This window comes from Camellia sinensis, chromosome 10 (genome assembly GCF_055761805.1).
Source record: "Camellia sinensis isolate YWXY chromosome 10, ASM5576180v1, whole genome shotgun sequence".
NCBI classification, from domain to species: Eukaryota; Viridiplantae; Streptophyta; class Magnoliopsida; order Ericales; family Theaceae; genus Camellia; species Camellia sinensis.
Genome location: NC_138970.1, coordinates 11,513,079 through 11,574,026, shown reverse-complemented (window position 1 = coordinate 11,574,026; position 60,948 = coordinate 11,513,079). Strand labels below are relative to the sequence as shown.

The 60,948-nt window shown below is 33.4% G+C and overlaps 2 protein-coding genes and 3 pseudogenes across 2 annotated transcripts; all 5 read right to left on the bottom strand.

Annotated features, from left to right (window-relative positions):
• Positions 1-1,331: 1,331 nt before the first annotated feature.
• LOC114322311 (zeatin O-glucosyltransferase-like) lies at positions 1,332-3,655 on the bottom strand. Its single transcript, XM_028269585.2, has one exon. It carries the CDS (start codon positions 3,438-3,440, stop codon positions 2,034-2,036), a length of 1,407 nt encoding a protein of 468 aa, XP_028125386.2. The 5' UTR covers positions 3,441-3,655; the 3' UTR covers positions 1,332-2,033.
• An 18,205-nt stretch (positions 3,656-21,860) lies between these two features.
• LOC145800144 (protein CHROMATIN REMODELING 35 pseudogene) lies at positions 21,861-22,367 on the bottom strand (annotated as a pseudogene).
• Positions 22,366-24,757, bottom strand: LOC145800143 (protein CHROMATIN REMODELING 35 pseudogene; annotated as a pseudogene).
• A 14,659-nt stretch (positions 24,758-39,416) lies between these two features.
• Positions 39,417-41,095, bottom strand: LOC114322310 (zeatin O-glucosyltransferase). Its single transcript, XM_028269584.2, has one exon. It carries the CDS (start codon positions 40,967-40,969, stop codon positions 39,563-39,565), a length of 1,407 nt encoding a protein of 468 aa, XP_028125385.1. The 5' UTR covers positions 40,970-41,095; the 3' UTR covers positions 39,417-39,562.
• Positions 41,096-59,456: 18,361 nt separating this feature from the next.
• LOC145800142 (protein CHROMATIN REMODELING 35 pseudogene) overlaps positions 59,457-60,948 on the bottom strand; it is a 1,746-nt pseudogene continuing 254 nt past the window's right edge.

The following is a 60,948-nucleotide window of genomic DNA, read 5'->3' as shown; positions in this document are numbered from 1 at the left end:
CATTGAGCGGCAAACCTAGCAATATGTTCTATCGTTGATTGATTTCCAGTCCCATAAAAAAGGGTAAAATCTGGTATCCTGAATCCCCTTGGGTATTCATGTACCCTATCTACCCATTCTGGGTATGGTTTTCTGTATATAGGAGTCTGGACCCCCCGAGCCATTGGTCCACATATCTCCCTAACAATATCAGCAATCTGGTCTCTAGGGACCATATTTTGTGCCTGCTAAACCCCTACTGGAGGGGCAAACACAGGATTTGGTGGACAAACTTGTGCTTGTGGTCCTCTTGGTCCATAAGGTGGTAAATTTGGGGCTGGTTGTCCTTGCGGTGCAGGTTGCTGTTGAGGGTATGGGTAACCCCTTTGAGCATGACCTGCGAAAGGACCTGCAAAGGTGCTGGAACAGGTGTTGTGTCTCTACCATTTGTAGGAAAACCCTCCAACCCCCCGGGTGTAAATTCGAATAAGGGATTAGTGTACCCCCTTGTGCCAGGTATGGCTTCGAACATGGGATTTGTAACCATTCTTATGCCAGTTTCTTGTATTTGGCCAGATCCACCAACTTGTGTGGCTTCATTATTAAGTACTGAGGCATTTTGGCCTGCTATAGGCCTTGAAATGGGTTCATACCAAGACTGAGGTGATGGTCTTTCAAAGTTTTGGGTACTAGTTTGACCATTAGAATGTCCATTAACTTGCATAGGCTGTTTTTCTCTAGCCAATCTTTGTTGGGGGACATTTACAACTTCCTCCGTGTGTCTTGTGTTTGTTGGTTGGTGGTTATTCATTCGATCCAAAAAGGATGTTGCCCACCTTTCCATTGTGTTCATTAATTGTTGTCCCATGGCATCTACTAAACCATCCCATGGATTTGTTGGTTGAGTAAATGGCACAGTGGATGGTCCAATTCCTTGGTTTCGTCCAATAATATGAACATATGGTTCTTGTCCAGAAGTACTGGTCTGTTTGACCATAGGTTCTGACAATATAGGAGTTTCCACAGGATGTGTTACCACATTATCCTCTGGATTTGGTATTTCTACCTCTCCTTCCACGCCTTCTTCCAAGCGTTCATTTTCTCCTTGTCGTCTTCTTCTAGCCATTTTTAATTAAGTCCCATTGGGCGTGCCAAAAATATATGTTGGCTTTTTGGCTTTTCGAAGGGTATTTTTGTGAATGTGAGCGTGCCAGCAAGGATCAATCAGTCCTTACAGAAATTGTGATTGCCAACCAATTATTAGACGATTGTGTTAGTTCTTTTCAGCCTCAATGAAGAGGACTTTTACTGGTGGCTTGACTTAGGAGAAGTTAATAGAAATAATAGTAATATGAAGAACAATTGAAGTATTTCATAAAAATGAACACTTACAATGGTCCGAACTCAACCTCAGAAAGGTTTACAACAGCAATCTACTTGGATCTACTTGAAGCTACTCCTATGAATCGAAGTGCAGTGCAGGTATTTAAAGTGCAGGTATTTAAAGAACAGGTATTTAAAGACTGGAAATGTAAAAGACTGGAAAAGAAAATATATGAAGTAAATGACTGGTTTGTATGATCTGAGTCCGTCCTTTTTTCTGGGGGCTGCCCTGCTATTTATACTCGTCAGTGATGACCTTCGAACTGAACTTCGAACCGTCGAACTGCTCCTCCATGATCGCTGATCATGCTTCCTTACAAGTAGCTCCATTACGCCATTACTGGCAGTTGAGTTTCCCTCTTGTACTTGAATTTGAATATGAGTAACCGTTGAAGATATGTCATCTTGCATCCCGTTATTGATCTAGTGTTACTCAGATCATGTGAGGACCAATATTTGTTGCCACGTGTACGATCAGGATTAAAGGCTTGAATAACCTCTCTTTATTACCCTTACTCTGCCACGTGTCGAACTGTAACTGGCTTTTACAAAATATGTAGCCAACAGATTCTTATTGATCAAGTACATATTTCCAGATTGTTGTGATTCTGGAGGTCTGGACTACAATTCAATGCAAGGAAAGCCAATTCATCCTGCGTCAATAAACAAATCTACCGAGTTATGTGAGCAATGAACGAATTCAATTCCATTCGAGAAACACCACCTTCCTCTACCGCCTTCCGGGTGGCACCTCCCAGTTCCTCTGCCCTCTTCCTCATCTCCTCCCCTTCTCTTGATGCCATTAGCTTCTTGACAGCTTCTGCAATGGTTGATGAAGCCACCATCCCCTCCTGAAGGTCTGCCCATTGTTTAACAGCCACACCAGCCTTCAATATGTCTGTCACGAGAAATGCATTCCTTGGTTGTTCCGAATGCATCGGCCAGGCTACTATCGGCACTCCCATGGTGATGCTCTCCAGGCATGAATTCCATCCACAGTGACTCATGAACCCGCCTGTAGATTGGTGCGCCAAAATTTCCAGTTGAGGTGCCCAATCTCTCACCACCAGTCCAACTCCTTTCAGTCTCTCTTCATAACCTTCTGGCAATACTTCAGCTCTCTTAACATCACCTGCGAAAATGTCACCTTTATCGGCATCTCTCAACACCCAGATGAATTTTTGTCCGCTCTGTTCCAGCCCAATGGCGAGCTCTTTGATCTGTGGATTTGTCAGTGCAGTTGTCGTTCCAAATGAAACATATAACACAGATTTTGGGTCTTGTTTGTCAAGCCATTCCAAACATTTGTGTTGGCTATTTGTGTTTCTGCCATCATCTACTGCTTCGGTGTTCAATGGCCCAACTGCCCATATCTGTTTGTTTTTGTCAGACTGTACCTCTTTCCATAAATCAATGTAAGTACCTTCGATTGATCTGCACGAGTTGATGATAGTTCCAGATGTAGTTTTCAAAAAATCAGTTTGGATGGCTACGAAATTCAGGACCTCGGAAGGGACACATCCTTCAGCAGATGGTAACCCTTGTGGTTCATCTACCTGGAAAGGCTTTCCCATCATTTGCCATTGGTCGAAGAATGAAGAGAACGTGCCAATGGGGTAAAAACTATAGGTTTCAACATTTGGTAGGGTAGCGGTGTCCTGAACCACATAAGCCATGAGGACGTCGTGGACAACAATAACTCTTCTAGCCATGGGGGAGATTTTGTGCAAGAATTCAGTCATGGGGTCGCGGAGTTGCAAAGAGGCTTCAAAGGATGGTAGAAGATGTGATGGAAATTTAGAATTGGGGTCGGGTGGAGGCGAGAGGAAAGGAGGGGTAGGGAGCTCATGGAAATGGATTTGGGCATAGGAAAGGCGGTTTGTGTCATTGAAGCGGAGTTTAGCCTGGTGCACGTGGGTGGCAGAGCCAACATAGTGAATCGGTATGTTGTGGGAGGAAATTAGGCAGGAGAGCTGGAGGACCTGGTTGAGGTGGCTATACATTGGAAAAGGCACCATGATTACAACCACTTCAGCTTGTTTGGAGTTATGGCTTGGATGTTGGTCATGAACATCCATGGATGACTAGATTTTCTGAAATTGAATATCTCAACCTCCTATCTGCTTGAAATGAGTTGGTTCTTTATATAGGAATTTGTGATCGCGGAACCATCACAAAAATTACATAGAACACTCGTAGGACTGTGTGGCGCGCCGTTTCTATAGCACAATTTCTGTGGTTATGAACCTCCATGGATGACTATATTTTCTGAAAGTGAGTTTCTGACTCTCCCATCTCTTTGAAATGAGTTGGTTCTTTTGATAGGAATTTGTGATATGAACTGCTACAAAAATGACACATAACACTCATAGGGGTTATAGAACATTATAGAATACTCGAGAAGTATCACATGTCTATAGTCTCTAATCAGTTATTATTTATCATATCTTTTTAAAAAATTTATTGAATATATTAAATATATTAACAATTTTATCCATTAAAAATGATTTAGCTTATAAGTTGGATTATGCGAACTAGATTAGTAATTTTATAATTAAAAATGCGAGAAGAATGATGTTTAAATAATTTTTGTTAAAATTTATTTACTTTTTTAGATTATTTTGATCATTTTTTATTATAAATATTAATGTACATCTAAGTAAATTTCAATCAATGTATATTATGAAAATAATCCTTTTACGAATAGTAATATCAAAAAAATAAATTAAATACATAATTATTTATAAAAAAAAATATGCATGAAGGTACTTTGTTGAAAGTTCGTTTTGATCCCCAAAAATCAAAGCCGCCCTCTCAGTCAAAGTTTGGATTTTTATTATTATTATTTTTAAGCAAGGAATTTCTCTCTGGTCTATTATGTAAATTGAAACATATTGTTGAGCTTATAAGGCTTATCTCGTAGGTTCCTTTTTGATAATATGAATCATTTAATGTATAGAATTTGTTAAATATTTCATGTCTGCAAAAAATAAAATTAATCGGATATCGATAAGCTCTTAATTGAAACACATTTTTATTAATGGTAAATATGATTTTGAAAGTAACTTATTCACAAAAATATATTCTAATCAAAGGATTACTAATATTCGATCAACTTGTTTTTTTACAAGCATAAAATAATCGACGAACTCTACATATTAAGTGATTTGAATTATCAAAATTAAACCCATAATTAATCTCGTAAACCTAACAGTTTATTTTAATTAACACGCTAAATTAGAAAGAAACATCTCCATATTTTTAGAGCAAACTCAAAGGTTAGACTTGGGATAGCCAAATTTTTTTATTTTATATGCATGTATGTATGTTGTTAATATTCCAATACATTTTTAATTGTCTGTCAAATTATGAATTGTACTTTTCTCGCTTTCTGTTTAGTAAAATGTCCAGTCAGCCAGCACTTCCACTTTGACATTTTACTAATTTTACTTTGCGTAATCTCTTATTTCTAATTACGAAAATCTGTATTTTTAAAATATTAAATATTTTAATAAGAGATATTATTGATTTATTATAATAGTTTGATAGTAAGATTTTTAAATAAGAAACATGACTTATTTCATTAGATTTATTTTATTTCTTTTTATCTCAAACTCATTATTATTTATCTCTTTTTAAAATTAAATTACCCACATTTTGACCTATTTTGATAAGAAATTAAAAGTCAATTTTTTAGCTTTTAATTTTTTTTAAGTCATATTATCTCTTTATTTTTTTTATATATATTTATTTAAAAATTAAAAATTAATTTTAACCAACCATCCTTTCTAAGTTTTCTTCCTAACCAAGGAAATTTTATTTTATTTTTTTAAGGTAGCAACCCACGTTGGTTGCCAAAGCCATCCCCTCTTTTCCTTCTTTTTCATTGTTTATTTTATTAATTTATTATCATGCGTGCTCCCCAAACAAAAACCTATGCATTAATCCCATCCCCTTTTGTACATTCTTTTTATTTGAGATTTTTTGGGATATTTTAAATAAATATTTTTTTTAATTTTTTATAAAATATGAGTTAGGTATGAGTTAGATTTAAAATGATATGATAAGAGGTAATGTGATTTAAATAAGATAATGTGACTTAAATATAACAGTGACTTTTTAATTTTTTTAAGAGATGACAAACAAGACTTTATTTTGTTAATTTTTTTTTTTTTTTCTCCAAGTCTCCTTCACTCATGGCAGACCCCGAGTTTTCGAGAGGAAAAGGAGGAAAAAAAAAAAACTTATATTCATAAAAAATAAAATAATTCTATTTAGTGTTAACATTGCCGATTGATATAAAAATAGATTCATTCTAAAGTACTAAAAAAAAAAAGTTATCAAAAGGTATAGTTCAAATCAACAAAATAAACTAATTAATGAATGAAGTGTTAAATGGAAGACTGGCATAATAATTTTGTTTCACCAACAATGTGAAACAAACATAAATGAAAAAGAAATATGACTATATAATTAATTTTTCACACAAAATACATAATTTACTCACTATCTTATATTTAATAGCAAATAAATTATGGAACACAACAAAATTAGGACAAAAAAATTATGAAAACTTTATTCAATTAAAATATGATAAAGACATGGGGTAAAAAAATTAAGATACAATTATTTATTCCATTAAAATTTGATAGTTTATGAGAGAGAAAAAATAGGACAAATTATTTATTATATTATTTGGGCCAACTATCCATTTATCTAATATTATATAAAGAAAATAGACTTTTTAGTGAGAAGCTTTTTAGGAGTTTCAAATCCTCATTCTAATTTTCTTTATTTTCTTAATTTTAAATAATTACTTTTATTTGATAATCCCACATTGGGAAAAGAAAGAAAAAATAAGTTGTTTTACTCATATAAAAAGAATTTTATACTCTCATCTCATTTAGTGAGGAGTCTTGTGAGAGTTTTAATATCTCATACTAATTTTCTTGATTTTTTTTAATTTTAAACAATTAAGAAAATCTCCATTGGCTAACTTTTATTTGATAATCCCACATTGGGAAAAAAAAAAAAGTGAATTGTTTAGGTTAAAATCTTTTATCATAGTTTAGGTTGATGGTTCACCAAACTATACGGTGAAAATATGCATCTCTAATAGGAGGCCAACTTATATAATTTAAAGACTTTTTTTAATAACTAATGTTATTATTATTATTATTATTATTATTATAAAAGGGTCTCGAAATTTGGAAGCCATCACTTATCTCTCTCAATTGGGTCCATCTTGCTTGCATGACTACAATTAATTATATTTGTAAAACAATATTTTGCTCCAAATGCAATAATGCAAGTTAATTCCACGATTATGACCACATGGATAGCAATATGACAAGGCACATGTCAGATAGGAGAATAGGTCAGTTGATTGACTTTGATTTATTTTCAGATTTTATTAGCAATATTTTGAACAAATTAAAGTTCGATTTACTTTGAGCGAGACTATCATTCATAATCACGTAATTTTATTATATTTAATTTTTAAAAATAAATAATATATATAATTTTATAAATAGATCATATATTTTTATTAAAGATAAATACATTAAAATCATATGAATGTGACTTTAGAATAATTTTTTTTTAATATGCTTTTGAGTTTACAAAATGATCGAGTATGATAAATTCGCTAACCTAAACTATATGTGTCTCTAATTTCCATTGACTAGTTTTCATTTACATTTTATTTTACAATCCCACATCGGAAAAAGAAAGAAAAAGTGAATTGTTTCACTTACATAAAGTGAATCTTATACTCCCATTTATATAAGCAAAATGAGATTTTTAGTGAGAAATCCTATGATCAATATCTCATACTCATTTTTTTGATTTTCTTAGTTTTAAACAGTTAAGAAAATCCTTATTGGTTAGCTTTCATTTAACTTTTATTTTACAATCCCACATAGTTTTGATTTTAAAAATAATTTTGTATGAGATTTTGAAACTCTCATAATATTTAACTTTAAAATAATTACAATCCCATATCGAGAAAATAAAGAAAAAGTGAGTTGTTTCACTTATATAAAATGAATATTATAAAGGGAGTTTTAAGAGAGAAGCCTTTTGCAAGGTCCAAACCCTCATTCTAAAATTATTGAATTTTCTTAATTTTAAACAATTAAAAAAATTCTCATTGGCTAGCTTCTATTTACCTTTTATTTTACAATCCCAAACCAGAAAAAAAAAGAGGAAAAAGTGAATTGTTTCATCTACATAAAGTGAATCTCATGCTCCAATTTATATAAATTATTAAAATTTCTTAATTTTAAACAATTAAGAAAATCCCTATTAGTCAGCTTCCATTTAACTTTTATTTTACAATCTCATATCGAAAAAAGAAGGAAAAAATGAATTGTTTTATTTATATAAAGTGAATCTTATATTCCCATTTATATAAGCAAAAAAAGATATTTAGTTAGAAACCCTATAATCAATACCAAATTTGTGTGTGTGTGTGTGTGTGTGTGTGTGTGTGTTTAAGAACACATGCACAATACTCCTAGCATATCACCCATGCTATGTGAAAGTATTTTTTTAAACACAGTTTCAATCTGCAATTCAATGTGCATATCCATTTAACTTTTATTTTACAATCTCACATTGGGAAAAAAAGGAAAAAGTGAATTGTTTCACAAATATAAAGTGAATCTTATGCTTCCATTTATATAAGCAAAAGAAGATTTATAGCGATCCTGGTTTTCCCTCCATTGGTTATTGTATTCTGGACTTGGTTCCGTGGATGTTTGTTGTTGCATATGTTGCATTTCCGCCCTTTAATTCTTTGTATTTGAGTTTTAGGATGTATTGGGCAGGTATGTTACAGGTTGGGTGTGTTTTTAAAACAAATGGTTACTGCCTAGTTTTTGGTGTCTTTGCTTAAGCGAGGCTTTTGTCGCTCGGGCGAGTTCTGTGTTTTAGTTCCTTCGCTCGAGCCAAGGTTCCTTCGCGCGAGCGAGCTTTGAGTGGTGTGTCTGTTGGCTCAAGCGAGCATTCTTGCGCTCGAGCGAGCGAGCTGTATGTTTTGGGTTTCTTCGCTCGAGCGAGGACTCCTGCGCTCGAGCGTGCTTCTGGGTTGCAGACCTGAAGCTTCGTGTTGTTGGCTCGAGCGAGACTTTTTGCGCTCGAGCGAGGTTTCTTTGTGTCTGGTCGCTCGAGCGACCATTCCTTCGCTCGAGCGAGGACCGAATATATTAGATCGCAACAGCAGTCTCCTTCATCACTTTTTGATCCTCTTTACATCTCAAACCCTAGATCCGACTCTCTCTTTCTCTCTCTCTCTCTACATACATCTTCTTCCTACAAATACATCTAGTTCTAGTGGTCTTCTACCCTAGCCTCTTTATAAGAAAGGTAGAGCTCGGTGTGGGCTTCACTTCAATCCGAAAAAGTTGGTGTTTGGAGCATCTTGGGTTTTCACCTTCATCTCCTTTGAGTCTCTTCTCTTGAGATAGGGATTCCATACTCCTTCTTATGAGTTTTGACATAGATTTTAGTCATTTTGTATAAATGGTGGATTATGGAAATTTTGAAAAAGTTAGGGTTTGATTTGAAGTTATATAAAAATGGGGTTTTCAATTGTGAAACTCCATGTGTATGTGAGACCTTGAAAAATGGAATTATTGTTGTTGAATTGATGAAAATGAGCCTTAAAAAAGCCCTAATTTAATGTGATTAATTAATTTGGGAAAGTATGAGAATGTGAGATTGGGATGAAAATCATGAAATTGGGAAGTTGTGAGATTGAATGGTGTAGTTGGATTAGTTAATCACTCACCTAAGAAATTGTTGATAAGTTATCTATTTGATAACTTTATTATCTGTTTAGAAATAACTGCTTTGGGCTATCGGTGGAGGATAGTCTTGATTGTTGTAGATACTGTATGTTGATTAGGGAAAACTGAAACTAATCAAATGGTTAAGTCATTGAATATGACGGTTGAATTAACACATCAAATATGTGTCTGGATTGATCATTGTATATGATAAACTGTTGAAATACATTGCATATGTATTTTGTTAGGGAGGAGATAGGGGATGTACTCCATGGTTTGGGAGGAGATAGGGGATGGACACTCAAATCTGTTTGGGAGGAGATAGGGGATGGACTCTATTGATAACTAAGTTGGCCGAAGTGTCCAAGGTGAAAGTCCCGAAATTTTAATTACGTTTGCATAACGTAGATGAATTGAAGTATTGAAATGTTAATAAAATGAGTTGTAGTCTCATATTAATTGATCATGATCTAAGTATTGTTAACATGAGTTTTAGTCTCATTATGAATTGTCTAGACGAATAGAGAACCACATATATGAATTGGTATGAATAATGAAACGGAAAGGAATTGAAACATATTTGTAAATATGGATTGACTATGAAAGAGATGTACGTTTGTTATATGTGTTAAACATTTATCAAATGCTAATGTTTTAGTTATTGCTCATATTTGGTTTAGTATATCTCTACTGGGTTTTGGCTCACCCTATATGGGACATCATTTTCAGGTTCAGGTGATATGCCACCTCCAAGAACGTAGCTTGGGAGGCTTAGAGGCTGAAAGATCTTTTTTGTTGTTATCTTTTGGTATTACATGTAAATTCAAGCCAAGGGCTTGATATGTTTTGAGTTAGCACTCTCTTTTTGTAACCAAGTGTTGGCTTGGAAAGTTGTAAGCCCGTAGGGCATTTACTTTTGTTGTCAACATGTAATACTTTCGTAATGAATACTTTGACAAATGGAAATATGCTTTATTCTCATATGTCTATGGATGTCTTGAATGTTGGGTTATATGTATTATTTTGAAGGCGTTATAAGATTTTTAGTGATAAGCCCTATAATCAATACCAATTTATTTATTTTTTGATTTTCTTAATTTTAAACAATTAAAAAAATCTCCATTAATTAGTTTCCATTTAACTTTTGTTGTACAATCCCATATAGGCATTTTGATTTTAAAAATAGATTTATATGAGATTTTGAAACTCTCATAATATTTAATTTTAAAATAATTACAATCCCACATCGAGAAAAGAAATAAAAAAGTGAGTTGTTTTACTTATATAAAGTGAATCTTATACTCTCATTTAATATTATAGTATTGTGCATGTTTCATTTCAAGATGGTTTAAATTTTAAAATGAAATTTAAAGGTATTAATTAATTAATTTTGTTGTAAATTGATTGGTCTTTTGACTTAGTCAATTAGGCTGAATTATTTTCGGTTTGACTGATTCACTGATTTAATCACGGTTTTAGTTACTTTATCAAAATATATTACTTAGATTTGTTTGATTTGAAATAAATTAAGATTGACCTTGTTAAAAATTCAACGGATGAGATTACTTGATTAGAAATGAACTTCCTATCCAAACAACTGTTAATTTTTATTTTATAATCCCACATTAGAAAAAGAAAGAAAAAAATGAGTTGTTTTATTATATAAAACTTATGCTCTCATTTAATATTGTAGTATTGTGTATATTTCAGTTTAACATAGTTTAAATTTTAAAATTAAAATAAAGTTTAAATGGTTTAATTGATCACTTTTTGTATAAGTTGGTTGGTCCTTTGACCTAACCGATGGGGTCAACTGTTTTCGGTTTGACTAATTCACTGGTTTAACAACGATTTTAGCGGTTTTATCAAAATATATTAGTTAAATTTGTTTGATTCAAAATAAATTAAAGATTAACCTAATTAAAGATTAAACGACTAAGATTCCTTGATTCGAAATAAACTTCCCATCCAAACAATTGCTTAACTTTTAAACAATTAAGAAAATCCCTATTAGCTAGCTTTCATTTAACCTTTATTTTATAATCCCATATCGAAAAAAGAAAGAAAAAGTGAATTGTTTCAGTTACATAAAGTGAATTTTATATTCCCATTTATATAAACAAAATTAGATTTTTAATGAGAAGTCTTATGATCAATATCTCATACTAATTTTTTTTGATTTTCTTAATTTTAAACAATTAAGAAAATCTCAATTCACTAACTTCCATTTAACTTTTATTTTACATAATATAAAAAAACTTAAATATAATTATCATATTTTTATTAAATAATATATTATTTTATCCTGCGCATAGTATGGGTGATATGGTAGTACTTGTATATGTTTTAATTTATTTTTTTTTAAATTGGGCTTAACCACATTTGTGATTAAATATAATTTTAGCCCAACAAATTTTTTTAGAACTCTTTAGACTGACCTTAAACTAATAAAAGTAAATTTAACCTATTTAAATTTTAAAGGACAAATTACGCACAAGTTTTTTTTGAAAAGTGTGTATTCTATTTAATCCCAAAACTTTTTACACAGACCCAAAAGTCTTATACTTATTTATCTTCTCCTCTTTCCTTACACCTTATTTCTTCTCTGTATCTCTCTTTCTCTTATATCGGCAACGACCACGACCACGACCACGACCACGCCTTCCTTTTCTTCTTTTTCTTTCTAATCTATACGCGACTGGCCACCACCATTGATTAGGGTTCATGGGCAACCACCGAGTACCAACTCCTTACTTCGTGTTCACTAACGGCGAAAGAAATGAATTTCCAACAAAGAAGATGGGTAGATCTACTCAGATGATGTAGATCTGAGTAGATCTATGTTATATTTGACTAGATCTAACTCAAAAAATAATTGTCGGAGTATAAGTATTTCTCTATATTTGTCTCTTTCCTTCAATCTCTTAGTTTTAATACTTTTTTTATACTGTACACTTCTATTTTTCTGTTATAATGGAGAAAATTTTCAAGTTCTGAATAAATTACAGGTGGTGAAAACTATAAAATTTTACAGTTCTAGTTTTTTTGGTGCTGAATTGAATCAGTTTTTAGAACTGTTAAATTTTGCAGTTTCTTAATTTTCTTTAGAACTGTAAAATTTTGTAGTTTTATAACATGTTTTTCAATTTGATTAATAAGGATAAGGACTTTTCTTAGGTGTGCCTTGCAAATGGTATGCAAGGCACTTACACCCTTTCTATTTTGCATTTACACCTTTTATATATTGGGTTATACGACATTTTTTAAAAGTTTACACATTGGTGAGCTGCTAAGTGGGTCACTTTCCAGGTAAATTAATAAAATAATAAAATATATTAATAATTTCATAAAAGGCCATAAAAGGTGTAAGGGGTTTTAGAAAATATGTAATTAATTTCACACAAGGTGTAAGTTCCAACAAAAAGTGTAAGTGTTATGAAATTTTCACAAAATGTGTTAATATTTTCACAAATAGGTGTAAGTTTTCACAAAAGGTGTAAGTATTTTCACAAAATTTTATGAATTAAATTCTTTCAGAAAAGGTGTAAGTATTTTCACAAAAAGGTATAAGTTTTCAGCAAACATGTAAATTTTAGGAAAGAAAATTTTTCACAAAAGGTGCAAGTTTTATTTTTTACAAAAGATGTAAGTTCCAACAAAAGGTCTAAATTTTATCAACAAATAATAGTTTAGTTGCTAAAGGTTGAAAATTTACTTACCATTGGCCCCCCTCTTTTCTGTTTCACACCAACACTTTCTCTGTTCTCTTTCACACGCACACAGAATAGTCACCACCAATTCTCACCCCCGCTAACCACCCAACCGTCGCTGGCCACCGTTGCTCACCGCCGTCTGACATCGCCACGGCTACTGCCGCTGCTGCAAATCAAAGTTTTTTTTCTTTCTCTCTATTGATCTTGGTCTCTCTTTGTTGATCCCGGGCTCTTCTCTGTCGATCTCGGTCTCTCTCTTTCTGCCGATCTTTGTTGATCCCTGTCTATCTTGGTCTGTCTCTATTGATCTTGGTCTGTCTATGTCGATCTCGGTCTCTTCTTTGTCGATGTCGGTCTATCTCATTCTCTCTCTCTCTCTCTCCTTTCCTTTATATTAAAAATAGGTTCTCTTTTACATTGAGATACATGGTTGGATTTGGAGTTGGACTCGCTATTCCAAGCCCTCCCAAAGGCCTCTTCTCTGTCCGAACTTCTAGAGAGAGAAAGACCAAGCCCTCCCAAACGCCTCTTCTCTCACATATTGCCATTATTTGAACAAGACAAATACAATTTGATTGGGTTTTAGGAACTTACACGTTTTGTGAAAAAACGAAACTTACACCTTTTGTAAAGTTGTTTACATCTTTTGTGAAAACACTTACACTATTTTTGGAAAGTTACATCTTTTGTCAAATAATTTATTTTGTAAAATTTACAATTTTTCTGAAAATTTACACATTTTCATTGAAATACTTACACCTTTTTTGAAAAGTTACTTCTTTTGTAAAATAATTTTATTAAAAAAAATTACACCTTTTATTAGAACTTACACCTTTTCTTAAAACAGAACTTACACCTTTTGTCAAATAACTTACATGTTTTATGAAAAAAGTCACACATTTTTTAAAAATTTATACCTTCTACGGAAAATATGTTTTCATAAAGTTTACGCCTTTTGTTAAAAACTTACACACTTTCTGGAAGTTTACACCTTTTAGTGGAAATATTTACACATTTTCTAAAAAGTTACTCCATTTGTGAAATAATTTTTTCCATAAAATTTACACATTTTATTGGAACTTACACATTTTCTAAAAATAAAACTTACACCATTTGTGACATAACTTACATCTTTTGTGAAAACATTTACAACTTTTTTGAAAATTTACACCTTTAATGGAAAATATGTTTTCAAAAAATTTACACATTTTGTTAAAAACTTACACATTTTCTGAAAAGTTACTCATTTTGTGAAATAATTTTTTCCATAAAATTTACACATTTTATTGAAACTTACACCTTTTCTGAAAACAAAACTTACACCTTTTGTGAAAAAATTTACACATGTTTTAAAAATTTACACCTTTTATGAAAAATATTTTTTCATAAAGTTTACACCTTTTGATAACAACTTACACATTTTCTGAAAAGTTACTCATTTGGTGAAATTTTTTTTTAAAAAAATTACACCTTTTAATAGAACTTACATCGTTTCTGAAAACAAAATTTATACCTTTTGTGACATAACTTACATCTTTTGTGAAAATATTTACATTTTTTTTGAAAATTTACACATTTTATGAAAAATATGTTTTCATAAAGTTTACACCTTTTGTAAAAACTTAGTTTACACCTTTTGGTGGAAAAACTTACACATTTTCTGGAAAGTTACTCCATTTGTAAAATAATGTTTTCCATAAAATTTACACATTTTATTGGAACTTACACCTTTTCTGAAAACAAAACTTACACCTTTTGTGACATAACTTACATATTTTGTGAAAATATTTACACATTTTTTGAAAATTTACACATTTTATGAAAAATTTTCTTTCATAAAATTTACACCTTTTGTTAAAAACATACACATTTTCTGAAAGTTTACACATTTTAGTGGAAATACTTAAACTTTTTCTGAAAAGTTACTCCATTGTGAAATAATTTTTTCGATAAAATTTACACGTTTTATTCGAACTTACACCTTTTCTGAAAACAAAACATACAACACTTTTCTTGACATAACTTACATCTTTTATGAAAACATTTATACCTTTTTTGAAAATTTACACCTTTTATGAAAAATTTTCTTTCATAAATTTTACATATTTTGTTAAAAATTTGCACCTTTGCTGAAAGTTTACACCTTTTGGTGGAAATACTTACACATTTTTCTGAAAAGTTATTCCTTTTATGAAATAATTTTTTTTTTACAAAATTTACACATTTTATTGGAACTTACACCTTTTCTAAAAACAAAACTTATATCTTTTGTGACATAACTTACATCTTTTATGAAAACAGTTATAACTTTTTTGAAAATTTACACCTTTTATAGTATGTTTTGATAAAGTTTACACATTTTGTTAAAAACCTACACATTTTCTGAAAGTTTACACCTTTTGGTGACTTACTCATTTTTTGAAAAGTTACTCCATTTGTGAAATAATTTTCTCCATAAAATTTACACCTTTTATTGGAACTTACACCTTTTCTGTAAACAAAATTTACAACTTTTGTGACATAACATACATATTTTGTGAAAATATTTACACCTTTTTTGAAAATTTACACATTCTATTGAAAATATGTTTTCATAAAGTTTACACATTTTGTTAAAAATTTGCACATTTACTGAAAGTTTTCACGTTTTGGTGGAAATAATTACATATTTTCTGAAAAGTTACTCCATTTGTGAAATAATTTTTTCCATAAAATTTACACATTTTATTGGAACTTACACATTTTATGAAAACAAAACTTACACCATTTGTGACATAACTTACATATTTTCTGAAAATATTTACAACTTTTTTTGAAAATTTACACTTTTTATGGAAAATATGTTTTCATAAAATTTACACCTTTTGTTAAAAACTTACACATTTTCTGAAAGTTTACACCTTTTGGTGGAAATACTCACACCTTTTCTGAAAAGTTACTCCTTTTGTGGAAAAAAAATTTCCAGAAAATTTACAACTTTTATTGGAGCTTACACCTTTTCTAAAAACAAAACTTACACATTTTCTGAAAAGTTACTCCTTTTGTGAAACTTTTTTTCAAAGAATTTACACCTTTGAATAGAACTCATACCTTTTCTGAAAACAAAATTTACACCTTTTGTAACATAACTTACATCTTTTGTGATAACATTTACACCTTTTTTGAAAATTTACACCTTTTATGGAAAATATGTTTTCATAAAGTTTACACATTTTGTAAAAACTTACGCATTTTCTGAAAGTGTACATCTTTTGCTGTAAAAACTTACACATTTTTTGAAAACTTACTCTAGTTGTGAAATAATTTTTTCCATATAATTTACACTTTTTATTGGAAGTTATGCTTTTTTCTGAAAACAAAACTTACACATTTTGTGACATGTTTTACATATTTTGTGAAAACATTTACACAATTTTTGAAAATTTACACATTTTATGGAAAATTTCCTTTCATAAAATTTACACATTTTGTTAAAAACTTACATATTTTCTAAAAGTTTACACTTTTTTGTGGAAATACTTATACATTTTCTGAAAACTTACTCCATTTGTGAAATAATTTTTTCCATAAAATTTAAACCTTATATTGGAACTTACACATTTTCTGAAAACAAAACTTACACATTTTTTGAAAATTTACATATTTTATGAAAAATTTTCTTTCATAAAATTTACACCTTTACTGAAAGTTTACTCCTTATGGTGAAAATACTTACACCATTGGTCAAAAGTTACACTTTCCTCGAATTTTTTTCCATCATATTTACAACTTTTCATGTAACTTGCACCTTTTGTTCTAATTTTTCAAAAAAGGTGTAAATTTTATAAAAGAAATTATTTCACAAAAGGTGTAACTTTTCAGAAATGGTGTATGTTTTTTCGAAAAGGTGTAAATAACTTCAGAAAAGATGTAAGTTTTGTTTTCACAAAAGGTGTAAGTTCCAATAATATGTGAAAATTTTATGCAAAAAATTATTTCACAAAAGAAGTAATTTTTCAAAAAAGTTGTAAATATTTCCACGAAAAGGTGTAAGTTTTACGAAAATGTGTAAATTTTATGAAAGAAAATATTTCATAGAAGGTGTAACATTTTAGAAAAAAGGTGTAAGTTTTGTTTTCACAAAATATGTCAGTTCCGAAAAAAGGTCTAAATTTTGTCGACAAATAATAATTTAGTCGCTTAAGGTTGAAAATTTTATTACCACCGGCCCTCCTCTTGTCTGTTTCATACCAACACTTTTTCTGTTCTCTCCCACACGTACACAGAACAGTCACCACCAATCCTCACCCCCGTTGACTACCCAATCGTTGCGGGCCACCGTTGCTCACCGCTGTTTGACATTGTTACTGCCACGGCCGCTGCTGCAAATCAAAGGTTTTTTTCTCTCTCTCTCTGTCGATCTTGGGCTCTTCTCTGTCGATGTCAGTGTCTCTCTTTTTGCCGATCTGTGTCTATTGATCTTGGTCTGTCTGTGTCGATCTCGGTCTCTTCTTTGTTGATCTTGGTCTGTCTCTCTCTGTTGATCCCTGTCTATCTCGGTCTCTCTGTCTGTCGATCTGTGTCTGTCTCTCTCCCTCCATTCCTCTATATTAAAAACAGGTTCTCTTTTAGATTGAGATACTTGGCTGGATTTGGACTTGGACTAGCTATTCCAAGCCCTTCCAAACGCCTCTTCTCTCACATATTGCCATTATTTGAACAACACAAATACAGTTTGATTGGATTTTAGGAACTTACACGTTTTGTGAAAAAACGAAACTTACACCTTTTGTGAAATTACTTATATCTTTTGTGAAAACACTTACACTATTTCTGGAAGGTTACACCTTTTGTGAAATAATTTATTTTGTAAAACGTACACATTTTCATTGAAATACTTACACATTTTCTGAAAAGTTATTCCTTTTGTAAAATAATTTAATTAAAAAAATTAACACATGTTATTGGAACTTACACCTTTTCTAAAAACAGAACTTACACCTTTTGTTAAATAACTTACATGTTTTGTGAAAAAATTTACACATTTTTTAAAAATTTACACATTCTATGGAAAATATGTTTTTATAAAGTTTACAAATTTTGTTAAAAACTTACACATTTTCTGAAAGTTTACGCCTTTTAGTGGAAATATTTACACATTTTGTAAAAAGTTACTCCGTTTGTGAAATAATTTTTTTTTATTTATAAAATTTACACATTTTATTAGAACTGACACCTTTTGTGACATAACTTACATATTTTTTGAAAATATTTACACATTTTTTGAAAATTTACACCTTTTTTTAAAAACTTACACATTTTCTGAAAGTTTACACCTTTTGGTGGAAAAATTTACACATTTTTTGAAAAGTTACTCCTTTTGTGAAATAATTTTTTCCATAAAATTTACACATTTTATTAGAACTTACACATTTTCTGAAAACAAAAGTTACACATTTTGTGACATAACTTACATCTTTTGTGAAATTATTTACAACTTTTTTTTAAAATTTTTTTTACACCTTTTATGAAAAATATGTTTCGATAAAGTTTACACCTTTTGTTAAAAACTTACACATTTTTTGAAAGTTTACACCTTTTCATGGAAATACTTACTTCTTTTCTGAAAAGTTACTCCATTTGTGAAATAATTTTCTCCATAAAATTTACACCTTTTATTTGAACTTACACCTTTTTTGAAAACAAAACTTACACCTTTTGTGACATAACTTATATCTTTTCTGAAAACATTTATACATTTTTTGAAAATTTATACATTTTATGGAAAGTATGTTTTCATAAAGTTTACGCATTTTGTTAAAAACTTACACTTTTTCTGAAAGTTTTTACTTTTTGGTGGAAATACTTACACCTTTTCTGAAAAGTTTCTCCATTTGTAAAATAATTTTTTTCATAAAATTTACACCTTGTATTGGAACTTACACCTTTTTTGTAAACAAAAGTTACACCTTTTGTTCCATAACTTACATCTTTTGTGAAAACATTTACACCTTTTATGGAAAATTTCCTTTCATAAAAGTTATACCTTTTGTTAAGAAGTTACATCTTTTTTGAAAGTTTACATCTTTTGGTGGAAATACTTACACTTTTTATGAAAAGTTACTCATTTTGTGAAGTAATTTTTTTCATAAAATTTACACATTTTATTGAACTTACACCTTTTTTGAAAACAAAAGTTACACCTTTGGTGTCATAACTTATATCTTTTGTGAAAACATTTACACCTTTTTTGAAAATTTAGACCTTTTATGAAAAATTTCCTTTTATAAAATTTACACATTTTGTTAAAAAGTTACACTTTTTCTGAAAAGTTACTTCTTTTGTAAACTTTCAAAAAAGGTATAAGTTTTTAACAATAGGTGTAAACTTTATGAAAAGAAATTTTTCATAAAAGGTGTAAATGTTTTCACAAAAGATGTAAGTTATGTCATAAAAGGTGTAACTTTTGCTTTCAGAAAATGTGTAAGTTCCAATAAAAGGTGTAAATTTTATGGAAAAAATTATTTCACAAATGGAGTAACTTTTCAGAAAAGGTGTAAGTATTTCCACCAAAAGGTGTAAACTTTCAAAAATGGTGTAAGTTGGTGTAAATTTTATGAAAGAAAATTTCCCAGAGAAGGTGTAATTTTTCAAAAAAAGTGTAAATTTTTTCAGAAAACATGTAACTTATGTCATAAAAGGTGTATGCTTTGTTTTCAGAAAATGTATAAGTTTCAATAAAATGTGTAAATTTTATGAAAAAAAATTATTTCTCAAAAGGAGTAACTTTTCAGAAAATGTGTGAGTATTTCCACCAAAAGGTGTAAACTTTCAAAAAATGTGTAAGTTTTTAACAAAAAGGTGTAAATTTTATGAAAAAATTTATTTCACAAAAGATGTAACTTTTCAAAAAAGGTTTATGTTTTCCACAAAAGGTGTAAATGACTTCACAAAACGTGTAAGTCTTGTATTTGCAAAATGTGTAAGTTTCAACAAAAGGTGTAAATTTTATGAAAAATTTATTTCACAAAATGTGTAACTTTTCAACAAAGGCTTATGTTTTTCACAAAAGGTGTAAATGACTTCACAAAACGTGTAAGTCTTATATTCACAAAATGAGTAAGTTTCAACAAAATGTGTAAATTTTATGAAAAACTTATTTCACAAAAGTAGTAATTTTTCGGAAAAGGTGTAACTATTTTCAGTAAAAGGTGTAGGATTTAAGAAAAGGTGTAAGTTTTAACAAAATATGTAAATTTTTTGAAAGAAATTATTTCACAAAATGTGTAATTTTTCAGAAATGGTATAAGTTTTTTCACAAAAGATCTAATTAAATTCACAAAAGGTGTAAGTTGCGTTTTCACAAAATATGTAAGTTGCAACAAAAAGTGTAAATTTTTGGAAAAAAAATATTTTACAAAAGGTATAACTTTTGAGGAATGGTGTAAGTAATTTCACTACATGGTATAAGTTTTCAGAAAAGGTGTATGTTTTAACAAAATGTGTAAATTTTATGAAACAATTTCTTTCACAAAAAATGTAACTTTTCTGAAAAGATGTATGTTTTTTCACAAAAGGTGTAAGTCACTTCACAAAACGTGTAAGTCATGTTTTCACAAAATGTGTATGTTTTTTCATAAAAGGTGTAAGTTACTTCACAAAATGTGTAAGTTTTATTTTTACAAAAAATGTAAGTTCCAAGAAAATGTGTAACTTTTATGAACAAAATTAATTTATAAAAGGTGTAACTTTTCATAAAAGGTGTAAGTTTTCAGAAAAAGTATAAATTTTTCAAAAAAGGCATAAGTGTTCAGAAAAGGTATAAGTTCCCTCGGCCCGTCCGTCTCTCTTCCATGTCGGACCCTCTCTCTTTTTGTCTGTCTCTCTCCCTGTCTCTCCGTTCTTCCATTTCCCCGTAGCTGTAGGGTTTTACAGAGAAAAATATTTGAGGGCAAAAATCATATTGAAAGAACAAGCTTATTTATTTAAGCTTAGCGAACAACAATCATTTAAGTTCTTGGGAAGGCTAGCCATGAAAGTGGATGCATAAATTCATTTTTTAAGTTAATTTTTGTCGCTGGAGCACAACCGCAAGGGTTAATCGAGCACCACTGTCGCTTTGTCTCCTCCGGTTGGTATGTCCTCTATTTCGCACTCTCTTTTTCCCTGTCTTTGTGTCTCTCTGTCTCCTTGTTTGTCTTCTTTCATTCGCATATACCTTCACACCTAACCCGAAATCGACCTAATAGGAATTGTTTTGTACTCCATTTTTGTATTTTGTGCTATTCGAATAGGAACTCTTCCCTTTGCTACCCCAAATCGACCCAATAGGAACTGTTCTATACTCGATTTTTGTATTTTCTCCGTTTCGAATACGAACTCTTCCCTCTGCTACCAGTGCTGCAAGTTAAACATAAGTTTCATAGTAATTAGCAACAAGCATAATGAGTAATCTTGATTCAGCAATGGCTAGCACACTCAGTTGAATTTTGTTTTCAATTTTGTAGTGCTCGGTGACTTTATATTGCCGAAACTTATGTTTAGAAACAACCTATGTTACACGGACTCTTCATAATAGATCAAATACCCGTATCGGACACCCGACACTCGGACAAGGGTATGAGATATGTGTCGGATACTTTTCAACGGATACTTCTTATATAATTGTATATAACACAATTATTATATGTGCATATTATTGTATAATTACTATAAATGGCATTTTGACACTATAAGTCACATATAGTACCATTTTATCTCACATATTAGATTAAAAATATAAAAATATAATATTTTTTTTCCGAGTCCTCGTACCCTTAAATTTAAGATTTAATAAGTCTGACCTGTAGATACATACCCGCACCCAACACCCATACCTGAGTCCATGTAACATAGGAAACAATTGTTTGTTTTAGTACTGAAGTTCATGCATAGTTGACGGTATTGAACTTAAAACATAAGAAAGCCAATTGAAAGAGTTGAAATGATGATGCCGATTTTCAAATTTTGTAGAGAGCTATTCGTTCCCCACACCCAATTCTTTTTCCAAAGTCGAACGCTTCACTTTCATGGCTAGCCTTTTCAATAACTTAAGCAGCTGGAGATAATGGCTGAAAACCAATACCTTTTCCCCACCTAATTCGCACAAGCCTAGTAGATTAAAGAAGAAGTTTGCCTTCAGTCCTTCTGTAATATCTAACTTCTCTAAGATGTGGTCCATCTGGGCATCGTCAAGCCCCTCTCTTTCTGTTGACGTGTCTGTAGGTGAACTCTTTAGGAGAGATCTCAACTGTGCGTGCACATAAAGTGTGCTTCCATCCCAGGTGATGTTGAACTTCTTAACTAAGTTCTTCAGTTCTTCAACTTCACGCTTATGTGTAGGGTTGAGGTGAAGAAATACAGAAAAGTCAATAAGCCCAGGCAATTCATGAAGAAAGTCTCATTCATAGAAATGGAGAACCTTGCCTATCATTGCACGCAACTCTTGAATGACTGTTACCTTTCTCTTGAAATTATCATCTTTATGTTAAATAGTAGTTACATTTGAAGAGAAAGGTAGCTATCATTTTGGAGTTGTAGGCTGTCTGGACTTTATTGAGCGATTTCATGACATCCGTATTTTCATTTCTGGGAGTATGACCTTCGTCCAGAATGAGAATGGATGGGTACGTTAGCAGTATTTGTTGGCAGGTAGCGGTAGTCTTGTTTGTTTCATTGTTACATACAATTGAAGAAACTTGCTTGTACGACCGGAAAAGTATTCTTCTCTAATCTGCCCACTGTTTGAGCACCTGAAGGTGCTGTGCTCGATTATCTGCTTTTACATAGTAGACGTCATATAGTAGAATGTCCTCAACTTGCCATGTGAAGAACTCTTTTTTTCATGTAGCCAGAATGCCTCTTGGCAACACCACCGGTGGTCTAGCATGGGGATACTTGGCCAGAAAACTCCGTATAAAAGTAATTATCATGAAAGTTTTTTGAGAGCTTGGAGCGTGGGCTAGGATGCAGCCACTTGGATTCTCTGCAACCAAGTTGCTCAGTAGGAAATTGAAGCCCTCAACTTGATGGGGTTTTATCTGCTTTTTGTGCTTGGGATGAGCACTAATTTCAGTGACAGTAGAATCCTGTCCAGATAGTTTAACCCCGTCATGAAATAGTTTAGTTGCTTCTTTTTCCTTTGTAGTCCAGCCTTCATAAAAGTATGTGCGTGTAGTCCTTGAGCCCTAAATCAAAAACAAAATATAGTCATTTCTCTTCAATTTTTGGGAAATTATGCATTTATCGCTTGTACAAATAATTTTTTCAATTGTAAGCTGTCTGAACTAAATGCAAAATTTTGATGTGTGTCATTTCTTTTGACCGTTTCAAAATCTATATATGTGTTGGGAAATTATGCGTTTTGTTGTCTGTGTTTACGCAAAATTTTCAGGTTAACAGCCACGTATTGAAGTCGTTTCTTTGTGTTGTAAATATTGATGGGAATAGTTTGCAAGAATTGTCATCATTGCATCTGATGGATATTGGTCACCTTGCACCAACAATGTTAGTTTTCTTCTTGAAGACTTGCTACCAGTTGGTTTCGTACATATGTTTGTAAACAACTGAAATCTATCACCAAGGAATACTCTAAATTATTTTTAGGATCAATTGTTACAGCAGCCCATGTACTTTTGTCTTTGTGTCGTTTGTTTTGCACAAATTTTGAATGGCCTCACTTTGCATCGTCAATTGTGAACTTTTCTTTCAATTACGCCCATTTTGATTACAACTCTTCACTGTTTTTTATCAGAAAATATGCATATACATAGCATGTGTACTTTTTTTTCTAGTGAACTTATAACTTTACTCTACTTAGTTAACCTCAATCAATTGACATTACAATATTTGTTCTGAAAATCACAAATGACATTAGCAATTTAACCAAAATTGTCCACGAAATTTAAAATGAAGTGTCAGAATTGACGAAGTTTAAAGTGCATCCATTCAAATTAGACAACGGACAAAATTTCTACACCACCCTTGTAATTTCCCTTCAATCTAATTTGTATGATTTCCTCTTTCTTAAAGGGGAAGGAAAAGATTGAAGATAATTGGCGGACAACATATCCAAATGTCTGACACTATCAATGGCTCTTCTCGAAAGCGGCCAGTTGGACCATTCATCTATTACAGGTACTGGTTGTTCATTTTCACAATCCGAAATTACATTTTTTATAGTGAAAGTATGCGCCTTGTCGAAGTTCAGTTTATGATGTTTAAAATTGTTTTGGTTTCGTATGTGTGAAAATGTTTAAATTGGTGTTGATTCAGTCCCGGATGTACGAAAGGTGTGTTACGCAGATTTTGGGGCCAGCTTGACATAAATACTTGCATATATATATATATATGTATTCATATTTAAGATTTAGTGATGATAAGCTTCACGATGCTTGCATGCAACCAGCAACAATTGAAGAAAATGCAAGGGCCGGACAACACTTGACCAAAAATGGTGAGTGTGGAAATCTGTATTCTCTATAATACACTATGATGGAAACACATTATTGGGTTGCTATCCACACGTTGTATTGAATGGTCGTACTGGGCTTCTGATTCTTTCACGTTTGTTGGATTGTAGCATGTAATAATGTCACCTTCCTACTGTTTTTGTAAATTTTAATTCATTCTAAAATTCCATCTACGTTTTGTCACTGAATTTTTCCTCAAACTGTTATTTGTATTTGCAATCTTATTTAATTACCAACAATGCACAGGGATTGCGTTTGGAAATAGTCGTAGTTACAGTTATTTTGGACTCATAGTTGTTACTTGTCTTGTAAGTGTGTCACTTTCGTGCTTAAATAGCAGAAAGAAGCTTGGGGAAAGGTAGAAGGCACTCCCCTCTGATGAGAATAAGAGGTTTACGGACATGGCTAAGGCGAGTGCTGAGGAACACGCCAAACTAGTACCATGTGCACCGAAGTCTGAAAAGGTAATTACGTACTTCATGTTTTCATAAATGCATTTGGCTAGGTCCTGCTTTACTGACATTGTTGGTTGTATTTTTGTATTAATTTAAGGGTAAAAAATGTGTAGACTAAAAGGTAACTCCGCATATCATTGAAGTCAATTGCTGAGTTAGTTAACCGGTTTAACAACGCACAAAAGCAGGCAGTCAGTGATATTAGATTTGGTGGCCTCCTGGGGATGAAGTGTACAAGTATAGATCATGACTTCTGCGAATGGTTGGTATAGAACTTCGATCTTGATAGTAGTTCATTGAATGTTCATGGTTGTCAACTCAGGCTCACCTATACGGCAGTTAATGATTTATTGGGAATACAGTGTGAATGCGATGACGTGTAGTTGGCTGGTTCATTAGAAGCATATCCCAATATTTACGAAGAGGTCGGAGTTGTTAACAGAGTCATTCCTTTGAACAAGTTAAGACTTTATCTAACCAAGGCTGATGGTGCGGAGGACGAGTTTCGGAGGAAATTTACGCTGTACGTCTTAGGGGCCATGTTATGTCCTACCACAATGACCACCTTGAGTCCATCGTTCATTCATGCCATGAAAAACGTGAATGGTATGCGAGCTTGTAATTGGGCAAAGTTGACAATGCAATTCCTTCACAACGGTGTTCGCAAGTATAAGACCAAAGGTCATTGCGCTGCAATTGGATATGTTTTCCTGCTAATGGTATGCCAATAACTCGATTGTTTTTTCCATTCTCTCGTTCATATGTTTCATGCATTGTTCTGTTATGAAATATCATTTGTAGGCAGATTTGAAAAAGAATATACACAAGAAATATTATACACATTTGTAGGTAGAGTTGAAGAAGAATATACACAAGCAACCTTGATAGGACCATTACCAAAGCAAACATATTGATTCTGGGAAAGGTCTTTTGGGTTTCAGCCATTCATATACACAAACATGTACATAATTTTTTTTTGTTGGTTTCATCAATAAAGTCCTTGGTTTGCTGTACATTTTTTTTCCCAAAAAACATTGCATGATATATACGTATAAAGTTCATAGCATCGTAAACAAAATCGGTATTCTATGTACGTTCATCTGCAAAATTGACAAGAATGAATGTCATTGTTACTGAATATAGTTGATTTTTGTGGAAAGAAGAAATTAATTATGGTGTGCCCCTTAATGAATGTCATTGTTATTGAATATAGTTGATTTTTGTGGGAAGAAGAAATTAATTATGGTGTGCTCCTTAATGTCCACAGCTATTATACATTGATTGTGTTTGTTTGAGCTCCATAAGTACGTTGGCTACAACACGGTCCATGACTCGACTTCATGATTGGGGTGATACCCAAATACGGGACACGTTGCGACGTATCAAAATGAAGCAAAATTTCCGAACAATTGCGGTAAGCACTCCAACCAGTTTATACATTTGACACTATTGACCCACTTGTCTTGAACATACAATGTCAGACTTCATTTATGCATTTCTATGATTAGGTGGAGTTTGATTATAGTAACGACGAAAGTGACGTCGATGATGCTGAAATAGATGCATACCATGTCGATAACCAACAAAAAGAACAATACGATGGAGTCCGTATGACCAACGTAGAGTCCGACATTCGTGAACTGAAGGAAATGATGAAGCAAGTTCTTTAGAACCAAATAGATTTAATAGAGATGTTGCGACATTTCCAAGGCAAGCAAGTTGTTGACAATGACAAGGTAATCTATCCAATCATTACGCAAATTTGACAGAGTTGAGCCACATCATTTGAAGATGATTTATAAGACTAAGTTGACATATGTGTTTGTATGATTAGGTGGAAGGCAATGATGTGTGTATCATTAACCTCTCCTCCAATGTTGCTGAATTGAAGGAAATACTGAAGTAACTGCCTCAACATTTCAATTTGGGCTGCAACAAACCGTTGACTGAACAAACCAATTTAGCTAAACTAAAGCAAATGCTACAACACGTCATCGAAGGTATATTCTCTACACCACAACCGGCAGGCGTGGACAAATAGGGTGTGGACCCTTCTGTTAGGGTGGAGGCACATGACGATGGCGTGGCCAAACCATCTGATGAAGTTAACCCAATGGAGTATAATATTTTAGATGTACAAGGGGTGGATCACCAACAACAGAATGTGAAGGGAACCTTGGCAAGGGACAAAAATGATTTCCATGATGGACATAAGCTGAACATCAAAAAAGGTGGGGACAACCAGAAGAAGGGAGGCCTTCACTTGGGGGAAACATATGAAACTGAAGATAAATACACTCCTGAGCTTCAGTTACTAGGCGTGAAGAAAGTGGCGTGCGATGTGCATACTTCTCCTACTAAGATTGGCCAACTATTGGGAGTAACTGGAATCGTTAGAGGAAGAGGAAAGGGAAGAGCAAGAGGAAAAGGAAAAGGAAAAATGCGCGGAAGAGGAGTTCAAGCCACTAAGGTCGAGGATATGCATTTGTGCATCGATAGCAAAACAAATAGTGGAGTTTCAGAAAGAAAATTACGAATTCACGACATCAGTTCACCTTTGGATGGTGATGGTCTGAATAAGGCGAACAAGGTACAAATATTGCCTTTAATGCCCCACAAGTTCTAAATAACCAATTCATGCCCACATCAATAATGTGAATCAAATATTGCCTTCATCCCTGTGATGACGCAGCAGATGCGAACATAAAGTTAAATGCTCGGATGGGTATCACCACAGTTTTTAAAATTCCAATCTACCGCTACTTAGTGAAATCTGCGACGAGGTTTATGTTCGGTTTCCTGCTAAGTTAGGCGATGCACAAAAGGGCTTCAATCCGTGGTACCACTGCACATTTCATAAGGGGCGAGGGCCCCGGACGGAGGACTGTTTGCCCTTAAAGCAACACTTGGAGGAGTTAGTCGTAGCCGGTCACTTGGACCGTTACATCGATGGGGGCGTCAGGGCTGCGCACCACACTCCGGCTGAGCCAAGTGGTTCGGATGACCTAGAGGCACCCTCCAAGGAGTGGTCAATGTGATCCATGGTATAGTAGAGCCGGCACGGGTATGCGAGCTTCGAGGGATGATCAAACAGGTGAAACATATGAGGGAAGTTTTGTCAGTCTAGCCCGCAGTCAAAAGAGGCAAGACCGAGGAGAAAAATGCTTCTCAAGTAGGGATCTTGAGTGCATTCAAACGCCGCACAGTGATACCCTAGTGGTCACCCTTTGCGTCAGGGACTTCGTTGTTAAGTGCATCCTAATCAACTAAGGCAACTCGGTCAAGATCATGTACTACGATGTCTTCAAGAAGCTCAAACTTTGAGATATAGACTTGGCTCCGGCAACTTCACCACTGGTTAGTTTTAACTCACAACCGGAGTGGCCAATGGGAAAGATAATCCTACTAGTCAAAGCCGGATCTGAGGTCAAATAGGTGGAGTTCTGGGTATTGAAGGCGCCGTCCACATACAATCTGATCCTTGGTAGAGGATGGCTTCACGCCATGCAAGTGGTAGCGTCAACCTACCACCAGGTCATGAGGTTCCCCTCGGCTACGAGGGAAGTAGAGGAGATTTGGGGCGATCAAGTCATGGCGAAGCAGTGTTTCGTGGCAGTGAATAGGAGCCGAGCTGCCAAAGGCTTTGTGCAAATGACCGAAGGTCTGGAAGACCAAGGGGTCCTGGATGACGTGGGCACTAGGGCCGAGGAAAAGGCTGTTGAAGAGTTGGTAGAGATACGGATCGACACAGAAAATCCTAACAAGTTCTTTTTGCTGGGATCTAGCCTGACTGCCCAAGAAAGTGCTGAGATGGTGGAGTTCCTGGTAGCGAATATCGAAGTCTTTGCATGGACGCCATACGACATGCCCAGCATTGATCCAAGCTTTATTTCCCACCAACTCAATGTCTTCCCGGATGTGCGTCCTGTCATTCAAAGAACGAGGAGATCGCCTTTCATCACGCCGAGGTAGTCGCGAAGGAAGTCAAGAGCCTGCTAGAAGCTAGGGCAATTCAGGAAGTGCGTTACCCTCGGTGGGTTTCGAACACGGTCGTAGTACCCAAGAAGAATGAGAAGTGGCGAGTTTGCGTTGAATACAAGACGGTCAACCGAGCTTGCCCTAAAGACAGTTTTCCTCTGTCCAGAATAGACCAGCTAGTGGATCTTATAGTCGGACATAACCGGTTCAGTTTCTTAGATGCCTATCGTGGTTATCACCAGATCGCCATGCATGTACCCGACCACGAGATAACCTCTTTCAATACCCTAAGGGGATTGTTCTACTATAGAGTCATGCCTTTTGGTTTGAAAAACGCCGGGGCCACTTTCCAGAGGATAGTGACCAAGATGTTCACCCCTCTGCTAGGCCGCACGATGGAGGCTTACATCGATGACATGGTGGTCAAAAGCAAGCAGCAAACCGACCACTTATCCGACCTAGCCGAGATGTTCGCCATTCTCAAACAACACAAGCTTCGCCTGAATACGTCAAAGTGTGCCTTCAGCGTAGGATCAGGGAAATTCCTGGGCTTCTTAGTCACAAATCGAGGCATCAAAGCGGACCCCTCACAAATTAAAGCCATACAAGAATTAAAGTAGCCCAACTCGGCAAAGGACGTGCAACATCTTACCGGTATGGCAGCCGCACTTAATCGATTCATAAGCTGGTTATCAGATTGTTGCCGCCCTTTCTTTCGAGCCTTGAAGTCCAAGTTTTCATGGGACAAGGAATGTGACAGGGCCTTGGTCGAGCTCAAAATGTATTTGTCTTCCATCCTACTCTTGGTGAAGAACTCTACCTTTATCTGGCAGTTTCTCAACATGCAGTTAGTGCAGTGCTTGTCCGGTCAGAAGGCATCCAACATCTCCCTATCTTTTACATGAGCAAAACCTTGCTACCGGCGAAGTCGAGGTACTTGCCGTTGGAAAAACTTTCTTTGGCGCTAGTGATGGCCTACAGGATATTAGCGCACTACTTTCATGCTCACACAATCGTGGTGTTGACGGAATTCCCTCTGAAAGCCTTATTTGAACAGGCGGATTTCTCCGGTCGAATTTTGAAGTGGGCAGTCGAATTGGGGCAATTCGACATTAAGTTTCAACCCCGAACCGCCATTAAAGCCCAAGCCTTGGCCGACTTTGTTGCTGAATTCTCACCTGGAATTCACCCGGTATGCCCGATGGATCTTACCGCAACAGCCGGGGTGGCGAGTGTAAGCCTAACGAAAATTGCACAACAGACTGATGTTGGCGACGCAGAACTTGTGCGCCCGTCCACAGAACCTTCAGTCGGAAGTGTACTTCAGCTCGGCAATGCGACGATAGACTTGGGAATAACAGATCAACCTGTTGGGTCTGGCATAGCATCGTCGATGAGGGATGAAGACGTGTCTGTTAAAATAGTCAGCAGCGAGCTTGAAGCCGAGCAGTCCAGCGACCGTGATCCCATCAACCTTCAAGCCTCCTAGGACCCCTTAGAATGTTGGAAACTCTTCGTTGGTAAAATGTGAAAACTTTTTGTAGATGGCGCCTCAAATTGGCACGGCGCCGGGCTAGGCATAGTTTTGATCTCGCCGAACGGTCTAACCATCGAAAACTCTATCACACTTGGATTCCCAGCATCAAACAACGAGGCTAAATACGAAGCACTGCTGGCCGGACTTAAAAGCGCGCTCCAGTTGCGAGCATCCGAGCTGATGGTCTACAGCGACTCCCAACTTGTTGTCAACCAAGTGTCTGGAGTGTAGGAAGCCAAAGATGACAGAATGACCAAGTACCAAGCTTTAGTGAGAGAACACATCAAGGAATTCCAAGCAATAAGAGCCCAACAAATTGGCTGTGAAGAAAACGGCCGAGCGGATGAGTTGGCCGGTTTAGCTTCCATGTTCGACAATTCAACTCCTAGTCCTCTTCTGATCGAGTTTCTTCCAAGGCCTAGTATTGAGGACTCCGAGCAGACGGAAGTACTCTGCACCGAGCTTGGCCCCTCTTGGATAGACCCTATCATCATTTTTCTAAAAGAATGGACCTTTCCGGCCGATAAAAAGGAAGCACATAAAGTCCGAGTGAAGTCTGAGCGGTTTTGGCTCTCTCCATCTAGCGCTTTATACAAGCAGTCATTTGCCGGTCTGTACCTCAAGTGTGTTCATCCAAACTGCGTAGAAGCCTTCCTTTACGAGATCCACGAAGGCATGTGCGAAAGTCACATCGGGGGGAGATCTTTGGCTTACTACGCTATTTCCCAAGGATACTGGTGGCCGTGCAAGCAGGCAGACGCGCATAAATATGTTCGAAAATGCGAAAAATGCCAAAAATTCGCCCACCAAATTCACCAGCCGGCTAAAGAACTTCTCCCCCTTACAAGTCCTTGGCCGTTCGCAATGTGGGGGCTAGACATAGTGGGACCACTTCCAACAGCGCTAGGCAACCGGAAGTTCTTCATTGCGGCGACAGATTACTTCACCAAATGGGTTGAAGTCGAGCCCTTAGCGACCATCAAAGAAAAGGATGTCAAGCGGTTTGTGTGGCAGAACGTGATAACGCGGTTTGGCGTCCCCAAGGCTTTGATATCTGATAATGGCACCCAGTTTGACAGGCGCCTGTTTAGAGGATTTTGTGAGGAATTGAAGATAGAATTCTACAATTCCACCTCGGCCTACCCTCAGTCCAACAGCCAAGCTGAAGCATCGAACAAGACCATTCTAGATGGGTTGAAGAAAAGGCTTGAGAAAGCCAAAGGCAAATGGGTTGAGGAACTCCCTAGTGTCCTCTGGGCATATCGAATGACCCTAAGACGCTTGACTGGGGAGACCTCTTTAGCCCTGGCATATGGCATTGAGGTGGTCATTCCACTAGAGATCGACATGCCCACCATCCGCAGCGAAAATTTTGAGCCCGAGATAAATTCTACAGCCATCGCCTTGGAATTGGATCTAGCTGACGAGCGCCGAGAAAAGGCACTAATTCACGTGGCCGCATATCAACAAGAATTGTCCAGAAAATACAACAAGACAGTGCACCCCAGACTATTTAAAGTCGGGGATTGGGTTTTAAGGAAAATGATGGGCAACACGCTGGTGCCGGGCGAAGGCAAGTTAGGGGCAAACTAGGAAGGGCCTTACAGGATAATCGGTCTGGCGGGCAAGGGGGCATACCACTTAGAGGACTTGGATGGCAAAAGCATACCCCGGCCATGGAGTGCGGCCAACCTCAAGCTGTACTATTTTTAGTCTTTGTCTTTTGTCTATAATTTTTTTGTGAAGGGACAAGTTTTCCCTTTATTTCTGAATGAAATACTCCATTTGCCAATATAGCCCTGTTTGGTACAGTTTTTTTTCCAGCTTATTTCAGCTTTCAGCTTAATTTAAGTTATTTTGATGTGTTTGGTTTAACTTAACAATGCAGCTTATAACTTTTTGTAAGTCAGAAATCAGCTTATTCTTTGAGTGGGGCAGGAGAAGCTTAATTTATAAGTCAGAAATCAGCTTATATTCATAGTTATAAGTTATAAGCTGTTAAGGCATAAGCTATAAGCACTTTCCCACAGTTCTACCAAACAGGGCCTATAATATAAATGAATTATTTCTGCTTATGAAGTTTGTTGTGTTCGAAGTAATGTAGTGAATGAGGGGCAACAACCTCTAAAGCCAAGATGATTTACCCCGGCTAGAAGAGTTGATGATTTGCTTAACTCCTAAGGTTAGCTGAGATAATTTACCTCAGCTAGAAGAGTTAATGATTTGCTTAACTCTGAGGTTTTAGCCGAGATGATTTACCCCGGCAAGAAGAGTTGATAATTTGCTAAATTCTGAGGTTTTAGCCGAGATGATTTACCCCGACTAGAAGAGTTGATGATTTTCTTAACTCCTAGGTTTTACCCGAGATGATTTACCTCGGCTAGAAGAGTTGACGATTTGCTCAACTCTTAGGTTTTAGCCGATATGATTTATCCCGTCAAGAAGAGTTGATGATTTGCTCAACTCTGAAGTTTTAGCTGAGATGATTTACACCGGCTAGAAGAGTTGATGATTTGCTCAACTCTTAGGTTTAGCCAAGATGATTTATCCCGTCTAGAAGACTTGATGATTTGCTCAACTCTGAAGGTTTTGTCGAGATGATTTACGCCGGCTGGAATAGTTGATGATTCAAGTAAGTTAGCCGTGGTGTTTTATCCCGGTTGATGGAAATAGTATATAGTCGGGATGTTTTACCCCGGCTGGAAGAGTTAGTGATCTAAAATCTAGATAAATTTCTTGTCTTTGACGGCCGAGATAATTTTCTCGGTTCAATCAGTTTACGCTGGGCAAGAATAACACTGTTAAATGAAAAACTACGGCAAACATTGCAAGAGTATAGGCAAAATGAGAACTTTTCATTGAATAGAAAATTTGGTACATGTAGTGAGGCTTGTAGCCCGGTTACAAAAATTCAAACAAAAAAAAAAAGAAAAAAAAAAGAGACAAGTCTAAACTACGCTAATGGGGAAAGGTCGGCAAACTCATCCCCGGCTCCTTCCGTCGCGACCTCTAGGTCAACAACAGCAGCCTTTTCCTTTCCGAGCTCCTACTTGCTGCCCTCGTCCTCGGTTTCTTTTTCTGCCTCCTCTTACAAAGTGTTGAAGACTTCGTTGGCGTAAGGAATCAGATAGACCGGCAGGAAGGCCAGGGGAGGAGAAGCAAACACCTCGGTCTCAGATCCTTGGCCGAGTTTTTCACAAGCGGCCTTCCAACCGAACTTGAAGTAAATGTCCTTGGTGGCTTCGACTTGCTTGGTGTAGTTGTCCTCGGCCTCCTGGAAACCGAGATTGTTGGCCTTGTCCACAGCGGCCTTCCTCACCTCTTTTTCGGCTGTGAGTTGGGCTTGTAGCTTGTCCCTCTCTTGCTTGGCCCTGCCGAGTTGGCCAAGGAGTCTTGCGTTGTCAGCATTGGCCATTTCAAGTGAAGCCTTTGCCCGGCCAAGCTCAGCGGCCACGTTTTTACTGGCGTTATTCAGCTCGGTGACTTTGTGGCGCAAGTTCACTATTCGATCCATGACCATGTGTTGTTTTTCAAGGGCCTGTAACAAGAAAGATTTAAGCCAAAATCAGAAGACAAACCCAGCTCGGCAAAAGCGAAATAAGAAGACAAACCGAAGTAATAACAAGACATGGCAGGGTTTAGAAAACATACCCTGGTCATGGATTTGACCGCGAATTTGACGAGCCGAGTGTTTGGTACGTGTTCGCTTCTGGTCATGTCACTCGGCAGAAGCAACGCCTTTGATAAGTCGAAGGCAATGAGATGCTCCTTGTCACCCTTGATGGAAACAGTAACCGGGATCTCCTTGCCCCGATGTTTCAACTCCGGCCTCCAGGCTGCAACTGGTTCGGCCTCCCGCGTCGTTTGTTCAGTGCTCAGTTCGGCAACAAGCTCGGCGGAGGGATCAGCCGACCGTGCTCTCTTGCCAGCTCAACGCAACTCGGAGGGGGCGACCGTGGAAGACAGGGCGATCATGGTCCTCGAGCTCTGGCCGACTGATGGGGCTGGAGGTGGAATCTCGGTTGAGGTAGAGGTGTTCAAGTTCTTGATCCTGCTCCTTTTTGCCATTTCTTCTTTTCGGTCAGCCATATTAGGGGCACGTTTGGCAGACTAGGATCAGGAGAAGGAGATGGAGCTCAAAGAAAGTCAGTGACCTTACTCCTGTGCGGTGCTGAATAGCGGTAGGAGGGGACGTAGCCGAGAAGATCGTGACAATCTCGGTGTCGATACTGCAGCACGGTTCGAATGACCGCCTCATTTGGGTTGAAGTAATTCGCTTGTAAGGCTTCAATAACTGCAAGGAAAAGAGCGATTAGCACAAAATAGTAAAGGAAAGTAATTTGACCGGTTAGTGAACACGACTTACATGTCAAACCGAAGTTTTTGTTGATGTACCAGCCAGGCATATCAGCCGTCTCATAATTCCCAGTTACCAAAAAGAAGTCGTCATCATGCATATCTTTATCCGGGGTGCCGGTTACTAGTTCTTCCTTGCCCGGTCTAATTTTTAAATAATAGCTAAACCCGTCGGTTGTGTGCCCGGGGGTGTATTGGCGCAAAATCTCAGCTAGTCCTAAGTTCAGGCCAAGCCGGTTGTTCAGCTCGGCTACCCCGTTTATTATTCTGAATGTATTTGTCGAAACTTGTGTTGGCGCTAGCCTGGTACGCCTAAGGAACTCACACATTAGCGGCTGAACCGGTAAGCGTAAGCCTCTTTTGACTATGGACAGCACGGTGAAGGGCATTGGTCCAGTCTGCCCCATGGGGTGGTATCCTCTTCACCGAGCTCAAGGTAGACGTCTGTGGGGACGCCATATTCCTCCCGGAACACGGCTAGTGCGCCCGATGTGTCAACGAGGAAGCGGTAATGCCCCATGTGAAGCCTGCTGGTTTCAGCATGGCTATGTTGGTTTGGCAGAGTTTCGTTCGATGGTTGCTCGGCCTTTGAGAGCATCGGTGTTAGTTTCTGGTCTCCTAGGACTCTGCAATAAAAGGCAAGTATAAGTGATAGCGCGGTTATGCAAACGAGCTTGACTTTAGCTCGGTCATAGGAAATGCAGCAGCATCTCAGTCACAGTGGTATACCAGAAGTTCGGTCGCTCAAGCGGACCAGATATTAACCCGGTCGAGCGATCTAGCATTCTGTCACCTCGATTCCCACACAAGTCTTAAAAAACTTATAACTTGCTCGGCTCTATTATGGTTTGGGATCAAATGAAGACTAGGATCTCGGTTGGTCCTAGATTTTAGCACCTTCATCACAAAAGATGATGAACAGTTCCATGGATGGTTTTTTGTGATTACAGTGGGAAGGAGCCCTAACCTAGCTTCATTCGACGCCTTAAAACCCCACAATCGTTATGCCCTAGACTCGCCTATGTGGGATGATTTCTAAGAATAAGAAGGACTTACCAGTTCAGGGACGGAGGACCCTTCCGCGCGACGTTGATGAGTCCAGATCTGCCAAGAAGATGCTTCAAGTATGGTTGCGATATAGCTTTGGACCACAAGGTTGCAAGGAGAGGAAGATGAGCAGTAGAATGAGACAGTGAAGGGGCATACGATATATATATATATATATATGGAAGCAGAAAAGGAACCAAAATTTGAAACTGAAGAGACGGCGTGTGGCGGCTGGGTTGGCTATTCGAGGCCAATGAATGAGTGACGCGTGTCTGTAATAACGGCGGCGTCAGTACTGAAAAGACAGGCTGGTAAGTCGAGGCGCCGACCGAGCAAGTCAAGAGACCGAGCATGCGGCTTAGTGCGGCTAATGCCTTGCAGTGTAAGGCCGGTAGAGGAACAACCCCGATCGGAGCATGTAATCCCGGTCACGCTAGTGCGGACAGAATTAAGGGGCAATTGAGAGGGAGATTTCATAATTTGGCCTTGGTCTGTGGTAATGGCTGGGCTAAAATGGGTCCAAGTGTGTTTGGGCCGAGCTGGCTTGGGCCGATCCAAGGGGAGTTTGCTCGGTTAAAGTCCAGGCCCCATTTGGTCGAGATGATTCTCTATTAGCCCGGTCTCTATTGTTCGCTCGTTTAGCTCGGCGAATGAGGTCCTCCGCAGACCGACCCAATCAAACAAGAGCTTGGTCATAGCGGAGGGCTACTGAGCTCAATCGTAATGGAGCTCGGCAAGGAGCACGGCTTGTCTCGTAAAGTAACACGGTCGTAGGAGGCTGGGTTAGTGTCGCCGGGCTGCCCGTTCGCTCCAACGCCATTTGGCGGTTTGATTAGGTGGTGTTTAGCTGAATTTGCGCTGACACGTGGGAGAGCGTGATAGGAGAGCAGGTCCACGCGTCAATGGGCTAATGGATGTAGAGGTGAGCGCAAAAAGTATATAAACGTGACTGCGCTCCCCAAGCGGAAGATGGAACACCTGCTGATGAGAGAGACTCTTGCACATTGTCTTCTTTTCTCCCTCTTTCTCTCTCTCTCTCTGAGTGTGTGCTAACTTGACCGCTGGAGGGGTTTTCCGACAACACACCGTCGCGTAGCTCACCTTCGTTGTGTTCACAGGACAATCAGAGGAAGGTGCAGCTTGGACACGAGAAGTACGGGTGGCGTCGAACATTTCCTCCCCGTACATATATGTTTCTAAAGAGGAAGATTTTATTGGACACATTATCATTCTACTATACAAACTAGAAAGCACACAATAAATAGGGATTTTTGTGATAGATCCCTCTTAATCAGTTTTGCTGTGTGAACGACGAGTCGACGAGGCCTACACTAGGCACATGACAATTACAAAAATACCCTTGTTTGCTAAATTTGGTTTTCAATTTGTTTTTTTTAATCATCCTGTTCAAATTTATCAAACATGACTACCTTCCCCCCCAACTCTACAGAATTAACTTGAACAATTAGAACTTGACCAAATTTTAGGCGTGGCCCATTTTTGACTATACATACATTTTTACAAATAAACTGTCCAAGACTCATTTTTGTAGATGTCTTTTCACAATAATTGTGATGGAGAAAATACCAATTCAAATTGAATAGATTCAAAATGATGTTCCTGCATAGATTGGGATTTTGAATTTTCTCATTTTCATTCATTAAATAATATTTAATTATTTGAAAAGTCTATTTTAAATTGTCCAATTGTAAATAGTTAGTTACCAGAATCTAATTATAATTTTCCTTTTTCCCAATGAAAACTTGTTTGAAATTATGAAGGTGAGACAAAGCTTCAATGTTTCCGCAATAAAGACTATTTTATAATAAACTCTTAGGAAACCACAGTATAGAACAAAAAGCTCAAAAACCATGATCATAGAAATCCTCCCCGGAGCACCTAAATCAACGATAGTAAGCATATATTTTTATGTACTAATTATTTATTTGGTAAGCCTATCTCTGTAGATGTTTGTACAAATAGCTATTTTTTAATCATTCACGCATATATTTTTGGGTGCATTAAAAAAAAAAAAAAATAGGAATTTTAGTGATAGGTCTCTCTTAATAAGTTTTTCTGTGCGAAGGATGGTGCTTACACTACACTCATAACAACTACAAAAATAAGGTTTGTTTCCTAAATTTAGTTTTTAAACTTTAAAATGTCCTTACTTTTTTTAATCATCTTGTCAAGATTGGTCAAACATGAACTGAATGTGAAATTCTATAAAATAATTGACAAATATTCATTATTGTTTGTTTTCGGACAATAAAATTTCACTATACAAAATTGATTGCCTATGAAGTATGGATACTTTGAAAAAATATCGTACCCGTACCGGATATTTATTGGCGTATAATACCTTGTATGGTATTTCTGCATACGTATCGAGTACACACAGGCCTAGCCCTGAGGGCAGGCCAAAGAGGCCTGCGCCTTGGGCCCCCAGATTTGGGCTGAAAATAGGGCCCCAAAATATGATTTTATGTTTTAGATATTAAAAAAAAAATCCAAATACTACAAGCCCAATTGTATATGGGGCCTAAAAAAAACAAAATATATCATGACAAATTAGAGGCCCAACTGACATGGGCCCAAAAACAAGAAACACATTATAATTTATAATACCCACCGAGGCTAAGAACGTGGATCACTGAAAGAAAATAAACATTAGAAAATTAGAAATTTTCTAGAAGTATATTAGAAAATTTCTAAAAATTAGAAAATTAGAAAATTAGAAAATTTGTGGATTTGTGATTATATAGAGTAGTCATGTCTCTTAGGAAGTATATTTTGGATGTGAAAAAAGGAAAAAGAAGCAAAAATTAAAAAAATTTATTCAATCTCAATCGGGAGCGCTTGATAAATTTTTTGGTAGTAAGAAACAAATAAAAAGTTTATGTTTGGTTGATGAAGCAGTTGTTGTAATTAAATTTTTTTGTGACTATAAACAAATAAAAAAGTTATTGTAACTTATTGTTTTATCCATCAATTTTTTTTTTTTTTTTAATATAAGAAAGGCCTCATTTCCGAAGGTCACCTTGGGCCCCCTAAATCTCAGGGCCGGCCCTGAGTACACGAAACACGTACTCAAATTTTTTTCTTCTTAATTTTTGGCGTACTTAGACGTACCTAGTATATATCCAAACCGTATCGTACCTCAGTTGAAACAATCTTTTCTTCTACTACAAAGATAAAACTCTTTTCACTAGACTTCTTTTTTAATTTTAATTTTATGCTTAGCATGATTTTAAAATTAAATTATGGTTTGTAAATTATTTAATATATTGACATTTAGTTTTGATTTATACCTTTACTTTTAACATTAAATATTAATTATAAGTTGGATCTTAACAAATTAAACCATTTAATTAATTTTTGCATTACTCTAAATTAAAAATAAATATTTTTTTACAAGCGTATCAGGATGTATCTATACCTTACTTTTTTTTAGATTTTACCGTATCAACGTATCCACATCATATCAATACTAGTATTTGTATCCGTACTTCATAGCTGATGACATAAGCTATAAGCAAATTACGACCAATTTAATTGTATAGTTTTTGTTGGGATCAATTTTCTTGATGTAATGGTTTGCAATTTTTATAGTCTAATAAATACCTTTTTATGGTTAATTAGCCTTCTTCCCATTGCACACGGACAAAGAAAGAACACAAGAATGAGAATTATAGCAATTGACTATACTTGTATCATATACTACTAAAATGATTCTTATTGATCAAGTACATATTTCCAGATTGTTGTGATTCTGGAGGTCTGGACTACAATTCAATGCAAGGAAAGCCAATTCATCCTGCGTCAATAAACAAATCTACCGAGTTATGTGAGCAATGAACGAATTCAATTCCATTCGAGAAACACCACCTTCCTCTACCGCCTTCCGGGTGGCACCTCCCAGTTCCTCTGCCCTCTTCCTCATCTCCTCCCCTTCTCTTGATGCCATTAGCTTCTTGACAGCTTCTGCAATGGTTGATGAAGCCACCATCCCCTCCTGAAGGTCTGCCCATTGTTTAACAGCCACACCAGCCTTCAATATGTCTGTCACGAGAAATGCATTCCTTGGTTGTTCCGAATGCATCGGCCAGGCTACTATCGGCACTCCCATGGTGATGCTCTCCAGGCATGAATTCCATCCACAGTGACTCATGAACCCGCCTGTAGATTGGTGCGCCAAAATTTCCAGTTGAGGTGCCCAATCTCTCACCACCAGTCCAACTCCTTTCAGTCTCTCTTCATAACCTTCTGGCAATACTTCAGCTCTCTTAACATCACCTGCGAAAATGTCACCTTTATCGGCATCTCTCAACACCCAGATGAATTTTTGTCCGCTCTGTTCCAGCCCAATGGCGAGCTCTTTGATCTGTGGATTTGTCAGTGCAGTTGTCGTTCCAAATGAAACATATAACACAGATTTTGGGTCTTGTTTGTCAAGCCATTCCAAACATTTGTGTTGGCTATTTGTGTTTCTGCCATCATCTACTGCTTCGGTGTTCAATGGCCCAACTGCCCATATCTGTTTGTTTTTGTCAGACTGTACCTCTTTCCATAAATCAATGTAAGTACCTTCGATTGATCTGCACGAGTTGATGATAGTTCCAGATGTAGATTTCAAAAAATCAGTTTGGATGGCTACGAAATTCAGGACCTCGGAAGGGACACATCCTTCAGCAGATGGTAACCCTTGTGGTTCATCTACGTGGAAAGGCTTTCCCATCATTTGCCATTGGTCGAAGAATGAAGAGAACGTGCTAATGGGGTAAAAACTATAGGTTTCAGCATTTGGTAGGGTAGCGGTGTCCTGAACCACATAAGCCATGAGGACGTCGTGGACAACAATAACTCTTCTAGCCATGGGGGAGATTTTGAGCAAGAATTCAGTCATGGGGTCGCGGAGTTGCAAAGAGGCTTCAAAGGATGGTAGAAGATGTGATGGAAATTTAGAATTGGGGTCGGGTGGAGGCGAGAGGAAAGGAGGGGTAGGGAGCTCATGGAAATGGATTTGGGCATAGGAAAGGCGGTTTGTGTCATTGAAGCGGAGTTTAGCCTGGTGCACGTGGGTGGCAGAGCCAACATAGTGAATCGGTATGTTGTAGGAGGAAATTAGGCAGGAGAGCTGGAGGACCTGGTTGAGGTGGCTATACATTGGAAAAGGCACCATGATTACAACCACTTCAGCTTGCTTGGAGGCATGGCTTGGATGTTGGTTATGAACCTCCATGGATGACTATATTTTCTGAAAGTGAGTTTCTGACTCTCCCATCTCTTTGAAATGAGTTGGTTCTTTTTATAGGAATTTGTGATATTAACTGCTACAAAAATGACACATAACACTCATAGGCGTGCCGGCCAAGGAATATTATAGAATATTTGATAAGTATTATATGTTTATAGTCTCTAATCAATTATTATTTATCTTATCTTTTTATATTTTTTTATATCAATTATTATTTATCATGTCTATAATTTTTAATTATTTATTATTTATTATATCTTTTTATATTTTTTATTTATCCAACACAATACTTCACTTATTTAATTATCTTTCTCTCTGATCACAATATCATAAAGTATGACAGTCTTTATATTTCGAAATTACTCCATCATCATTGATCATTTCTGTGGCAGCTTTTTTTATTATTGTTCTGATACTGATAATATCAATTCTATAATTGATTTTATTTATTTATTTTGGTTTAAATTAAACCTATAGACGCAAACCCGTTTGTCCATTTCTTCTTCTAATAATAATTTTTGATTTATTTATTTTTTGGTCTTCTAGTAGTCAGTATATAGGACAAAATTATATTGTTATTATAAAATATTAAAGACAAATGGTGCACAAGGAGATTTGAGGCTATTTAGTCACAAAAGATAAAATAAGTTATTTTAGTCACAATAAATAAATCATCGCATCCAACTCATAATCATTACGTTATTCTCTCATAAAAAAAGTCAAAAAAGTCAAAAAGTCAAAAAATCCTTCCCAAACTAAGCTTTTTAACTCAGATTAAAATAGTTAAAAAAATAAAAAAATTAAAAGTCAATCCACTTCTCAAACGGAGAGTGATAATATCAGGATATAGGACTCTTTTTAGAAGAATATAAAAAGTTAAAAAATTAGTTTTTAACTTATTTTTAATTATATTATTTTTTTAATTTTTTTTTTTAAAAAAATTAAAAAATTAATTTTTAAACAACTTCCCAAAATAACACAGAATGAATAATCCACGAAGAGAAGGGGTTTTCTCAGCACAGGCCGGCTTTCCGCACAAGCGTCGGTTTGTTCTGGGAAAATTGATTAAAAAAAAAGACTTCAAAATTTTGTTAATTATTTATTAATTTATAATAAAAAAATCATTGAAAAGTGTATCAATAAATTCAGTTATGATTTAAAATTAATAGATAATTGATATGATAAATTATTTAAAAATAACAGATAGTTATTTTTTAACAGTAGAAATTAAAAAATTTATTGAAGTGATGAATTGTTTGAAATTATTGAATGGTTATTTTTCAAATGTCTGATTATATATAGAATACAATTAATTATACTACTTGTAGTTACTGTTTTCAAATTAAAATTGATTAAATCTTATCTTTATTCCACTATGTCAAATGAAATATTAAATATATTAGCAATTTTATCCATTGAAAATGATTTAACTTGTAAGTTGAATTATGCGAACTAGATTAGTACTTTTATAATTAAAAATGTGAGAAAAATGATGTTTAAATAATTTTTGTTAAAATTTATTTATTTATTTAGATTATTTTGATCATTTTTTTATTATAAATATTAATGTATATTTAAGTAAATTTTAATCAATATATATTATGAAAATAATCCTTTTACGAATAGTAATATCAAAAAAATAAATTAAATACATGATTATTTATAAAAAAAAATATGCATGAAGGTACTTTGTTAAAAGTTGGTTTTGATCCCCAAAGTCAAAGCCGCCATGTCTCAGTCGACGGTTGGATTTTTATTATTGTTATTTTTAGGCAAAAGTCAAAGCCGCCCTGTCTCAGTCGAAGGTTGGATTTTTATTATTATTTTTAGGCAACGAATTTCTCTCCAGTCTATTATGACATGTTTGGTAAGACTTATTTTTAACTTATTTTAATTTTTAATTTAATTTAAATTATTTTGATGTGTTTAGTTCAATTTAATAATATAATTTATAATTTTTTGTAAGTCAAAAATCAACTTATTTTTTGAGTGGGGGAGGAGAAACTTAATTTCTAAGTTAAAAATCAGCTTATGTTCACAGTTGTAAATTATAAGTTGTTAGGCTATAAGTTATAATCACTTTCTCACAACTCTACCAAACGGACCCTATGTAAATTGAAACATATTGTTGTGCTTATAAGGCTTAGCGTAGTCTCGTTTTTGATAATATGAACCATTAATGTGTAAAACTTGTCAAATATTTCATGCTGCAAAAAATAAGATTAATCGGATATCGATAACCTCTTGATTGAAACACATTTTTATCAATGGTAAATATGATTTTGAAAATAACTTGTTAACAAAAATATATTCTGATTAAAGGATTACCAATATCCGATCAACGTGTTTTTTTATAAATATGAAATACTCGACGAACTCTACATATTCAACGATTTGTATTATCAAAATTAAACCCATAATTAATCTCATACACCTAACAGTTTATTTTACTCCACACACTAAATTAGAAAGAAACATCTCCATATTTTTAGAGCAAAATCAAGGGTTAGACTTGGGATAGCCAAAGATTGGCTAGCTATAATTATTTGTTTTTTTAATTTTATAAGCATGTATGTATGTATGTTGTTAATATTTCAATACATTTTTAATTGTCTGTCAAATTATGAATTGCACTTTTCTTGCTTTCTGTTTAGTAAAAAGTCCAGTCAGCCAGCACTTCTACTTTGGCATTTTGCTAATTTTACTTTGGGTAATCTCTTATTTTTAATTATAAAATTCTGCATTTTTAAAATATTAAATATTTTATTGTTGATTTATTATACTAGTTTGATAGTGAGATTTTTAAATAAGAAACATGATTTATTTCATTAGATTTATTTTATCTCTTTTTATCTCAAACTCATTATTATTTATCTCTTTTTAAAATTAAGGCTTGCTTTGGCAAGTTAGGTCAAGTTTGGGAAGAATAAATAAGTCAACTTTTTGACTTTTTAAGAAATATGAGTTGGATTTGGGTTGGATTTGAAGTGATGTATTAGAGAGGTGATGTGACTTAAATAAGATGATGTGACTTAAATAGGATATTGACTTTTTGACTTTTTAAATTTTTTAGAGGATGCCAAACTTGACCTTAGTAAAAAGTCAATTTTTGACTTTTTTAGCCAAAAAAAAACTAACTTTTTTACCAAGTCACTATCCAAAAAATTAACTTTTTTGATTAAAAAAGTCAAAAGTTAACTTTTTATCAACTTTTTAAAATATTACTAAATTACTCACATTTTGACCTATTTTGATAAGAAATTAAAAGTCAATTTTTTAATATTTAATTTTTTTTAAATTACATTATCTCTTTATTTTCTTTAAAAATTAAAAATTAATTTTTAACTAACCATCCTTTCTAAGTTTTCTTCCTAACCAAGGAAATTTTATTTTATTTTTTTAAGGTAGCAACCCACGTGGGTTGCCAAAGCCATCCCCTCTTTTCCTTCTTTTTCGTTGTTTATTTTATTAATTTATTATCATGCGTGCTCCCCAAACAAAAACCTATGCATTAATCCCATTCCCTTTTACACATTCTAAATAAATATATTTTTTAATTTTTTATAAAATATGAGTTGGGTATAAGTTAAGTTTGAAATGATATAGTAGAGAGGTGATATAACTTAAATAAAATGATATGACTTAAATATGATAGTGATTTTTTAATTTTTTTTAGAGATGACAAACAAAACCTTATTTTGTTAATTTTTTTTTTCTTTTTCTCCAAGCCTCCTTCACTCATGGCAGACCCCGAGTTTTCGCGAGGATAAGGGGAAAAAAAAAAACTTATATTCATAAAAAATAAAATAATTTTATTTAGTGTTAACATTGCCGATTGATATAAAAATAGATTCATTCTAGAGTACTAAAAAAAAAGTTATCAAAATGTATAGTTCAAATCAACAAAATAAACTAATTAATTAATGAAGTGTTCAAGCAGTAACATAAATGATTTCATAGTGTTAAATCGAAGACTGGGATAATAATTTTGTTTCACCAACAATGTGAAACAAACATAAATGAAAAAGAAATATGACTATATAATTAATTTTTCACAAAAAATACATAATTTACTCACTATCTGATATTTGATAGCAAATAAATTATGGAACACAATTTAATGAAACAAAATTAGGACAAAAAAATTATGGAAACTTCATTCAATTAAAATATGATAAAGACATGGGGTAAAAAAATTAAGATACAATTATTTATTCCATAAAAATCTGATAGTTTATGAGAGAAAAAAATTAGGACAAAATTATTTATTATATTATTTGGGCCAACTATCTATATATCTAATATTATATAAGGAAAATAGACTTTTTAGTGAGAAGCTTTTTAGGAGTTCCAAATCCTCATTCTAATTTTATTGATTTTCTTAATTTTAAATAATTGTTTTTATTTGATAATCCCACATCGGGAAAAGAAAAAAAAAAGTTGTTTTACTCATATAAAAAGAATCTTATGCTCTCATCTCATTTAGTGAGGAGCCTTGTGAGAGTTTTAATATCTCATACTAATTTTCTTGATTTTCTTAATTTTAAACAATTAAGAAAATCTCTATTGACTAACTTTTATTTGATAATCCCACATTACAAAAGTGAGTTGTTTAGGTTAGAATCTTTTATCATAATTTAGGTTGATAGTTCACCAAAATATACGGTGAAAATATGCATCTCTAATAGGAGGCCAACTTATATAGTTTAAAGGCTTTTTTTAATAACTAATGTTATTATTATTATTATTATTATAAAAGGATTTCGAAATTTGGAAGCCGTTACTTGTCTCCCTCAATTGGGTCCATCTTACTTGCATGACTACAATTAATTATATTTGTAAAACAATATTTTGCTCCAAATGCAATAATACAAGTTAATTCCACGATTATGACCACATGGATGGCAATGCGACAAGGCACATGTCAGATAGGAGAAGAGGTCAGCTGATTGACTTTGATTTATTTTCAGTTTTTATTAGCAATATTTTGAACAAATTAAAGTTCGATTTACTTTGAGCGAGACTATCATTTATAATCACGTAATTTTATTATATTTAATTTTTAAAAATAAATAATATATATAATTTTATAAATAAATCATATATTTTTATTAAAATAAATACATTAAAATCATATGAACGTGACTTTAGAATGATTTTTTTTTTTAATATGCTTTTGAGTTTACAAAATGATCGAGTATGATAAATTCGCTAACCTAAACTATGCCTCTCTAATTTCCATTGATTAATTTTCATTTACATTTTATTTAACAATCCCACATCGGAAAAAGAAAGAAAAAGTGAATTGTTTCACTTACATAAAGTAAAGCTTATGCTTCCATTTATATAAGCAAAATGAGACTTTTAGTGAGAAACCCTATGATCAATATTTCATACTCATTTTTTTGATTTTCTTAATTTTAAACAGTTAAGAAAATCCTTATTGGCTAGCTTTCAATTAACTTTTATTTTACAATCCCACATAGTTTTGATGTTAAAAATAATTTTGTATGAGATTTTGAAACTCTCATAATATTTAACTTTAAAATAATTATAATCCCACATCGAGAAAAGAAATAAAAAGTGAGTTGTTTCACTTATATAAAGTGTTACAATCCCACTTCGGGAAAAGAAAGAAAAAGTGAGTTGTTTCACTTATATAAAATGAATCTTATAAAGCAAGTTTTAAGAGAGAAGCCTTTTGGAAGGTCCAAACCCTCATTCTAAAATTATTGAATTTTCTTAATTTTAAACAATTAAAAAAATTCTCATTGGCTAGCTTCTATTTACCTTTTATTTTACGATCCCAAACCGGAAAAAAGAGAGGAAAAAGTGAATTGTTTTCATCTACATAAAGTGAATCTCATGCTCCAATTTATATAAATTATTAAAATTTATTAATTTTAAACAATTAAGAAAATCCCCATTAGTCAGCTTCCATTTAACTTTTATTTTACAATTTCACATCGAAAAAAGAAGGAAAAAATGAATTTTTTCACTTATATAAAATGAATATTATATTCCCATTTATATAAGCAAAATAAGATTTTTAGTTAGAAACCCTATAATCAATACCAAATTTGTGTGTGTGTGTGTGTGTGTGTCTTTAAGAACACATGCACAATACTCCTAGCATATCACCCGTGCTATGTGAAGGTGCAATGTGAAGGTACTTTTGTAAACACAGTTTCAAGCTGCAATTCAATGTGCATATCCATTTAACTTTTATTTTACAATCTCACATTGGGAAAAAAGGAAAAAGTGAATTGTTTCACTAATATAAAGTGAATCTCATGCTCCCATTTATATAAGCAAAAGAAGATTTTTAGTGATAAGCCCTATAATCAATACCATTTTTTTTTTGAATTTTCTTAATTTTAAACAATTAAAAAAAATCTCCATTGGTTAGTTTCCATTTAATTTTTGTTGTACAATCTCATATAGGCGTTTTGATTTTAAAAATAAATTTGTATGAGATTTTGAAACTCTCATAATATTTAATTTTAAAATAATAACAATCCCACATCGATAAAAAAAATAAAAAGTGAGTTGTTTTACTTATATAAAGTGAATCTTATACTCTCATTTAATATTATAGTATTATGCATGTTTCATTTTAAGATGGTTTAAATTTTAAAATGAAATTTAAAAGTTTTTATTAATTAATTTTGTTGTAAATTGATTGGTCTTTTGACTTAGTCAATTAGGCTGAATCATTTTCGGTTTGACTGTTTCACTGGTTTAACTACAGTTTTAGCTGTTTTATAAAATATATTACTTAGATTTGTTTGATTTGAAATAAATTAAGATTGACCTTATTAAAAATTCAACGGATGAGATTACTTGATTAGAAATGAACTTCCCATCCAAACAACTGTTAATTTTTATTTTATAATCCCACATTAGAAAAAGAAGGAAAAATGAGTTGTTTTACTATATAAAACTTATGCTCTCATTTAATATTGTAGTGTTGTGTATATTTCAGTTTAAGACAGTTTAAATTTTAAAATTAAAATAAAGTTTAAATGTTTTAATTAATTACTCTTTGTATAAGTTGGTTGGTCCTTTGACCTAACCGATATGGTCAACCGTTTTCGGTTTGACTGATTCGCTGGTTTAACATCGATTTTAGCGGTTTTATCAAAATATATTAGTTAAATTTGTTTGATTCAAAATAAATTAAAGATTAACCTAATTAAAGATTAAACGGCTAAAATTGCTTGATTCGAAATAAACTTTCCATCCAAACAATTGTTTAACTTTTAAACAATTAAGAAAATCCCTATTAGCTAGCTTTCATTTAACTTTTATTTTATAATCCCATATCGAAAAAAGAAAGAAAAAGTGAATTGTTTCTGTTACATAAAGTGAATTTTATATTCTTATTTATATAACCAAAATGAGATTTTTAATGAGAAGTCTTATGAGCAATATCTCATACTAATTTTTTTTTATTTTCTTAATTTTAAAAAATTAAGAAAATCCCGATTGGCTAACTTTTATTTGACTTTTATTTTACATAATATAAAAAAACTTAAATATAATTATCATATTTTTATTAAATAATATATTATTTTATCCCGTGCATAGCACGGGTGATATGCTAGTACTTGTATATCTTTTAATTTTTTTTTTAATTGGGCTTAACCACATTTGTGATTAAATATAATTTTAGCCCAGCAAAATTTTTTAAAACTCTTTAGACTGACCTTAAACTAATAAAAATAAATTTAACCTATTTAAATTTTAAAGGACAAATTACCCACAAGTTTTTTTTGAAAAGTGTGTATTCTATTTAATCTCAAAACTTTTTACACAGACCCAAAAGTCCTATACCCATTTATCTTCTCCTTTTTCCTTACACCTTACTTCTTCTCTGTATCTCTCTTTCTCTTATATCGGCAACGACCACGACCATGCCTTTTTTTTTTTCTTTTTCTTTCTAATCTACAGGCGACCGGCCACCACCATTGATTAGGGTTCATGGGCAACCACCGAGTACCAACTCCTTACTTCGTGCTCACTAACGACGAAAGAAATGAGTTTCCGACAAAGAAGATGGGTAGATCTACTGATGTAGATCTACTCAGATGATGTAGATCTGAGTAGATCTATGCTATATCCGACTAGATCTAAATCAAAAAATAATTATTGGAGTATAAGTATTTGTTTATATTTGTCTCTTTCCTTCGATCTCTTAGTTTTAATACTTTTTTTATACTGTACACTTCTATTTTTCTGTTATAATGGAGAAAATTTTCAAGTTCTGAATAAGTGGTTTTTGAGTTTTAATTACAGGCGGTGAAAACTATAAAATTTTACAGTTCTAGTTTTTTTGGTGCTGAATTGAATCATTTTTTAGAATTGTAAAATTTTGCAGTTTCATAATTTTCTTTAGAACTGTAAAATTTTGTAGTTTTATAACATGTTTTTCAGTTTGATTAATAAGGATAAGGACTTTTCTTAGGTGTGCCTTGCACATGGTATGCAAGGCACTTACATCGTTTCTATTTTGCATTTACACCTTTTATGTATTGGGTTATACGACATTTTTTTGAAAGTTTACACATTGGTGAGCTGCTAAGTGGGTCACTTTCCAGGTAAATTAATAAAATAATATAATATATTAATAATTTCATAAAAGGCCATAAAAGGTGTAAGGGGTTTTAGAAAATGTGTAAGTAATTTCATACAAGGTGTAAGTTCCAACAAAAAGTGTAAATGTTATGAAATTTTCACAAAATATGTAAATATTTTCACAAATAGGTGTAAGTTTTCACAAAAGGTGTAAGTATTTTCACAAAATTTTATGAATTAAATTCTTTCAGAAAAGGTGTAAGTATTTTCACAAAAAAATATAAGTTTTCAGCAAACGTGTAAATTTTAGGAAAGAAAATTTTTCACAGAAGGTGTAACGTTTCAGAAAAAAGATGTAAGTTTTGTTTTTTTACAAAAGATGTAAGTTCCAACAAAAGGTCTAAATTTTATCAACAAATAATAGTTTAGTTGCTAAAGGTTGAAAATTTTCTTACTATCGGCCCCCTCTTCTCTGTTTCACACCAACACTTTCTCTGTTCTCTCTCACACGCACACAGAATAGTCACCACCAATTCTCACCATTGCTCACCACCGTCTGACATCGCTACGGCCACAGCCACCACTGTTGCCGCAAATCAAAGTTTTTTTTCTTTCTCTCTATTGAACTTGGTCTCTTTCTGTTGATCTCGGGCTCTTCTCTATCGATCTCGGTCACACTCTCTCTCTACCGATCTCTGTTGATCCCTATCTATCTTGGTCTGTCTCTATTGATCTTGGTCTGTCTGTGTCGATCTCGATCTCTTCTCTGTCGATGTCGGTTTGTCTCTCTTTGTTGATGTCGATCTCTCTCTCTCTCTCTCTCTCTCTCTCTCTCTCTCTCTCTCTCTCTCTCTTCCTTTATATTAAAAACAGGTTCTCTTTTACATTGAGATACATGGTTGGATTTGGAGTTGGACTCGCTATTCCAAGCCCTCCCAAAGGCCTCTTCTCTGTTCGAACTTCTAGAGAGAGAAACACCATGCCCTCCCAAACGCCTCTTCTCTGACACATTGCCATTATTTGAACAACACAAATACAGTTTGATTAGGTTTTAGGAACTTACACGTTTTGTGAAAAAACAAAAATTACACCTTTTGTGAAGTTACTTACATTTTTTGTGAAAACACTTACACTATTTCTAGAAGGTTACACCTTTTGTCAAATAATTTATTTTGTAAAATTTACAACTTTTCTGAAAATTTACACCTTTTCGTTGAAATACTTATACTTTTTTTTGAAAAGTTACTTCTTTTGTAAAATAATTTTATTAAAAAAAATTACACCTTTTATTGGAACTTACACCTTTTCTTAAAACAGAACTTACACCTTTTGTCAAATAACTTATATGTTTTGTGAAAAAATTCACACATTTTTTAAAAATTTATACCTTCTATGGAAAATATGTTTTCATAAAGTTACACCTTTTGTTAAAAACTTACACATTTTCTGGAAGTTTACACCTTTTAGTGGAAATATTTACACATTTTCTGAAAAGTTACTCCGCTTGTGAAATAATTTTTTTCATAAAATTTACACATTTTATTAGAACTTACACATTTTCTAAAAACAAAACTTACATCTTTTGTGACATAACTTAAATCTTTTGTGAAAGCATTTACACCTTTTTTGAAAAGTTACACCTTCTATGGAAAATAAGTTTTCATAAAGTTTACACCTTTTGTTAAAAACTTACACATTTTCTGAAAGTTTACATCTTTTGGTGGAAATACTTGCAAATTTTCTGAAAAGTTACTCTATTTGTGAAATAAATTTTTCCATAAAATTTACACATTTTCTGAAAACAAAACTTACACTATTTGTGACATAACTTACATATTTTGTGAAAATATTTACAACTTTTTTGAAAATTTTCACCTTTTATGGAAAATATGTTTTGATAAAATTTATATCTTTTGTTAAAAATTTACACTTTTGCTGAAGTTTACACATTTTGATGGAAATACTTACACCTTTTCAGAAAAGTTACTCCATTTGTGAAATAATTTTTTCCATAAAATTTACACGTTTTATTGAAACTTACACATTTTCTGAAAATAAAACTTACACCATTTGTGACAGAACTTACATCTTTTGTGAAACGTTTACAACTGTTTGAAAATTTATACCTTTTATGGAAAATATGTTTTCAAAAACTTTACACATTTTGTTAAAAACTTACACCTTTTCTAAAAGTTTACACATTTTCTGAAAAGTTACTCCTTTTGTGAAATAATTTTTTCCATAAAATTTACACATTTTATTGAAACTTACACATTTTCTGAAAACAAAACTTACACCGTTTGTGAAAAAATTTACACATTTTTTAAAAATTTACACCTTCTATGGAAAATATATTTTCATAAAGTTTACACATTTTGATAACAACTTACACCTTTTCTGAAAAGTTACTCATTTTGTGAATTTTTTTTTTTAAAAATGTACACCTTTTAATAGAACTTGCACCATTTCTTAAAACAAAATTTACACATTTTATGACATAACTTACATCTTTCGTGAAAATATTTACACTTTTTTTTGAAAATTTACACATTTTGTAAAAACTTACACCATTTGTGAAAGTTTACACCTTTTGGTGGAAAAACTGACACATTTTCTGGAAAGTTACTCAATTTGTGAAATAATTTTTCCATAAAATTTACACATTTTATTGGAACTTACACTTTTCTAAAAACAAAACTTACACCTTTTGTGACATAACGTACATATTTTGTGAAAATATTTACACATTTTTTGAAAGTTTACACCTTTTGTTAAAAACATACACATTTTTTGAAAGTTTACACATTTTGGTGGAAATACTTAAACTTTTTTTGAAAAATTACTCCATTGTGAAATAATTTTTTCGATAAAATTTACACATTTTATTCGAACTTACAACTTTTCTGAAAACAAAACATACACTTTTCTTGGCATAACTTACATCTTTTATGAAAACATTTACACCTTTTTTGAAAATTTACACCTTTTATGGAAAATTTTCTTTCATAAATTTTACATATTTTGTTAAAAACTTACACATCTTTTGAAAGTTTACACCTTTTGGTGGAAATACTTACAACTTTTTCTGAAAAGTTATTCATTTTATGAAATAATTTTTTTCATAAAATTTACACATTTTATTCGAACTTACACATTTTCCAAAAACAAAACTTATACCTTTTGTGACATAACTTACATCTTTTATGAAAACAGTTATAACTTTTTTGAAAATTTACACATTTTATGGAAAATATGTTTTGATAAAGTTTACACATTTCGTTAAAAACCTACACCTTTTATGAAAGTTTACACCTTTTGGTGAAAATACTTACTTATTTTCTGCAAAGTTACTCAATTTGTGAAATAATTTTCTCCATAAAATTTACATATTTATTGGAACTTACACATTTTCTGTAAACAAAATTTACACATTTTGTGACATAACATACATATTTTGTGAAAATATTTACACATTTTTTGAAAATTTACACCTTCTATTGAAAATATGTTTTCATAAAGTTTACACATTTTGTTAAAAATTTGCACCTTTACTGAAGGTTTACACCTTTTGGTGGAAATAATTACACATATTCTGAAAAATTACTCCATTTGTGAAATAATTTTTTTCCATAAAATTTACACATTTTATTGGAACTTACACATTTTCTAAAAACAAAACTTACACCACTTGTGACATAGCTTACATGTTTTCTGAAAATATTTACAACTTTTTTGAAAATTTACACCTTTTATGGAAAATATGTTTTCATAAAATTTACACATTTTGTTAAAAACTTACACATTTTGGTGGAAATACTTACACTTTTTTTGAAAAGTTACTCATTTTGTGAAATTTTTTTTCCAGAAAATTTACAATTTTTATTAGAGCTTACACATTTTCTAAAAACAAAACTTACACATTTTCTGAAAAGTTACTCCTTTTGTGAATTTTTTTTTTTCAAAGAATTTACACCTTTTCATAGAACTTATACATTTTCTGAAAACAAAATTTACACATTTTGTGACATAACTTACATCTTTTGTGAAAACATTTACACATTTTTTTGAAAATTTACACCTTTTATGGAAAATATGTTTATAATTTTCACCTTTTATTGGAAGTTACGCTTTTTCTAAAAACAAAACTTACACCTTTTGTGACATATTTTACATATTTTGTGAAAACATTTACACAATTTTTGAAAATTTACACATTTTATGGAAAATTTCCTTTCATAAAATTTACACATTTTGTTAAAAACTTACACATTTTCTAAAATTTTACACCTTTTTGTGGAAATACTTATACATTTTCTGAAAATTTACTCCATTTGTGAAATAATTTTTTCCATAAAATTTAAACCTTTTTTTGGGACTTACACCTTTTCTGAAAACAAAACTTACACCTTTTGTGACATAACTTACATTTTTTATGAAAACATTTACACCTTTTTTGAAAATTTACACCTTTTATGAAAACTTTTCTTTCATAAAATTTACACATTTTGTCAAATACTTACACCTTTGCTTAAAGTTTACACCTTATGATGAAAATACTTACACCATTGATCAAAAGTTACACCTTTCTCAAAAAAAAAAAAAAAATTCATCATATTTACAACTTTTCATGTAACTTACGCTTTTTGTTCTAATTTTTCAAAAACTGTGCAAATTTTATAAAAGAAATTATTTCACAAAATGTGTAACTTTTCAGAAATGATGTATGTTTTTTCGAAAATGTGTAAATAACTTCAAAAAAGATGTAGGTTTTGTTTTCACAAAAGGTGTAAGTTCCAATAATATGTGAAAATTTTATGCAAAAAATTATTTCATAACAGAAGTAATTTTTCAGAAAAGTTGTAAATATTTCCACAAAAAGGTGTAAGTTTTACGAAAATGTGCAAATTTTATGAAAGAAAATATTTCACAAAAGGTATAACGCTTCAGAAAAAAGGTGTAATTTTTGTTTTTACAAAATCTGTAAGTTCCAAAAAAAGGTCTAAATTTTGTCGACAAATAATAATTTAGTCGCTAAAGGTTGAAAATTTTATTACCACCGGCCCTCCTCTTGTCTGTTTCACACCAACACTGTTTCTGTTCTCTCTCACACATACACAGAACAGTCACCACCAATCCTCACCCCCGCTAACCACCCAATCGTCGCGGGCCACCGTTGCTCATCACCGTCTGACATTGCCACCGCCACGGCCGTGCCGCAAATCAAAGTTTTTTTTTTCTCTCTCTCTCTCTATCGATCTTGGTCTCTCTCTGTTGATCTCGGGCTCTTCTCTGTCGATGTCAGTCTCTCTCTCTCTCTATGTCGATCTCTGTCTATCTCTGTGTCTATTGATCTTGGTCTGTCTGTGTCGATCTCGGTCTCTTCTCTGTCGATCTTGGTCTGTCTCTCTCTATTGATCCCTGTCTATCTTGGTCTCTCTGTCTGTCGATCTGTGTCTGTCTCTCTCCATCCCTTCCTCTATATTAAAAACAGGTTCTCTTTTACATTGAGATACTTGGTCGGATTTGGACTTGGATTCGCTATTCCAAGCCCTCCCAAACGCCTCTTCTCTGTCCGGACTTCTAGAGAGAGAAAGACCAAGCCCTCACAAACGCCTATTCTCTCGCATATTGCCATTATTTGAACAGCACAAATACAGTTTGATTGGATTTTAGGAACTTATACGTTTTGTGAAAAAAATGAAACTTACACCTTTTGTGAAATACTTACATCTTTTGTGAAAACACTTACACTATTTCTGGAAGGCTACACCTTTTGTAAAATAATTTATTTTGTAAAATGTACACATTTTCTGAAAATTTACACATTTTCGTTGAAATACTTACACATTTTTTGAAAAGTTACTCCTTTTGTAAATAATTTTATTAAAAAAATTTATACATTTTATTGGAACTTACACCTTTGCTAAAAACAGAACTTACACCTTTTGTCTAACAACTTACATGTTTTGTGAAAAAATTTACACATTCTATGGAAAATATGTTCTCATAAAGTTTACACGTTTTATTAAAAACTTACACATTTTCTGAAAGTTTACACATTTCAGTGGAAATATTTACACATTTTGTAAAAAGTTACTCCTTTTGTGAAATAATTTTTTTCATAAAATTTACACATTTTATTAGAACTTACACCTTTTGTGACATAACTTACATCTTTTTTGAAAATATTTACACATTTTTTGAAAATTTACACCTTTTCTTAAAAACTTACACATTTTCTGAAAGTTTACACCTTTTGGTGGAAATATTTACACATTTTTTTTTGAAAAGTTACTCTTTTTGTGAAATAATTTTTTCCATAAAATTTACACATTTTATTAGAATTTACACATTTTCTGAAAACAAAAGTTACACCTTTTGTGACATAACTTACATCTTTTGTGAAATTATTTACACCTTTTTTTTTTTAAATTTACACATTTTATGGAAAATATGTTTTGATAAAGTTTACACATTTTGTTAAAAACTTACACATTTTCTGAAAGTTTACACATTTTGGTGGAAATACTTACTTCTTTTCTGAAAAGTTACTCCATTTGTGAAATAATTTTCTCTATAAAATTTACACATTTTATTTGAACTTACACCTTTTCTAAAAACAAAACTTACACGTTTTGTGACATAACTTACATCTTTTCTGAAAACATTGATATGTTTTTTTGAAAATTTATACATTTTATGGAAAGTATGTTTTCATAAAGTTTACACATTTTGTTAAAAACTTACACTTTTTCTGAAAGTTTATACATTTTGGTGGAAATACTTACACATTTTCTGAAAAATTACTCCATTTGTGAAATAATTTTTTTCATAAAATTTACACCTTGTATTAGAACTTACACCTTTTCTGAAAACAAAAGTTACACCTTTTGTTCCATAATTTACATCTTTTGTGAAAACATTTACACATTTTATGGAAAATTTCCTTTTATAAAAGTTATACCTTTTGTTAAAAAGTTACATCTTTTCTTAAAATTTACACCTTTTGGTGGAAATACTTACACTTTTTCTAAAAAGTTACTTCTTTTGTGAAGTAATTTTTTTCATAAAATTTACACATTTTATTGAACTTACACCTTTTTTGAAAACAAAAGTTACACATTTGGTGTCATAATTTACATCTTTTGTTAAAACATTTATACCTTTTTTGAAAATTTACACCTTTTATGAAAAATTTCTTTTCATATAATTTGCATGTTAAAAAGTTACACATTTTCTGAAAAGTTACTCCTTTTGTAAACTTTCAAAAAAGGTGTAAGTTTTTAACAATAGGTGTAAACTTTATGAAAAGAAATTTTTCATAAAATGTGTAAATTTTCAAAAAAGGTGTAAATGTTTTCACAAAAGATGTAAGTTATGTCACAAAATGTGTAACTTTTGCTTTCAGAAAATGTGTAAGTTCTAATAAAATGTGTAAATTTTATGAAAAAAATTATTTCACAAATGGAGTAACTTTTCAGAAATGGTGTAAGTATTTTCACTAAAAGGTGTAAACTTTCAAAAATGGTGTAAGTTGGTGTAAATTTTATGAAAGAAAATTTCCCAGAAAAAGGTGTAATTTTTCAAAAAATGTGTAAATTTTTTCATAAAACATGTAACTTATGTCACAAAAGGTGTATGTTTTGTTTTTAGAAAAGGTATAAGTTTCAACAAAAGGTGTAAATTTTATGAAAAAAATTATTTCTCAAAAAGAGTAACTTTTCAGAAAAAGTGTAAGTATTTCCACCAAAAGGTGTAAACATTCAGAAAATGTGTAAGTTTTTAACAAAAGGTGTAAATGTTATGAAAAAATTTATTTCACAAACGGTGTAACTTTTCAAAAACGGTTTATGTTTTCCACAAAAGGTGTAAATGACTTCACAAAACGTGTAAGTCTTGTATTCACAAAATGTGTAAGTTTCAACAAAATGTGTAAATTTTATGAAAAATTTATTTCACAAAAGGTGTAACTTTTCAAAAAAGGTTTATGTTTTTCACAAAAGGTGTAAATGACTTCACAAAACTTGTAAGCCTTATATTCACAAAATGTGTAAGTTTCAACAAAATGTGTAAATTTTATGAAAAATTTATTTCACAAAAGCAGTAATTTTTTAGAAAATGTGTAACTATTTTCAGTAAAAGGTGTAGGATTTAAGAAGAGATGTAAGTTTTAACAAAATATGTAAATTTTTTGAAAGAAATTATTTCACAAAATGTGTAATTTTTCAAAATGGTGTAAGTTTTTTCACAAAAGATCTAATTAAATTCACAAAAGGTGTAAGTTGCGTTTTCACAAAATATGTAAGTTCCAACAAAAAGTGTAAATTTTTGAAAAAAAATATATTTTACGAAAGGTATAACTTTTGAGGAATGGTGTAAGTAATTTCACTACAAGGTATAAGTTTTCAGAAAAGGTGTATGTTTTAACAAAAAGTGTAAATTTTATGAAACAATTTCTTTCACAAAAGGTGTAACTTTTCTGAAAAGATGTATGTTTTTTCACAAAACGTGTAAGTCATGTTTTCACAAAATGTGTATGTTTTTTCACAAAAGGTGTAAGTTACTTCACGAAATGTGTAAGTTTCAAGAAAATGTGTAACTTTTATGAACAAAATTAATGTATAAAAGGTGTAACTTTTCATAAAAGGTGTAAGTTCTCAGAAAAAGTATAAATTTTTCAAAAAAGGCGTAAGTGTTCAGAAAAGGTGTAAGTTCCCTCGGCCCGTCTGTCTCTCTTCTATCTCGGACCCTCTCTCTTTTTGTCTGTCTCTCTCCCTGTCTCTTCGTTCTTCCATTTTCCCGTAGCCTTAGGGTTTTACAGAGAAAAATATTTGAGGGCAAAAATCATATTGAAAGAACAAGCTTATTTATTTAAGTTTAGTGAACAACAATCATTTAAGTTCTTGGGAAGGCTAGCCATGAAAGTGGATGCATAAATTCATTTTTTAAGTTGATTTTTGTCGTTGGAGCACAACCGCAAGGGTTAATCGAGCACCACCGTCGCTTTGTCTCCTCCGGTTGGTATGGCCTCTATTTCGCGCTCTCTCTTTCCCTGTCCTTGTGTCTCTCTGTCTCCTTGTTTGTCTTCTTTCATTCACATATACCTTCACACCCAACCCGAAATCGACCCAATAGGAACTGTTTTGTACTCCATTTTTTGTATTTTGTGCTATTCGAATAGGAACTCTTCCCTCTACTACCCTAAATCGACCTAATAGGAACTGTTCTATACTCAATTTTTGTATTTTCTCCGTTTCGAATAGGAACTCTTCCCTCTGCTACTAGTGCTGCAAGTTGAACATAAGTTTCATAGTAGTTAGTAACAAGCATAATGAGTAATCTTGATTCAGCAATGGCTAGCACACTCGGTTGAATTCTGTTTTCAATTTTGTAGTACTCGGTGACTTTATATTGCCAAAACTTATGTTTAGAAACAACCAATGTTACATGGACTCTTCAAAATAGATCAAATACCCGTGTCGGACACCCGACACTTGGACAAGGGTATGGGATATGTGTCAGATACTTTTTAACGGATACTTCTTATATAATTGTATATAACATAATTATTATATGTGCATATTATTGTATAATTACTATAAATGTCATTTTGACACTATAAGTTACATATAGTACCATTTTATCTCACATATTAGATTAAAAATATAATATTTTTTTCCCGAGTCCGCGTACCCTTAAATTTAAGATTTAGTAAGTCCGACATGTAGATACATACCCGCACCCGACACCCATACCCGAGTCCATGTAACATAGGAAACAATTGTTTGTTTCAGTGCTGAAGTTCATGCATAGTTGACGGTATTGAACTTAAAACATAAGAAAGCCAATTGAAAGAGTTGAAATGATGATAACAATTTTCAAATTTTGTAGAGAGCTATTCGTTCCCCACACCCAATTCTTTTCCCAGAGTCAAACCCTTCACTTTCATGGCTAGCCTTTTCAATAACTTAAGCGGCTGGAGATAATGGTTGAAAATCAATACCTTTTCCCCACCTGATTGGCACAAGCCTAACAGATTAAGGAAGAAGTTTGCCTTCAGTCCTTCTGTAATATCCAATTTCTCTAAGATGTGATCCATCTGGGCATCGTCAAGCCCCTCTCTTTCTATAGATGTGTCTGTAGGTGAACTCTTTAGGAGAGGTCTCAACTGTGCATGTACATAAAGTGTGCTCCCATCCCAGGTGATGTTGAACTTCTTAACTAAGTTCTTCAGTTCTTCAACTTCACGCTTATGCGTAGGGCTGAGGTGAAGAAATATAGAAAAGTCAACAAGCCTAGGCAATTCATGAAGAAAGTCTCATTCATAGAAATGGAGAACCTTGCCTATCATTGCACGCAACTCTTGAATGACTGTTACCTTTCTCTTGAAATTATCATTTTTCTATTGAATAGCAGTTACATTCGAAGAGAAAGGTAGCTATCATTCAGGAGTTGCAGGCTGTCTGGACTTTATTGAGAGAGTTCATGACATCCGTATTTTCATTTCTGGGAGTATGACCTTCGTCCAAAATGAGAATGGATGGGTATGTTAGCAGTATTTGTTGGCAGGCAGCGATAGTCTTGTTTGTTTCATTGTCACATACAATTGAAGAAACTTGCTTGTACGACCGGAAAAGTATTCTTCTCTGATATGCCCATTGTTTGAGCACCTGAAGGTGCTATGCTCGATTATCCGCTTTTACATAGTAGACGTCATATAGTGAAATGTCCTCAACTTGCCATGTGAAGAACTCTTTCTTTCATGTAGCCAGAATGCCTCTTGGCAACACCACTAGTGGTCTAGCATGGGGATACTTGGCCAGAAAACTCCACATAAAAGTAATTATCACGAAAGTTTTTTGAGAGCCTGGAGTGTGGCTAGAATGCAGCCACTTGGATTCTTTGCAACCAAGTTGCTCAGTAGGAAATTGAAGCCCTCAACTTGATGGGGTTTTATCTGCTTTTTGTGCTTGGGATGAGCACCAATTTCAGTGACAGTAGAATCCTGTCCAGATAGTTGAACCCCATCATGAAATAGTTTAGTTGCTTCATTGTCCTTTGTAGTTCGGCCTCGATAAAAGTATGTGCGTATAGTCCTTGAGCCCTAAATCAAAAACAAAATGTAGTCCTTCCTCTTCAATTTTTGGGAAATTATGCATTTATCGCTTGTACAAATAATTTTTTCAATTGTAAGCTGTCTGAACTAAATGAAAAATTTTGATGTGTGTCCTTTCTTTTGACCGTTTCAAAATTTGTATATGTGTTGGGAAATTATGCATTTTGTTGTGTGTGTTTACGCAAAATTTTCAGGTTAACAGCCACATGTTGAAGTCGTTTCTTTGTGTTCTTATAAATATTGATTGGAATACTTTGCAAGAATTGTCATC

Coding starts and splice junctions, on each gene's coding strand:
- LOC114322311 (XM_028269585.2), bottom strand. CDS start 3,440: ATGGATGTTCATGACCAACATCCAAGCCATAACTCCAAACAAGCTGAA.
- LOC114322310 (XM_028269584.2), bottom strand. CDS start 40,969: ATGGAGGTTCATAACCAACATCCAAGCCATGCCTCCAAGCAAGCTGAA.